Source organism: Petaurus breviceps, unplaced genomic scaffold (genome assembly GCF_028583685.1).
Source record: "Petaurus breviceps papuanus isolate PSGF00001 unplaced genomic scaffold, PetGlider_PUasm1.0 90842, whole genome shotgun sequence".
NCBI lineage: Eukaryota > Metazoa > Chordata > Mammalia > Diprotodontia > Petauridae > Petaurus > Petaurus breviceps.
In genome coordinates, this window is record NW_027187358.1 from 21,718,937 (window position 1) to 21,791,025 (window position 72,089).

At 37.5% G+C, this 72,089-nt stretch overlaps 1 protein-coding gene and 1 long non-coding RNA gene across 3 annotated transcripts; both read right to left on the reverse strand.

Moving 5' to 3' along the window:
- Positions 1-9,040: 9,040 nt before the first annotated feature.
- On the reverse strand, positions 9,041-58,377 carry PNPT1 (polyribonucleotide nucleotidyltransferase 1). Of its 2 annotated transcripts, none has more exons than XM_069071755.1 (28): positions 58,061-58,377; positions 53,296-53,356; positions 52,635-52,709; positions 51,674-51,779; positions 50,412-50,461; positions 48,528-48,591; positions 48,391-48,438; positions 45,092-45,205; positions 42,317-42,503; positions 40,668-40,719; positions 39,983-40,040; positions 37,773-37,869; positions 37,368-37,470; positions 34,158-34,228; positions 30,171-30,207; positions 29,687-29,753; positions 29,516-29,605; positions 28,594-28,647; positions 23,553-23,662; positions 23,051-23,122; positions 22,891-22,954; positions 17,643-17,726; positions 16,874-16,957; positions 15,784-15,890; positions 15,648-15,703; positions 12,092-12,170; positions 11,685-11,732; positions 9,041-10,098 (listed from the first exon to the last, which is right to left on the reverse strand). In XM_069071755.1, the coding sequence occupies exons 1-28, from the start codon at positions 58,219-58,221 to the stop codon at positions 9,940-9,942; spliced, it is 2,358 nt and encodes a 785-aa protein (XP_068927856.1). In that variant the 5' UTR covers positions 58,222-58,377; the 3' UTR covers positions 9,041-9,939. The 2 variants fall into 2 exon arrangements, with proteins under 2 accessions (XP_068927856.1, XP_068927857.1); XM_069071756.1 differs by having other exon boundaries at positions 52,635-52,705; positions 58,061-58,135.
- On the reverse strand, positions 24,351-28,572 carry LOC138148857 (uncharacterized). Its single transcript, XR_011165194.1, has 2 exons — positions 24,802-28,572; positions 24,351-24,741 (listed from the first exon to the last, which is right to left on the reverse strand). It is a non-coding gene; the product is annotated as an uncharacterized lncRNA (long non-coding RNA).
- Positions 58,378-72,089: the final 13,712 nt, after the last annotated feature.

Sequence of the window (72,089 nt, forward strand, 5' to 3'; positions counted from 1 at the left end):
TCAAAACATGGAACCAGAAGAAGTCAATGAAATCAAAATTCCTGCATCAAATCTTCCAAGAAAAATATGAATTGGTTACAGGCCATGGAGGAGCTCAAGAAGAGTTTTGAAAATCAAGTAAGAGAAGTAGAGGAAAAATTGGGAAGAGAAATGATAATGATGCAAGAAAATCATGAAAAGCGAGTCAACAGCCTGCTAAAGGAGATCCCCAAAAATACTGAATAACAACTTAAAAAATAGACTAACTCAAATGGCAAAAGAGGCCCAAAAAGCCAACCAGGAGAATGCCTTAAAAAGCTGAATTGGCCAGATGGAAAAGGAATTTCAAAAACTCACTGAAGAGAATAATTCCTTCAAAATTACATCGGAGAAAATGGAAGCTAATGACTTTATGAGAAATCAAGATATTATAAAACAGATCCAAAAGAATGAAAAAATAGAAGGCAATGTGAAATATCTCATTGAAAAAAACCACTGTCCTAGAAAATAGATCCAGGAGAGATAATTTAAAAATTATTGGACTACCTGAAAGACATGATAAAAAAAAAAAAGGCCTAGAAATCTTCCTGCAAGAAATTCTCAAGGAAAATTGCCTTGATATTCTAGAATTAGAGGGCAAAATAGAAATTGAAAGAATTCACTAATCACCTCTTGAAAAAGATTGCAAAAAGAAAACTCCTAGGAATATCATAGCCAAATTCTAGAATTTCCAGGTCAAGGAGAAAATATTACAAGCTGTCAGGAAGAAACAATTTGAGTATTGTGGAAACACAATCAGGATAACACAAGATCTAGCAGCTTCGACATTAAGGGATTGAAGGGCTTGGAATATGATATTCTGGAAGTCAAAGGAGCTAGGATTAAAACCAAGAATCACCTACCCAGAAAAACTGAGTATAATCCTTCAGGGTAAAATATGGTCATTCAATGGAATAGAAGACTTTTAAGTATTCTTGACGAAAAAAACCAGAGCTGAATAGAAAATTTGACTTTCAAATACAAGAAGCAAGAGAAGCATGAGAAAGACACAGATAGGCAGAACTAATTCCTTGGGGACAGAAGAACATGGATGGACCTAAAATGGTGCATGCATAAGGATAAGCAGTAATAGAATCCTAAAGATCGCTGTGAATAGGATTCTTTCTGACCTGCCTATTTGAGAGCATCCATCCTGGCAGGTAAGGGAAGAAAACTATGCTTAGGAGTTAAGACTCCTGTTCCTACAGATTGGGCTTTGTTCCAATTTGGTTTGGACAATGTGAAGTGGACTTTGGTGGATCTAAAGTTGGAGGAATTATCTGAATTCCATGACATTCTTTCCTTCATGAAAGACTGGAGTAGACCTATCAAGCTAAAAGTGAGGATGGGTTGGGGGGGAAGGGGGATAGGGAACAAATATTTGCTAAACACCTACTATGTGCCAGCTAGGCACTGTGCTGTTTTAGGAAGTGAACCCACTCTTGACATTAGTCAAATAAGTTCATCTACATTTTGATGACTGAATCAAAAAGTATTTATTAAGCATGAGTTAAAAGTATGTATAGAATAATTTTGTATATATATATACATACACATATACATATGTGTATATTTATGTCTAATGCTAGCCAACTCTAGGGTAGAAGGGGGAAAGGATGAAAAAAAAATAATTTTGTTGTATATTTGTCTTTTTTTTTTTTTTTTGCTTTTTGGAGGGTAGTTGGGGTTAAGTGACTTGCCCAAAGTCACACGCTTATAAGTGTGTCAAGTGTCTGAGGTTGGATTTGAACTCAGGTCCTCCTGACTCCAGGGCCGGTGCTCTATTCACTGCACCACCTTGTTGTATATTTGAAAGGAAGACTAAGTTATGCACAGCAGATTTGCAGTTTCATGTGCAATCACCTTTTTATTGTACTATGTCATGGAAATGCTTGTTTTATTTCATAAATTAAAAATAAAATAAACAAAAAAAGAGAACAAATGTATAGGAAAATTCAGGGACTGGGTTGCTTTCAAAGACATTGTCTTTTTCTTTCAGGGATCCAGTTCCTGTCACCCCATCATGCTTATTTCACTTCATATTGGTTCACATCAAATTTCCTATGTTTTTCTGTATTCATCATATTATTTCTTTTACTACATGTACTACAACTTCATGAGGCATTCCTTAATCACTGGCATCTACTCTGTTTTCAGTTCTTTGCTATTGGACAGTACTGTTATATCTTCATGTACATGGGGCCTTTCTTTTTGTCATTGACCTGCTTAAGGCATAAGCCAAGCAGTGTACTCTGGAGTCAAAGGACATGGACATTTCAGTCACTTTTCTTGGCACAATTCTAAATTGCTTTCCAGAATTGTTGGAGCAGTTCACAGCTTCACCAACAGTATGTTAGTGTGCCTGTATTTCCACAATCCTTTTAGCATAGATTATTTTGTTTGTAATTTTTGCCAATACTATTCTTTTTCTTAATGCAACCTTGGATAGCATGGGATTTTTTGGCAGCCACATCTCACCATTGGCTCTTTGACACTAAGACTCCTGTGTCTTTTTTTTTTTTTAATGCAAATGGCTATGTAGCTATATATTTCTTCTTGAAAGCAAGTACTGTTTTTGCCTTTGTTATCACAGTGCTTAGTATGTTGCTTTCTACATAATTAGTATTTTAAATGTTTATTAATTGATTTTGTACCTAGGAAGTTGATTTTTTTGAACTTAAGTATGGTTCTTTACATTTATCATTACTCTTTCATTTTATTAGATTAGAACCAATATTCTAGACTATTAATATCTTTTAGAATCTTGACTATGACTCAGTGTGTTAACTATCCCTCCTGGCTTTATTTTATCTGCAAATTAGATAAGCTTAAGTTTTTAGGAACAATCAAGGCCAACTTATTGAGAAAAAAGGCCAACTTATTGAGAAAAAACAGCACAGGGCCAAGTGCAGATAGATCCCTATGGCACACCAGACTTCCTTCCCACATTAAACCATTAATGACTGTTGTTGAGTCATCATCTAACTTCTATTTTTCCATTTTTTCTTATAACCCTAACATGAGGGAATTCATCAAATGCTTTTCTAAAATCTAAGTAAATATATCAACAGTATCCACCAATCTACCATTTTAGTGTCTGTGCAAAAAAAGGAAATGAAATTAATTTGGCCTGAACTGCCCTTGATGAATCCATGCAGGCTCCTTATGATCACTTTTTCTAGTGGTTTAGTAACAGTTCCTTTAATAGTGAGTTCTAGAATTTTACAGGACTCAGTCAAGCTCACTGGCCTATAGATTGAACACTCCCATCTTTTTTTTTTTTGAAACCAGGGACTTTGTACTTTGTTCTGTGGCACCTTTTCTATTCTTCATTCACAATTCATGGGAGTGACTTGGTAGTCACATCTGACAGTTAATCTAGTTGTAGTTTATATGGGCCTAGTGACTTGAATTCATCCAGAGAATACATATTTATTTAGCTTTTTGGAGGGCAGTTGGGGTTGTGACTTGCCCAGGGTCACACAGCTAGTTTTTGTGTTAAGTATCTGAGGTCGGATTTGAACTCAGGTCCTGCTGACTCCAGGGCCAGTGCTCTATTCACTGTGCCACCTAGCCACTCCCAGAGAATACTTATTTACTGTCTTCATACTCACTTTTGTTTTCAGCTATCCATTAGCCATTTTTACTTTGTTTTTTTCTGATCCAAAGTACATTTATTCTCTTGGCAGAGGAAACAGAAGTGACAAAGGGGCTGAACTGCTTTGCCTTCTCTCCATTGTTTCATGCTTCCTGATGTAACCTGAGTGCCTCGGGGACATGGAGAAATGTATTGACAGGAGTTGAATTTCCCAGAGCTAGAACAGAAACTCTGGGGTTTTGATCATGAGACAGAGTACTATGAATGGGCGAGGAGAAGATGAAGAATTAGGTATGAGATTCAGTTTCATTTTGCCAAGAAGGAAGTAGGAGCATCCACTAGGGCAGCAGTGATGGGATACGCAGGCTGTTTAGGTTTGCCAGAATAGTATGCATGAAAGCTACAACAAAATGACAGTGGAAAGGGAGGAAAAAGGGAGGGAAAGAGGAAGAGGAGAGGGAGAGGAAAAGGAGTGGAAAGAAAAGAGAGGAAAAAAGGGGGGAGAAGTAGAGAGAGAGAAAGAGAGAGACAGAGACACAGAGAGTCTAAAAGGCATTTTGATCAAAGAGAACTACTTGGTTGCGGCAGACAAACCTGATTTTATAAACCACTGCAAAATTCTTCCAGTTCTCTACTTTCAGTACCTACTTAATATTTATTAAGTGCCATGTTATTGAACTGCTCAAGAAGCTTCCACGGCTCTCTATTGGCCTCTAGGATGAAATACAAACTCCCTTTTTTGGAGGTCCATTGAAAGACCTTCACAAGCTGACTCTTGCCTATCTTTTTAGACTGATTTCACTGATTCTATTTGATTGTACTTGAGAACAGTACTCAAAATTAGGCCCTGGTTTTACTGCACCACCCTCTCTGCTCCACAACTGGTAGTGCCTCACCTGTTCCAGATGATGCCTTATTTTTTTTTTTTTAACATAGTTCTGTCCATGTATGTTGTTTTCTCTGTTAGAATATTAGCTCCTTTACAGCAGTGACTGTCAAATTTTGTGATGGTATACTCACCTTTTATTTAGCATAGTGCCTGACATACAGGTGATGAGGAAATGCTTAAGAGCCTACTATATGTCAGATACAGAGATACAAAGATAAAAACTAAAGTCCTTGCCTTCAGGGAGCCTGTGTTTTCAGAAGCAAAATCCTTAGTCTTTCTATCATCCTTGCTAGAATCCTTTTAGCTAACTGTTCTAGAGAATTGCTATAATGCCCAGTGTTGGCACTTAAATGTTTTTTGAATTGGTCAACTCAGAAATAGTTCCTCTTCTCACTTTATAGCACTGCTGCAAGCCTGAAGACTCATTTGATAACTGAAAGACACTCGACTTTTCTCTTTCAACCCACCTACTTTTCCAATCACACATATATCCTTGAAGTTTTATACTTCTTACCCAAAAGTTATCTGTAATATGCCAGACCTACTTAGATCAAGAATGCTTTTCTGCTTTCCCTTTGGGTAACCTGCAATTCTGATACTTCTGTCAATCCGTTGGTATTTGGGCAAAAACCTCATAATGAACATTGAGTTAAATTAATAATTACATATAATCTGAAAACTACATTTTCTTCTAGCCCCTTGAAGAAGCAGGAGTTGCACAGATCTGAGGGTCATTTTATATTTTCTCTCCCACTTGTTAACCATAGCCAGAGGATTTATTATTTGGGTCTACACAGATGGTAATGAGTCTCTTCCTCTGTACTTAGCTAGAATGGTCCTCTGATAGCAGTTATTACTTGCTTCTGGTACCATAATTAAAGCCTTTCCATCTTATTAAAACCAGCTCGTTTGTACACTACTGGTACAGTCACTGAGAACTTAGTTTTGATTATTTTAATTATTTTTTAAATTCAGAAAGTACTCAATGAAAGTTAGTGAGAAAAGAGAAGACGACTCCATGTTGAACAAAGAGCTGAATTAGCAAAATGACCTTATTAGCAGTATCAGCTAGAAATTGTTTATGAAGCAAAACATACTGGGAACCATTCTTCTCTGTTCCTTGATATGCTGCCAAGCCCCACAGAATGTTTTAGTTATTGTACATATTTTTTTTATTGGCAGAGTAATTCATACAGACAGCAATAAGTGTATGTAGGCTCTGCATAATTAGAACAATAGAGCAATGTGACTAATGTCTCTGCTTGTTAGCAAGTAAAATCTGTTTGGCTTGTGATAGTTCTTGGTCTGGTTTCCTGTCACAAAGAACATGATATTTTGTATTATAATAATAAGTATGCTGAGACATAGAAAGGTATTTTACACATAGAAAATCAAGACAAGGAAGGAAGCACAATTGTATGTAATGGTGGTGTCTGTCTAATTCAGGAGTGCTCTCTGGACAGCATTCTTATGGCAAACTTTTTAGAATATTCTAAATTTACATGGCACATAGTAAAAACTTGTATTAAATAAATAAGGGAAATTTAACCATTTTCTTTCTCTTAGCTATCAACTGAACTGCCTCCATTTAGGATGCCTATTTCTGGAAAGCTAAAAAGTGGACTGATAAGACTGGATATAGTACAAAAAAGAGTAACTATAAAATAAAATTAAGGATAGCAACAGGACAGAGGCTACCTAAAGGTAATAGATATTGCCTGGCACCTGTGATGAGGTGACTACCATATTTAGGCAATGGATTTGGGTTAAGATTCGATCAAGCAAACAAGCTCATAGCATACAAAGAGGTAAAATTTCTGTTTTAGAAAGTTAAGAAGAAAAATAATAAAAATAAGACATAAATTTTCACGTGTTGATGCTAACTATGAATGCATGAAAGAAATGAAGATTCTCTTAAGAGTTCAGAAGAAAAAGGAAACAGTATATTTATGCTGAATACTGAATTATTTTCCCTTTCTTGTTAGTGCCAATTTCCAATTAACGTTTTGACTACTCTAGATACAGCCTTTGTTTTTCATTTCAGCTATTGTAGTTCCTTGTGACAAAAGGACAGATGGAAAACTTATCTAAAATATTTTGAGTTTTAGAATGAGGAGATATAAGAATTCCTATAGTAAGATGGGCATCATCAAATGATAGGTCAAGAAAAATGAGAATATGCTTTTGTAGAATAATAAACTATATTCTATCATAATAGAGTATATTCTATCTTAGAGTATAGAAAGTTTCATTTTTTAGTAAACCCTGTTTACTTTCAAGGAAAAATATAAAATATCACAGTATTTAAGAGTCTCAAGGAAGCTCAGTAGCCATCTAGTTCAACCCATACTCAAAGGAAGCCTCATTATATCTGACAAGTGGTCAGTCATCCAGCCTCTACTTAATGACTTTTAAGAAGGGGAAACCCACCACCTCTGGAAGCAGTCCTTTCCATTTTTGGACAGCTCTGGTTATTCCCTTTAAGGACAAACAAAACAATCCTTTCTCACATGACAAGCCTTCAAATACTTGAACTATCACATCCCTCTTGAATCTGTATTATTTTTTCCCCAAGATAAACATGCCCAGTTCCTTCAACCCAATTTTTTTGTCAAAAACTTTTGTAAATGCCCTTCCTGATTATTCTCCTTGGAGCACTCTCCATCTTTTCCATGTTCTTCTTAAATTGTGAACTGAACACAATATTGCAGTTGAGGTCTGAATTAGTTCCTGGAGAATATATTCCTCCAAAAGCAGTCCAAGTTTTGGCTGCTATGTCACACTTCTGCCTCAAATTTAGGTTGTAGTCTGCTAAACCCTTGGGTCCTTTTCAGAACAATTGCTGCCTATCTCTGCTTCCCCCATCTTATAGTTGTAAAGTTAACATTTTGTACCTAAAGTGCAAGACTTTACATTTATCCTGATTGAATTTCATGTTTTGTGACTTCTGCAAATTTGATGAATTTATGTCTTTAAGTCATTGATAAAAATGTTAATGAGCAGTGAAGCAAGTACATACCACTGGAGTACTCACCTGGAGATCTGCCACGTTGACATAGAACCATTGGAAACTACTCTTTGAGTTTGGAAATCCACTTAAATATTCACCTGATTATTATATAATCCCTATCTCTCTATCTTTTCCACAAGAATAGTATGAGATTTTGCTAAACTCTAGGTAAACTACTACTATAGCATTACCCTTATTGCAATTTTAGACATTAAAAAAAAATCTTAGTTTGGCTAGGAAAACCTTGATATCTAATGAACTACTATGTAGTACAGAGCCTTAGCTTTTTAAATTGTGGGCCAAACTTTTAGAAAGCTTTTCTATTTTTCCTAAATTCTAATTCCTATATACCATCTACATTCCCTATTTTAAAATGAACATATACAGATTTTATATTTTCATGTTTTTCTTGAAGTGGACAGTTTTATACATGATTTGTTTGAATATTTCTCAAAATAATCTTGAAAAAGGCATGTCAGATTATGTACGGCGTTCTATTCAAATTATATCATCTTTGGGTGCCTTAGAAGATTACTCTAAAGTCTATTGGCAATTTTTAATTTTCCTATATCTTATATCTAGGACAGTGTACAAAATACATATAGAAGGGTAACAGTGGCATTGGGAAGGACCTCAGAAGTCAGTGTCCAATGAAAATGAAGCCTAGAGAGGCTGTGGGACTTATCAGGGTGACACATAAAGTACCAGAACTGAGATCCAAACCCAGCTTGTTTCACTTCAGATTCATTTTGCTTTTCACTGAAGATTATATAGACTTAAAAAATGGTCCAAATCATACTTGATGTGTAAAAACCTATTTTCTGGATATAAATTTCTAAAACTTTGGATGTGCATTAATACAGGCTGTTAGGGTGCTTAATTTAAAAGTTATTTCAATATACAAGTGTAAACTACATTTAAAAAAAGCAATTTCATTTCCAAAAGCTGAGCTCTAGGGCAGGAGTTCTGGAGTCTGTGAACTTGTTCATAAAAAATTTTTTGATAACTATTTCATTGTCATTGATTCCCTTTGTAATCCTATATATTTTATTCTATACATTTGAAAACCTTATTCTGAGAAGGGATCAATATTACACCAGAATGGCAAAGGAGTCTGTGATACAAAAAAGGTCAAGAATCCCTGCTCTAGGGGCAGCTAGGTGGGCACAGTAAATAGAGCACTGGCCCTGGAGTCAGGAGGACCTGAGTTCAAATCTGGATTCAGACACTTAACACAAAAACTAGCAGTGTGACCTTGGGCAAGTCACTTAACCCCAATTACCCCTATGAAAAGAAAAAAAAAAAAAGAATCCATGCTCTAAGGTATCCAATATGTCAATAAACTAGCCACTGCTTATTCTTCGCTACAGTTATCCCTTCCACATTGGGACTTTCTCCATCATGGTTTCGATATATTGTGGGCTGGCTTAAGAAATTAAATGGGAATTTCTTGGGGGAGTTTTGCAGCAGCTACAGATGACACATGAAAGTCAGCAGATAACAGAAAAGTTTAGAAACTCATAAGTGCATAAAATATATGTACTGTATTGTCTAATATCAACATATTTTATATTTTAATACCATAATGATTCAGACTTCTTCCTGGTACAAAGGGAAGGCCAAAAATTTTTATGCAGATTTTCCAGATCACAGCAGCACCTGCTACTAACCCTCATGATGTGGAAAGGATAAATGTACTGTTAAAAAAAAAAAACCTGAATATAAGTAAAGGGAAAGTTGATTACTCTTTTTATAAAATTTGGCTTCAATTTTTACATTCATTTGGAATCAGCTATTGGTCTGAGCAGGCATGCCCTGAATTGGCTATGTGGTAACCTACAAGTAAAAAGCAAGGAGACTGATATTGATTATGTTAAAAAAAAAAAAAGGAATTTATCTGTTTTAGGAGACCCATCAGAACTGTAAATGGAAATTTCTATTTTTATGATTTCTTATTACTACTCTTCTGTGTAAAAGTTTTTCGAGGATCATAGATCTTGAGATGGGACTTCAGAGGTCAACTCCTTTCATTTTATAGATGAAGAAGCTGAGGCCCAGGAAGGTAACGTCCTTTGCTCAATGTTACATGAGATCTGAATCAGAAGAAGGATTTCCGACTCCAGGGCTATTTTTTCCACTAATAGAATACTGCTTCTCTCTGTGGCAGTCTTAAATATATCTTAGAGTACAAAAATGTCCCTCTTCTATTTTTAAAGATAATTGTAAACAACAACAACAAAAAAACCGGGAATGACATGGGCTGCTGCTAAAATTAAATATTAACTGGAAAAGTCAAACTAATTTTAATACAAATTATTAGAATTATATTTACGTTATATGCAAATATGAACAAGAGAGGACATTCTGGAACTTTTGAAATCTTGATCAGTGTATAAATAACATCTCTGATTTTTTTTCACATTATCACTGGGAAGAAGAACTGGATGATTGTGGAACAGAGTCTCCCATTACAATACTGCTTCTGTCACTTAGAGTTTTGATGACATTTGTAGCTGGAGCCTGAAGCACTTTTCGTGAAAGCCTCATTCTCCCATCAGCAGGATCACGTCCAAAGTATTTCACCTGTTATAGATGAGGACAGAGATTTGCTCTTTAATTAAAAACAATATTTTCAAATCAAGCAAGTTAAAATTTAAGATGCCTTAGATGAACATGGCTTTCTAGAGACAGTGACTTAGGTGTTATGTAAATGAGTAATTTAATTTCATTATGTTCTATTTCTAGATTAGAACTTTTCCTTACTGTTGTCTTCTCTACTAAAGATATAGAAAAGTTCTTATTTGTTCCTGTCAAATGGTTCAATATCAGAAATAGAGATGGGTTTTATGAATGAAAATGACACTAAAGAAGATGCATTCCTGATAAATCTGCTTTGTGAATATACCCTGGGGACCATGGGGCCTTTCCATTTGACTTCAAGATGAAATCACCCCTTTATGTTTTCTGTGAACAACTTAAGATGGATTGTCTAGCTTTTCTATTTTTAACCTCATTATGTAGTATAAATGTTCTACATATAGGAAATATTCATTGAATGTTTCTTTACTGATTCATTCATTTTCTACCTTCTCCCAGACTCCAAATCTAGTCATTATTTTGGGATATAGTCTGATTTAACTATATTATGCCATTTCAGACTCCTCAGGTTTTCTACTTCAGTGGAATGACATAAGGCTTTATCAAGGAAGTCTTCTCCATTTTAGAGAAATGGTTTTCTAGCCTTTGTCCTGGCTTTACTTTCCTTTTACTCAATTTCCTTTATTATCATGGAAGGAGTAACAGGGAAATACTGTCTCAGGTGTCCTATTTCTTTGAGGTTTGGTAGGTAAATTGTGTGGCAAGGATGTATTTACTCAAAGCATGATGAAAAAAACACAACTATAGACTTGAACATGTCAAGTCTTTGTCAAAAGACTTCCAATGGTTTCCCTTTGCTTACAGAATAAAATCCAAATAACGTATCATTTCAGAACTTTCATCATTTGACCCATTAGTCTCCTACTGAACACGTCAAAGCATATTACTTATTGCCCCCTGAATGTTTTGTGCTTTAAAAGTTCTTCCAAGCTTCTGCTCACACCACTCCCCTTGTTAACTTTTATATGTCTGTAAAGGTCTGGCTCAATTCTTCTGTTCCATGAAACTTTTTTAGTTCATTCAAGCCTGAAAGTGAAATCTTCCCTCCCTAAATGCATAATACTCATTGGGTAATTAATTATGAACTGCCTTATGCCATCTTCTTTCTGTTATTAACTCTCATATTGTTTAATTTTTAAAGTGTTAATGTTTTATTTCTCCTATTGGATTATAAATTCCATGCAGGCAGGGACTGTATATCTTTTATTTGTTTGTATGCACTTGAATACCTTGCACATAATAGGCCATTAATAAATGTCTGCTGAATTGACTTTATTTGATTTAAATACAGGCTGTTCACATAAATACAACGAGGATGAGCACATATACTGTTACATATAATAGATATATAATTTAAAGAAAAATCTGCAGGAACATTACATATACATAATATCCTTATTTGTCCCTTATCTTTAATGTTTTTTTTTTCCTTTTTAGTTATACTTTCCTGAAAGTAAGAGATGTTATACATACAAGTTATAATTTCAGGACTAGAATGTCAATATACATACCTGAATTTCTTGACCAACTTCTAATCCCAAGGCACTTGGATGTTTAACCTGAAAAAGAAGTCTTTGTGTGTTTAACTGTCAATATAGAGCTGAACTGAAGTTTAAATGGAAGAATTTTTGTCTCAACTTAGTGAAAATAAAAACAGGGTTGTTCTGGCACCTGGGTTTGACATCTGTTTTACTTAAAAGGATACGTGGGATCATATCAATAATATGGATATGCATAAGCCATGTCCTAGGAACTTAAGTATGTTTTCCATTAGTAGCGCTTCTGCCTTATTTTATGTACATTTTCCAGGCCTATTCAGACAAAGTGTATGAATGATTCTTATCAACCTAGTTAGAAAATTTTAAAAGAAATAGCCCTAGATTTTATATGGTGCCCATCATCCCCCCCCCTTTTTTACCTTTCTTTGATCAAGTTGGGAGTTATGAAGGAGTACTGCAGTCATATTTGGATAAAGTTTTATCATTACTCCTGCCTCTCTGCAAAAAAAAAAGCTGATTACAATATTGCTTTTTTGTCTGTTGACTGAAAATGAAATTGGGGCTTTCCAAGGGACAATTCTAATATTAAAAAAAAGCTTTTCATAGCATAATTTCTTGGTATTATGTCTTCAAAAACTTTGTTTTTATGTGAAAGTTTTTTAAAGGACTTTGGAACTTGCCATTATCCTTTTGTGAAGCAAAGAAAAGAGGGAATGGATCCCATAGGAAAAGCACAGAGCATCAATGAAGGCTTTCAAAAATATTCCTCATTTTTTTTTCTGTGTACCTTTACAATGATATGTATTTTTTGGAAAAAAAAAATCTGAATATAAGAAAATTATTTCAAGGGGGCAGCTAGGTGTCGCAGTGAATACAGCACCGGCCCTGGAGTCAGGAGGACCTGAGTTCAAATCCGACCTCAGACATTTAACACAAAAACTAGCTGTGTGACCTTGGGCAAATCAGTTAACCCCAACTGCCCTCCAAAAATCAAAGAACAAACAAACAAACAAAATTATTTCAAGAAGTTGACCTTATTTATAAAATTAATCTCTTTATAATTAATATTTTGAAGTTGTATAGGATTATGGAACATCACATTAGAAAAAAATTCCACTTCTTTTCTCCATTCATCCTTTTACATTTAAAAAAAAAGGTAAGAACAATCTTAACTCATTTGGAGAATGAAGTATTAAAGAAGGATCTTTTATCACTCATTTAAAATATTTTTAAGTAAATAAAATATTGACATTACTATAACTGTGGTGGGAGATTTCAGTGTCTCTCAGTTTTGGATATGAAAGATAAACAAATGGGAAAATATAAAACTAAACAAATTAGAGCTAAAAGATTTATTGTGTCTTCTACATAACATATTTCTCAGTATTGCAATGAGATTGTTTTACAACAAATAACCATTCTGATGGGCAAAGAAAATACATAAAATGGTTCTGGCAAGTTGGGGGAAGGGCAGTCCTAAGGTAGAGTTTAAGTTTTGGGTAGAAAACAGGACCACAGTGAGGAAGTGGCTTGGATAGCATCAAGGCCTGGGCCCCAGCAAGATGAGAATATCTACCTATGAAAGCTTGAGGGAGTTCAAGTTTTGATGGTTTAGATTACTGTCAATCAATTGAAATTGCTTTTTCCAAAGATAAAAATGATATCCCGACAAATCTAATGGCCTTAATCCTTATCCATGTTGACCCCTCTGCAGCCTCTGTCACAATACATTAACTTCTTTGCCTTGATATACTTATCCTTTCTGTTTTTGACACTGCTTTCTCCTGATTCTCCTCCTGACTTCTGTCTCCTTTATTGGTTCTTCATCCAAGTTATGCAGGCCAACTATGAGCATTCCCCAAGGTTCTCTTCTGTATCCTCTTCTCCCTCTATTTTTCTTGGTGATCTTATCAGATCCCATGGATTCAATTGTCTTTATGCATACAATTGGCAGATATACTTGTCCAGCCCTAATCTCTCTCTTGATTTCAGATCTCAGCTACTTATTGGACATCTTGAACTAGGTAGCTTATAAGACAGCTCAAATTCAACATGTACAAAAGTGCACTCAGTATCTTTTCCACCTAACTCTTCCCTTTTACTCAGGCTCAAAAGCTAGGTGTCATCCTTGACTCCTTCCTTACTTTCTCTCTCTCATCCCTCATATCCAATCATTTGCCAAGTCTTGTTGATTCTACCTTCATAACATTTCTCTTACGTGCCCTCTTCTCTCCTCTGGCACTGCCACCATCTTGGTGCAGGCCTTCATCACCTCATACTTGCACGTGCAGCAGCCTGCTGGTTGGTCTCCTTGCCTCAAGTCCCTCCCTGCCTCAGTTCATCCTCTACTCAGCTGTCAAACTTCCTAAAGTTCTGACCATGTCAACTGGTCCCTTCTCCCCACCGCATTCCCTCAACCTAACTCAATAAAATGTGGCTCCATATTACCTCCAGTATAAAATACAAATCCTCTGCTTGGCATTCAAAATCCTTCATAACCTGTCCCCCTCCTAACCTTTCACTTTGCCCGCTCTGAGAACTCTGTGATCTAGCAACAATGGACTCCTTGTTGCACACAACACTGTCTACAGACTTAGAATCTTTTACGTGACTTTACTCTATATTTGGCATTCTTTTCCTCTTGTTTTTGACTTCTGCATCCCCTCAAGTCCTAGCTAAAAGCAATCATCTACAGGAAGGCTTTCCCTGTCATCCTTAATGTTAGTGCCTTCTCTCGTGATCATGCCCAGTTTTGCTGCATTAGACTGCGGGCTTCTTGAGAACAGGGACGCTTTTTTTTCCTTTCTTTGTATCCTCAGTGCCTGGCACACAGTCATAAATACCTGTTGACTTGACTACTAATAATGTCATTAAGTACTGCATTGAAAGCAAGTCCATAAATTATAATTAAACATTTTTGAAAACAAGGAGTTGAAGTCAAAGGTCAAAATAGAATTGGATATATTAACACCCTATAGGGAACGCTGCCATTCCTTGTACTCCTTTCTGCCTAAGACTTCATGGAAATATTTAGAGAACTATAGAAATTCATGCTAAGAGAGTATCCTGACTCTTTTGGGAAGACTAACATTTAATTCTTTTCTTAAATTATGAGTTTTATATACGAAAGGGACTTAGAAATCAAGTCATCCAACTCCCTATTTTACAAACAAATACACTGGCTTAGAAACAGAATAAGCAGCCTAGCCTGAGGTCATAACACACTAGCATGAGACAGAGCCGAGACTTTAACTCAAGGTTTCTGGATTCCCCATTCCATTCTACTTTCTAGTGTATTCTAGTCTTTCTAAGAACATTCTAGTTCTTTCTACTACTACATGACAGCCGCTTTTACCAAGAATCAGAGTTTCCTAAAGTTTTCTCCATTAATTTTACTTGGCTGAGTATAAGGAACAAACCTGCAACATATATGGAAGCAGAGAAGAGCAAATAAACAACGTACGCTAAAAAAATACACAAGAGACTTCTGATGTTGTCAGCATGTGGAATTTTCTCCACAAAAATAGATCACAAAATGTTACTGAATAGCTTTAAGTCGTGTGAACTGCCTGATGTATGAACAAGTTAAGTGACTTGTCCAGAGTCGTACAAATACTAAGTACCTGAGGAAGGATTTGAACAGATCTTCCTGATTCTAAGCACAGTGCTCTATGGTCTCATGCTACTCGTGCACACACAGATATGTACATCTGTGTACATATACACATATATCTAATATATGCAGAATATCATGGATTAAATTAAAATTTTTTTTGCTTTTTTTGGAGGGCAATTGGGATTAAGTGACTTGCCCAAAGTCACATGGCTAGTAAGTGTGTTAAGTGTCTGAGGCCAGATTTGAACTCCAGTCCTCCTGACTTCAGGGCCAGTGCTCTATTCAGTGCGCCTCCTAGCCACCCCCCAAATTAAAGTAATTTAAAAACCACCATTTTGCATGTTATTAGAGTGACTTACCTAATTTCAGTTATTGTGGCAGTATAAACTGCTCCAAATTCTAACTGATGCTCTTGCTGCAAAAATAAACCATAAAGATTAGATTCACAAAGTAAACAAATATATACAAAGTAAATAATAAAAGATGTAGTCTTACATCATCTTTGCAGATTTCAGTAATGAATTCTCTTGCTTCATTCATAGCACTAGGTGTTGGTGCAAATACTGAAAATGTCTCTTCGTCCACTTGACTAACAGTTACCCCTTTCGTAAGAAAATGAAAAATGTAACACTTTATTTTAAAATAACATTGAGTTTTTTCTTAAAAAAGCGTAATTTAATTATTTATGCCAGTAAGTGCCAGTCTGCTAAACAGAGGAGGGTAGCAGGAATCCAAATGAAGTCAGGCATAGTTGGAGCTGTACTGTAAAGTATATTAGGTGATAGAAAAGGAAGCAGGTGGGTAGCAAGTGATAGTTGTTATCAATCAGTAACAATCAATAAGCACTTACTAAATACTATTTTTAAACCTTTAATTTCATCCTCTTATTGAATGATTAAATAACTTCTACCTTTTCCTTTTGTTTCTCTCTCCCTCTTACCCACAAAGTGGCAAATAGTTTGGAGAGGGGAGATGATCAGGTTTAGTCCTTAAAGTTCTCATTTCAGTAGCTCTTTTCCTCAAATTCTTTCCATACTCATATACAGGTTAAAGGAATCTCAGGTAGGTGGCAAATTGTAATATAGTAAATATAATAATAATAATAATATATAATATAATCTTATAGATCAAAATTTTAAGTATATTATTTACATGTATACTAAAATATACTCTTGGCAATTGGATAACTTAAAATTATCTTTAAGTGGCGGGGGGAAAGCAAATTTAATGTCACAGTGAAAATAGCAGTAATATTTACTAGTAAAAGAAGAACTCCATGGTGGTAAGATAATCATATCAGTTGTTAATATTTATCCCTACCCCAACCAAAACCTAAAACACCCAAAGGACTGTCCACTAAATTGAAGGGTAGAAGCTCAACATCTTTGGAAACAGTCCTGAAGCCTATTATGGATGATCCAAAATTTATTACTTTGGAATACTTCACTATTATAATGAAAAACATACAGCCAAGAAAACTATTTCATATGCCACTTCTGTATTCTTTCATTTTCAAAACAGAACAGAGATATAAAGAATGAAATTATGCTCCAATAACATTTAAAACAAAAAACAAATATCTCACCTGTTTTGGCCTGAAGTTTTTTTAAGTTATATCCACCCGGTCCAACAAACTTTGTTCTTTTTGATAAAGGTACCTGAACTGTTTCTAAAATGCAGAGCAAATACAAAATATAAATATTCTAAAGACATTGAAAACTAAAGGACATCTAAGTCATTTGGGTTATATTTCATTTTATGGCAAAGATAGGTAAAAAAAAATTTACATTAAAAGACAGAAAAATGTTTTATTCATTGTTTAAGAAACAGGTTGGTGTTTTCCTGAACTATTTTTTTTTTATTTTTTTGGAGGGGGGAAGGTAGGGCAATTGGGGTTAAGTGATGTGCCCCAGGTCACATGGCTAATTTTGTGTTGTGTCTGAGGCTGAATTTGAACTCAGGTCCTCCTGACTCCAGGGACAGTGTTTTATTCACTGCACCACCTAGCCGCCTCCAACAAATTACTTCTTAGGGCTTATATTTTAAAGTCATAGAACTGGAAAGATTCTAATCTACTTTAGTGGAAATAGTTCTAATACAGAGATTATGCGAAAGAATTCACTCAATCTTTGTATATTCATGTAAAAATTTTTCTTAAAATTCAAGGATACCACCAAATTTTATATTACCTAAAATAAAGTGAAAATATTTTCATTAAAAATCTTTTTCAATCTTTTAATTCAGTGAAGTTTGGTATAATGGTAAAAATATTTTCAAAGTAAAAATTATTCAGAATGTTCAACATGCTAATATTAACAGTAAAAGATGAAATTAATATAATCTTCCTATATTACCTACAACTGGTCCATTTTCCTTTCTACTTTCTCGAGGTTTTGAGATTGTTTTGTTCATAATCTGTAATATTTCTCTCTTTGCCGCTAAAGAGAAAAAAATAAAATGATATTATTGCAAAAATGAATACAACTTCCCACTGTTACATTATTATGTACAGGATAAAGTCCAAATTACTCATCTCTCTCACAATTTGGCCTCTACCTATTTCTTTAATATGTAACATAATACAGTTGTCATCCTGCTGTGAAGCCAGTATAACCTGGATTCAAGTCCTATTTCTAACACAAACTGGCTGTGTGACACCAAGTCACTTAACATCACAGTGTTTTACTAAGCAACTCACTTAAGTTGCTGAAAAGGTGCTTACACACACTGGTAGTTTCCTCATATGGGGGTTCCCAATAATCAATGAAATTACAGAAATTAGTCCTCATCCCTATCCCCTTTTTCTTAAGTTAAACATTTTTAAACTAATTTTTTATTTTTTTCACTCAGAAAAAAATCACATCTTCTCCCTCCCACTTCCTCTTCTTTTATATAGAGGAAGGAAAAAAACAAAAAGCCAGTTACATTTATAGTCAGGGAAACCAAATTTCCATAATGGCAAACTAAAAAAAGGTTCATTCTGCTATAAATATATTTGTACATTCTTAGAGTTTGTTTTACTTAGGAATAATATCTCCTTTAATGTACTTTCTCTTTATTCCCCCTTCTCCCTTCTATTTCCTTGTTAACATATATTTATTTCTATGTACAATTCTGTGTGTGTATGAGCGCATATATGTTCTTCTCTTTGACCAATTCAGATGAGATTGAGGTTCAAGTGTTAGGCTACTTCTTCCTCCTTGTTTCTCTAGACTTCTGCATGAGCTCCCAGATGATGAGTTAATTTCCCCTAACTTTCCTTTCCCTTACCTCCTTCCCCTCTTTCCATTCTTCTTTTAAAATCTTTAAAACATAACAAAAACACTCCTAGGCTTTCTGTTTAATCAGACTTTCTCTATGACTCCTTATGATGACAGGATTCAAAGGGGACACATGTATCATCTCCCCAAAGCAGAATGTAGCTTATGCTTGTTTATTCCTTTATTATTGTTCATTTGTGTTTACCTTTGTATATTTCTCTTAACTCTTGTGTTTGAACTTCAGAGTGTCTATGCAGCTGTCTTTTCATCAGGAAAGCTTAGGAGTCCTCTATTTCACTAAAGGTCTATTTTTCTCCTGTAGGATTATAATCAAGAAATAATTTTATTCTTGGTTGAAAGCATATAGCGGTTGCCTTCTGGAATACTGTGTTCCAAGCTCTTCACTTCTTTATAGTTATAGCTGCCAAAACATGTGTGATCCTGGCTATCGCTCCTCATTCTCTGAATTCTTTCTTTCTGGTTGCATGGAGTAATTTTTCTTTGACTTGGAAATCTCTGCATTTTGACTATGATGATGTTGAGAGTTATTTTTTTTCCCCAGGAGGTGACTGGTAGAGTCTTCTATTTCTGTTTTGCCCTCTAGTTCTAAGACCTCTGGGCAGTTTTTTTTTTGACAATTTCTTGAAATATGATGGGTAGGCTCTTGTTTTGGTCATGGCTTTCAAGTAGACCAATAATCAATCTAAAATGATCTCTCTTCAAATCTATTTTCCAAGTCAGTTGTTTTTATTATGAGATACTTTATTTTTTTTCTCAGTCTTCTGACTTTTTTTTTGTCTCATGAGCCATTAGCTTTTGGTCCATTGTAATTTTCAAGGAGTTTGTTGCTTAGGCAAGGTATTGTACCTCTTCAACCAAGCTGTTAATTACCTTTTCTTTTTTAAAATTTATTTATTTACTTTTAGTTTCCAACATTCAGTTTCACAATCCCTTGAATTTCAAATTTTCTCTCCTTCCTTCCCTCCCACCCCCACCATGGCAGCATACAATCCAATATAGGATTTACAAATACCTTCATATTAAACAGTAGTCAGGTTGTAAAGAAGGATTATATCCAATGGAATGAACAATGGGGAAGAGGAAACAAAACAAAAAAGAAGAAAGAGCAGGTAGTTTGCTTCAATCTGCATTCAAACTCTCTTCTTTCTAGTTCTTTCTCTGAATGTAGACATCTCTCTCTATCAGGAGTCTTTTGGAGTTATCTTATAACCCTGCATTGCTGAGAAGAGTCCAGTCTATCAAAGTTGGTCATCACACATAAGTTGTATCTGTAATTGTGTATAAATTTATCCTGGTTCTGCTCTTCTCACTCAACATCAGTTTATTTAAGTCTCTCCAGGTTATTATGAAGTCCATCTGCTCCTCATTTCTTATAGCACAATAGTATTCCATTGCATTCATATACCACAACTTGTTCAGCCATTCCCCAATTGATGGGCATCCCCTTGATTTCCAATTCTTTGCCACCACAAAGAGCTGCTATAAATATTTTTGTACATATGGGTCCTCCCACTTCTATGATCTCTTTGGGATACAACCCTAGAAGTGGTTTTGCTGAGTCAAAAGGTATGCACTTATTTATAGCCCTTTGGGCATAGTTCTAGATTGCTCTCCAGTGTTAATTACCTTTTCAATTCTTTTTTTTTAATAGCTCTAGTTTCTTTTATGACATTTTCTTCTAGAACTCTCATTTCATTTATAAAAATATACTTTCTGAACTCCTGCTTCATTTCTCCCAAGAAATCTACTTGAAATCTGTACTCAAGCTAAATTTTCCACCGACGCTTTGCTTGCAGATATTTTGGAGTCATACTCTTCTGGGTTTGTTGCTTTTTATGGTGATATTCATGTTTACTTGCTTATTCTTCCAGCCTACTTTCTGACTGATTTGTTAGGGTCAGGCACTGGGCATTTCTGGAGGAAAGGTCTGGGGTAGTCCTGTTGCTTCTTTTCTTGGGATATTGAGTACTGTGTTATCCCTGGATCTAAGGGATAGCTCAGGTCAGAGATCTGCCAGCTTCCAGGGCTTCTAGAATGGTCTGGTCCAGGGCAAAGTGTGATGATTGGCCTCCTGATCTGAGTTTTGGAAGGTCCTGACCTGGCGTGGGGTCTGAGGAACAGGTCTGTGGGCTTGCCCCATTTGGAGTTTTAGTAAACTACTGCTGGACTATCACTGTCAGCCAGCTAGAAAGCTCTGATGGTTCTGAGTGAAGAACAGGCTTCCTTATAGTCTGGGATTCCTGCTCTGGTTATTCTTCTATGGGTTTCATCAGACTGATATAGAAGCTGGAAATGAGACCCTGCTCCACGCTTGGGGTTAGAACCTCAGGGCTCCTGCTTGCCTCTGAATTTATTCCTTGCTTGATACACAGCCTAAGGTCCATGACTGCTCCTCACCTGGAATGCCCCCTTAGGTTGCACAATCTGCCCTGGATCTATGACCTAAAACTGCATAGTGAGTGATAATATTGCTTCCAGCACCCTACACAAGTTTAGAACCCTTTATGCTGGATCTGGGACCTTTCCTTGTCCCAGGACACAGATTTTTCCTGAACTGGAATTCTTTGTGTTTTCTGGCCAGAAACCTCCTCAGTGTCCATAGATTTCATTGTCTGCCTTAAAATACTTTAGACTGAAAAAATGACTCATGATTTCTTTGTCAATTTCCTGATGGGGATTCAATCTGGTGCATTTTCTAAATCTATTTGGGGGTTCTGGGGGAAGCTTGCTGAACTTTATCTTGGCTCCACTATCGCCTAATTTTTTAATGTCTTCCATCATTCCAATATATGACTTTTGCTTTGGACAAAGTGGTCCAGTTTACTTTCCCTCCAAATTGCATGTGCCTATAAAGCTTTCTTCATTTGCATTTTTTTTCCTGTTTAAATCCTATCTTCTTTAGACCTTCCCTCCTTGGAAGGTCTATATACTATATATAGTACCTATCTATCTACCTTGGCATATACAGCTTGAATCATGTCCAGACTATAATACCCCTCTTGTTATAGACGAGGTGGCTTGTCTAAGGTATATGAGCAGTTAAGAAGCAGAGATGGAAATAAAGACCCCTTTTGCTCCCAATCCAATTCTCTTCCTGCTTCACAAGTGTCTCAGGGTTCAATTAAGGCAATGTGTTTCTGCAAATGTTAGCACTGTCTCCTTTTTGAAATCACTCTGAATTATTTTGTATTCACTGCTATAATTTCTTTACCCAGAACAGAAGCTCTGCGTACATGTTGCAAGGACTGTTTTTGTCTTTGTATCCCCCAAACCTAGAACAGTACCTGCCAAGAGTCATTGCTTCATGATTGCTTGTGAACTGATTAACTATTATTAGACTGATACTTCAGGGAGTTATCACAGGAAATCAAGTATTCCCTTACCTTATTCCCAACCATAACAATATCTAACATTTATACTGCAACTTAAATTTTGCAAAGTACTTTTCAAATATTATCTCATTTGATTCTTTTAACAACCTTAGCAGGTGGGTACTGCTATTATTCCCATTTTATAGACAAAGCTAAATAGACCTGTCCAGGGACACAGAGCTGGTAAGTATCTGAGGCCAGGTTTGAACTAAAGTCTTCCTGACTCCAGGTTCAGTGTACTTATCTACTGCAGCATTGAAGAAACATCCAATCTGGGTCTCTGGCAACTGGCTGAAAAGTATTACAGTGGGATCTGGTTATGCTGCATTGCTTGTCATTCTTGTACAGGATATCTATGCTTTGGTTAGTATCTGACATATAAACTTCATTCTTATAACTAAAAGGCAGTACTGGGAACAATGATATAGACAGTTCTTGCTTTCCATAAGTGAATTGTTCCCAGAGACCTCTATGCAAAGCAATTTTTATGTAATGTGGAACAGGGTAAAGATCTTCTCTCTCAGGACTGGGGGTATCAAGCCAAACCCCAGATCCAGTGGCCGTGGTGGTAGCCTCTCTGTGGGTCTACTCTGCTGCTTTCATTTAGAGAGGTTTTTTTTTTGGGGGGGGGGGGAGGAGGTGGGCTAGGGTGGGAGGCTGCAGAGCAGAAAGAGAGAGCACAGTAATGTACTGTAAAATTAACACAAGGCTTTTTTTTGAATGTGAATATCTTTCAAAATTCTTTAGGCAAAGTTGAATTTATATAATATGACTTTACATAAGGTGAGCAGTCTCTAACTCAAAAATTATTTAAAATGAAAGCATTAAGGAGATAGGTGCAAGAATTCCTCTGATAAGAGTTTTCTTATTAAAAACATAATATATTTTCTATTCGTTAACTCAAAACTAAAGAACAGATTATATAACGAGAGATATGTACACCACTTTACCTGTAGCTTGTTGAATTGCCTCCATTACAATTTTTATGGGTATTCCTGGTAATTTGATATCAGCCTGAGATAAAGAAGCCAGAAAATTTATATACATATTGAATTAAATGACATCTATCACTTTGCTAAAATGTTTCCAAAATTAATTTGTAAAAAATACCTGTAACGCAGTTATTCCCTTATTTGTTCCAGCCATTTTGAAATCCATGTCACCATTATAATCTTCAATTCCCTTAAAAAATTCAAAAAGTTATACTTTGAAACAAAATTCAGAGTATATTCATAGAAGTTTCAAGGAGCAGTTTTGGATGTGTCCTCTGAGAATATGCCTCCTTTACCTTTCCTTTATTAGCTGTCATGTCCAATGCCTAGGCATTGCTGTGAACCTTTAAACTCCAAATATTTTCACACAAAAACATGTCTTCACTCTAAAAATCACATTCTCCTCCCAAATTTGTTACTGGCAGCTTAATACTGGTTTATGAGTATATTATGAGAAGTTATACTATTAATTTACACTATATAACTTTAGTATAATTTTTAAAAAATCTAAGTCTTCTAAATAAGTGCTTTTGTAATTTCCTAAATACATTTTAGATATTGTAAAGGATATTTAACCTTTACTGATAGCACTAAATATTTTAAAAACTTTGTATACTTGCCAGGATATCTGTCAGTAAACGATAATCTTCAATTTCGCTTTCTTTCTCAGAGCTGTTTTTGGCAATCAGTCCTATTGCTACACCTGCAACAGCAGACGAAATCGGAACTCCTATAATTAAAAAGGGGATTCATAAATATGAATGTGTATCTGTAAACACACAGTGATTTCCATGAAAACACAGTATTAGGTGAAACAAGGTTTCAGAGGAGTAGTTACAACACATGTGGGATTAGAATGGGAATGGGTGGACCTGTGATTTCATTAAGGAAACCTCCTCTACCAATGCAGATCAGCACTAGCTCTGCAACTTACAGTCTTATGGGCTTGCATGGGACACTTTGAGAGGTTAAGTACCTAGCCCAGCAGTCACTAGCTAGCACATGCGTCAGAGGCAGGACAAGATCTCAGATCTTTCTGATTCCAAGGCCATCATTTTATCCATTACACCATATTTGCTTTCTCCCCCTCTGTTTCTATCAATGCAAAATATTAAAGAATTTCTTTTAAACCAGGGGGTTCTTTACCTGGGGAACATGAACCTTCCTCCCCTATTATAATAACTACATTTTAATAGAATTAAGTTTCCCTTATAATCTCATGTATTTATTTTATGAATTTCAAAACCGTATTCTGAGGAGTGGTTCACAGGCTTCAACAAATGGTCAAAGGGTTTAATAATACAAAAAGGTTAAGAACCCCTGTTTTAAACTGTTCAGGAAAATTAAGGGAAATAAATGGCGAAACATGCCTATGTATTATAGGCTATCTAGGAAAATATATGCTGTTACAATGTTGCTTATTCTTTTCTTTCAGTTTACTTGCAGCACTTTTATTTTTCCTTACACAATGATGTGTTGGGCATTACAATTTTCAACTCTTAGGACAACTTACAAATTTTGGTATTCTACTGTCATGAGAACATTAAGGAAACATACATAAATTAACTAGATGCACAAATTTACAGGTTGCAAATGCAAACTCTTTTGCAACTCAAGGTTGAGTAACAGCCCCATGATACTGGGGGAAAACAGTGGGTTAAAAAAAAACTGGTTCCTAAGGCTTGGATTCAATATGTATTCCTATTAGGATGGTGGCAAGAAGCAACACATAATAAACTCTTACCAGCCTTAGGAGAGAAATTCTGCAAGGCAGCTCTTTTAGATGTTGGAAATCTGACCTTTAGATACCTTGTACAGATCTTTATAGAACTAAACTGTACAGCCGTTGAATGTCAACCAGCCAGATACTATATTGCCATATTATCAGGTCAATTCTCTATGGAAGTTAATTCTTAGCCTTACCTGTCAAAATGAAGTGACCTGTATCAGGGTTTAGATCAAAGATATGTACAAGGTATGCTAAAATGTACACCAAGGGAACAACTGTTAACTTGAATACAAGGTCAAATCAGTAACAGTTCAACAATCTAGAAAGTGCTGATATTTGTCTAATATCAGATACAAACTTCCCTAAGGACAAATTTCTTTTCAAAGAAGGCTTATTCCAGTTTCATGAGGCTAACATGAGGTGTATATTTGCCAGGGCAAATTTTTACTTTGTGAATACTCATGCAGCAAATGCTTTGCATCTGCTAGCAGTCCATTTAGAAGCATTTGCGATGGACAATGGATGGGCCAGATTCATCATATTCCTGCTTGCTGATCCACATCTGCTGGAAGGTGGAGAGAGATGCCAGAATAGAACCACCAATCTAGATGGAATACTTATGTTCAGGGGGAGCAATGATTTTAATTTTCATTGTGCTAGGTGCCAGGGCTGTGAATTCTTTCTGCATTCTGTCAGTAATACCAGGGTATATGGTAGTACCACCAGACAATACTGTGCTGCCATATAGATCCTTTAGGATATCAACAGCACATTTCATGATAGAATTGAATATGTTCTCATGAATGCCACAGAATTCCATACCCAAGAAGGATGGCTGGAAGAGGGCCTCTCAACACCTGAACCTGTCAGTGCCAATGGTGATCATCTAGCCATCAGTAAGCTCATAGCTCTTCTCCAGGGAAGAGGAGGAAGCAGCAGTGGCCATCTCTTGCTTGAAGTCCAGGGCAACACAGCACAGCTTCTCCTTGATATCACGAACAATTTCCCTTTCAGCTATGCTACTGAAGCTATACCCTCTTTCTGTCAGTATCTTCATGAGGTAGTCTGCAGGTCATGGCCAGCCAAATTTAGACAAAGGATGGCATGGGGAAGGGTATAATGCTCCTAGATGGGCACAGTGTGGGTGACACCATCACCAGAGTCCATAACAATACCAGTGGTACGAGCAGAGGCATACAGAGATAACACAGCCTCAATAGCAATATACATGGCTGGGGTGTTGAAATATAATCTGTGTTATCTTCTCTCTGTTGGCCTTAAGAGTTTAAGGGAGGTTCTGTAAGCAGAACAGGGTGTTCCTCAGGAGCTACACGAAGCTCATTGTAAAAGGTATGATGCCAGATTTCCTCCATGTCATCCCAGTTGGTAACAATGCTATGTTCAATGGGGTATTTTAGAGTCAGGACACCTCTCTTGCTCTGGGCATCATCACCAACATAACTGTCTTTCTGCCCCATTCTCACCATGACACGCTGGTGCCTTGGGAGTCCAACAATGGAGGAGAACACAGCCCAAGAAGCATCATCTACAGCAAAGCCAGCTTTGCACATGCCAGAGCCATTGTCAATGACAAGAACAGCAATTTCTTCTTCCATTTTTGTTTAATCTGAGGCTGCACACTGTCCTAGTCAGAGAATTTAGAGCAGGGGGAAGGGAAGGGACAAATAAAGGGGGTACATCCAAAGTAGCCTACAAGTGCTGCCAGCTACCACTGAGTGAGCCTGTTGTTTATTCTTTATCATATATGTATATTATTTATAATGTGACTGGGTTTTTTGTTGTCATTTTCAGTTGTAGTTTATTCTACATTTAGTAGATACATACAAACATACATGTGGGAAAGATATATTTGCACACACACACACGAACACACAAACATACACACATATATATAAAAAAGAGAAATACAGGCTATATATCACATCTCTGTATATAAACATGTATTTATACATACAAATCTGTAAGCTGTAATGGTAATGGGAATTAGAAGATCTTCCCTGGCCCTCGTATTAACAAGCTAACAGGTACTTAGCACTTAAGTTTCAAGTTCATAATTCTATCAAGTATTAAGACCCAGAACTTGTGAATCCCATAGTGGGATGGACTTGTCGATGTAACAGGAAGGGGCAGAACAGGGAGGAGCTAATACCATGTATAAGGAAAAGCCCAAGCTGGGAGAGGCCAGAACTTCTGGGAGTGAGCATTGTGGAGGTAGAGCAACTACTGCTGGAGGGAGAGAGAGAGAGAACTGCCAGGATCCTGAGAACTTCTGAGAACTGTTACAAATTGAAAATAGAATGGAGAACATAACTTGTGGTGGCAGAATAGAGAACTGAGAACTTCTGAAAAATGAGAAGAGAGGAGAACTGGGAGGAAGCATGACTGTGGTGCATCTTTTGATGTTACTTTGTCAGATTTGTCTGCTGATAGAAGGCAGTGCTGTTGTTACAGAAGTCCTGGGACCTTGCTGCAGGTTCAGAAGCCCTGAAAGAGGATTTTCTTGTTGTATATTTACAGGAATCCTGGAGGAGGGTTTTGCTGACGTTTTCAGAGGTCCTGGGACCATACTAATGATTTGTGCTGATTCCTCAGGCAGAAAGTGAACTGATGAGGATGCTGGCAATATGCATGAATGTTATCGTGGCTTTGTTAAAGCTTTGTCTTCCCAGGAACAGAAACTGTAGAGGACATGAGGTGTACTAGATACTGTGAGTTTCAGTATGGAACAGGAATTGGACAAGGAGCTGGACAACAAGGAGCTGCTAGGAGTTGGGCCCATGGAAGGGGAACCATGGAAGTGGAGAGCCATCTTCGAGTTAAGATGAAAAGACCTCTCCTTGGGTATGTAATGCAAACTGAGAAGATCATGATTTACTAGGGGTGGAGAACTTTGACCTTTACATTTAGATGATTGAGTTAAGGACTTACTAGTTAAAGATGATTGGAAACTAATCTCCAATTAAGAAGAAAGAAGACTTTTTGATTGAAGAGATTAAGACAATGTGACCTGCGGTGGAAAACTTTTGACCTCTGTACTTTGTGTCAATTAAGGAGGCTTGCCTCCTTAAGAATGATTGAGTTACTAAATGAGTTTACTTTGTTTAAAACTATGTGACCACTTTGGTTAAAAATTACATGGCCATTTTAGTGATAGGTTGTTATGCCATAACATGGTGAATGCTATACTTTGATTTCTGTGAATGTTTTGTCTTAATTTGTTACTGAATAAATAGAGTTCACAATGCTGTGTAATCAGGACCTTGAAAGCTGTTCACAGCAGCAGTCCTCTGGAAAGCTTCTCATGCTTGGCTTTACATAAGTACAGATAGGTACACATATACACAGTAAGATGAAGTAGATACAAGGCTAGCTCCTGAGTCAGGAAGACCTAAGTTAAATTCCATTTCTGAGACATTCCAAGACTATAATATTGCAGAAGAGCTTATCTGTATTTGCAAGAGGATGTTCTTCACCAGAAACTATCTACAATTATGAAATCACAAGTACAGTGAAAAAAATTATACAGCTATCAATAAATATTTATTAAACCCTTACTATGCACTGTATGAGGAAATACTGATGCAGATACCAAAAAACAACAACAAACAAACCATACAACAACCTCCCCTCCCCAACTGGTCCTTATTCCCAAAGAGCTTACATTTTATTAGAAAAGACAAACATACACACACACACACACACACACACACTTTCCTGAATTTGGAGTAAACTATTCAATTGCATTAAAAATAATAGACACATATTCAAATAGGACTGGATGGTTTACCACAAAATTATTCAAAATCGAGGACATTATAGCCCAGCTTAAAAGAAACCTTATATTATTTTTTCATGCTCAGTAAATAACTAAAAAATGCCAGACACGAATATTAGAACCACAGTTTTTTTACCTGCATCCATTAGTGCTAAACTTCCACCACATGCAGAAGCCATAGAAGAAGAACCTGCAGAAAGAAAAATTTAAGATAAAAATTTATAAAACAGAATATTCATTTTAAATAAAAATAGTGTCATAATATTTATTGTCAAAGGTTTTTAAAAATTTTCAAACAAACCAAACACAACCCTAACTCTTCCCAACAAGGCTGACTTTTCTAGCTCTGAAGTATAACAAGAATTAAAATGACTGTCAGAATCATCAGGGAGGTAGGAAGCCTCAACCTATGCCCCAGGCTCTACTGAAGAACTAGTAATATTTTAGTAAATATCCGGGCTGGCTCTGGCCCACCCACCACACTGAGTAATTTAAAAGAGGGAAGAAAGCAAACAGACTGTCTTGGATCAGACATTAATTGAATATCTTTAATTATTTTGAGACCACCATTTCTGATTCCAATTGTTGAAATACAGGCCCCCTAAATGGAAGAGCCATCTTGTTTTAGCAAAATTTCCTAGAGTTATTTTATTTTTGGGACTGGCCTTTGCAAGATCCTTCCTACTTGGCCTATCTTTATGTATTCTCACTACCCTAATTTGGACATGACACCTCCTCCAGCCTTAGTTAAATACCAGCTTCATCCTTCTTAGGTTCACTCCCCTGGGTATGGACTCTCTAAGACGACAGGGCTTCTGATTGACTACAATAGGAACAACCATTAAGGAATATAATTCATATATTTTTCTAGGCAATTACTTAGCTAGCAGAGAAGGATTTGAGTGAATACTCATCTAATCTTACCAACAAAAACCTTTATCTTGCCAGTGGAATAGAACCAGTATACCAAGTAGAAAGGGAGATAACATTTGAAAAGGTAGACTCTAAGAGATAAACTCAGTCTTTTACACTAAGAAATAAATGAAAGATCAGAATACCATTTGACTCTAGAACTTCAGATGTGACTCTTATTGTGAAAGGAAAATCTTTGGGAATAACTGGATACAAAGATTTTTCAGCAAGTGCACCTAAAATACAGAAGATAAAACATTAAGAATAGAGCACGCTTATGGTATTTTTGGAATAACACATAAATTTAGTTTTCTCACCATGCCCAAGCTCTCTTCTGTTCACACCAGTGACTTTGCCAGTTTCATTAGTTGCATAAGGAGGAAACTTTAAAAAAGAAAACAAACACACAAAACTAAGAAATTGAATGCTTGTATATTTTTCACTTTAATAAAGCAAGCACTGAATGATACACTAAGAAAAAAAAATCAGAGTTCTCTAGTACTAGTACCTAAGTCTTTTTGCTATTACTGAAAAATAACCTAGTATTTAAGTGTCTCATAGGATGAGCTTACTATAAAGGGGAAACGTTTTGTCAATCCAGATATTTTAAATAACCAGACGTCCCAGTTCTTTAAGGTAGGAACTGATCTTCTTTCCTAAAGTAATGTCTAAGGAAGGCTGTATATGCTATCCAGATGTCTAATTTTGTTTATGAAGTAAAAAAAGGCTGTTTTACCATTATCTTCCTGTTTATATTTCTGAGGTATACAGTAAGACTTTAGTATTAAAGAATTACCTTACCTCATAATGAAGCATGAAATTTTTTTCTTTGATGCCACTAAAAATTAAAAAAGGTCATGAAATGTGAATACACTTGTTTCAGCATGTTATCCCCAGCCTCCTCAATCCTACCCACCAAAGTCCCACTCTAGATCTACCCATTCTTTCCACAGTAGTCACTGGAAAATTTGCTCCACTTTCATCTTAAACCTTTTCCCTTCTCACTCCCTACATCTTCTGACTCTCATTGAGACCCAGCTCCCTCCTAATGATACAGCTTCCCTGGCTACCCTTTTCCACTAGGGGTCACATTCCCACTTATACCCTGAGACTCCCTAGTCCCCACTTAACCCCTTGCTTCCCAGTGGTGCTTCCATACCCTCTTCTACCACCATCACTCAGTAACTTCTCCCTTGAGATTCTTTCAATAGTTATCACCCCATGAAGCTGCTAGTAGTTGCTATTTACTGACCCTTCTTCAAAGGGTTTGGTGCCTGGCTCATTGTCTTTCTTCCCCAACTCCTGCCCTCATAATAGGTGACTTCAATGTACACATGACACTCCCTCAACCCCCCTATCTTTCCAATTCCTCAATGTATTCATTACCCACACCCTACTCCTTCATCCACTTTAGCTACACACATACATGGTTATACTCATGATCTTGCCATTAACCACAAGTATTTTACTTCCATAATCATGAACTCTGACATACTCTGCCAAGCCCCAAGCTTGGATTATTCTTCCTCCAGGTCCAGAGCTCTATCCAAAGCACCTTCTAGCTGCCTCAATCTGACACCCCTCAGATGCTGCCTCCCACTACCTCCTCCTGTCTCATTTACCTCTGCCTCACATAAAAGGGTCCTGGTCAAGGCAAACCCTGCTATACACACAAGCGATCTAATTTCATTTTCATCTTCTCCAACAGAATGCATCTCCCATTGTCCCTACTCCTTCACTAATCCTCAATCTCTTCTTGTCTCCTACTGCCTAAAAACACACTTATGTGTCCTCCATCCTCAAAAACCCCTCAGTTGATAGGTCTATTCTCACTTGCTATTTTCTTATATCTCTTTTCCTTTTTGTGGCTAAACTCCTTGACAAAATTATCTACAATTGGTGCCATGACTTCCTTCTCAGTTTTGTCTGAAGTCTTTGCTGGTTTCTTATCTCAACATTCAATTGAAACTGTCCTCTCTGATGTTATCAATGATCTCTTAAATGCTAAATCTAATGGCCTTTGCTTCATCCTCATCCTTGCTGACCTCTTTACAGCTTCTATCACAGTTGATTACCCTCTATTCTTTGAAACTGTTTGCTCTAGGTTTTCACAACATTGCTCTCTCCTGCTTATCCTCTTACCTGTCTGACCATTCCTTAGTCGCCTTTGCTGGATATTTGCCTCTTTAGTGTGGGTATGCCCCAATACTTTAGCCTGCAACCTTTTTTCTTCATGGATTCCACTGTCATCTTTATGCAGATGATTTTCAGATCCATTTGTCCAGTCTCAACCTATCTCCTGATCTTCACTCTCATATCTCCAACTTCTACTGACATCTTGGGCTGGATATTCCATAAACATCTTAAACTCAACATGCCCGAAACGGAATTTTCTTTTCCCCCAAACCTTCCCCTCTTCCTGTTACTGTCAAATGTACCACCATCCTCTTAATCATGCAGGCTTGAAACCTTGGTGTCATCCTTGATTCCTTCCTTGCTATCTCTCACCACTCACATCTAATCAGTTGCCAAATTCTGTTGATTCAAACTTCATGACACTTCTCCTGTAGGCCCTTCTTCTTCTTTGACACTGCCCCCATCCTGGTGTAGGCCCTCATGATCTCATGCATGAACTACTGCAGCAGCCTGCTGCTTGGTCTTCTTGCCTCAAGTATTCACCACCCCAGTCTAGCTTCTATTCAGCTGTCAAAGTGATCTTCCTAAAACAATTCTGACCATGTTATTCCCCCAATCAGTAAACTTTAATGGAGCCCCATCATCTCCAGGATCAAATATAAAATCCTGTTTGTCTTCCAAAACCCTTCATAACCTGGCCCCCTTCTACCTTTTCAGTCTTCTCATACTTTACTCCTCCATTTCATTCTGCCCTCCTCCTCCCCAAACCTCTCCATGACACTGTCTTCCTTGTTATTCCTCCCAAGATATTCTATCTCCTAATTCCAGGCATTTTCACTGGCTGTGCCTGGAATTCTTTCTTTAGTCATCTTTGTCTCCTGGCTTCCTTTAATTCCCAGCTAAAATCCTACCTTTTATAAGAAGCCTTTCCCAATTCCCCTTCATGCTAGTGCCTTCCCTCTGTAGCATACCTCCAATTTATACTGTATATATTTTGTTTGTACATAGTTGTTTACAGGATTTCTTCCCCATTAGACTGTGAGTTTGTCAAGGGCATAGACTGTATTTAAACTTTCTCTTAGCAGTGTCTAGCATATAGTAGGCACTTAATAAATCCTTAGCCTGACTGAGTGACTAGGCATGACATGGAATAATGAATGAGCAAGAGAACTGAGAAGCAGTCAGAAAGACCTGTGGAGAACCAGGAGAAAGCTCTGTTCAAATAACAACAACAATAAAACCCACAGAGAGAGCATCCATGAAGAGAGGATAGTGAGCACTGTCTAATACTGCAGAGAAAGGATGAAGATTGAGAAAAGTCCATTAGATGTAGTAATTAGGGGTGGCCAGGTAGCACAGCAAGTAAGAGCACCAGCTCCAGTGTCGGGATGACCTGGGATTCAAATCTGGGCTCAGATACTTAGCACCACACCCAGAAATAACTGACCGTGTAACCTTGAGCAAGTTACTTAACCCCGATTGCTTTAAAAAAAAAAAAAGATGTAGTAATTAGCAAATAACTTAGAGGTTTCAGTTGAATAATGAGGTTGGAAGCCAGATTACAGAAAGTTAGAGGAGAGGAAATGGAGATAAAGATTTAAGATTTTCCAGGAGTTTGGCTGAGAAAAATATTAGTGATATGTAATGATAGCTAGTACAGATCTAGTGAAGTGGGATCTAGTGAGAATCATTAAGAACTAGGGAGACCTGGGCAAGTCTATAGGCAGCAAGGAATGAACCAGTCACTAGAGAGATACTGAAGATTAGAGAAAGGGGATAATAGTGGGGGCAATCTGCTTGAGAAGATGGGATCAAAGGACATATTAGGAGGGTTTAGTCTTGCTGAGGAAGAGAATCACTTCTTCACCACACAGTAACAGAAGAATAGTGTAGGATGATGCATAGGGGTTATGACATGAGAAGTAACAGAGGGAACCTGCAGCAAATAGACTCAATTTTCTTGGTAAAGTATGAGACAAGAACCTCAGCTGAGAGGGTGAAGGGAAGGGTTTGAGGCTTAAGGAGAGATGAGAACTTTGGAACAACTATTATGAAGAATGGGACAGAAAATCAATTATGAAGGAATAATAGGATCACCTTTCTATACCAAGGACCCAGGTGAAATTAGATAGCATAAATTTGTAGTGATCTAGTTAGAAGAGTCATGACTTTCTGCAGTTCCATTCAACAGCACCCAAGAAGGAGCAGAAGAGATGACCGGCAGAAACAATACAGGGTTGAGAATGTGACAAGGTCAAAGAGATAACAGGACAAGCGATCAAGGGATCTGACAGCAGAGGGTAGTATAGAGTATTCACTAAATGGTCAAGACAAGGAATGAAGGAAAGGGTAGTCTAGGAATGAAGAAAAGGGTCACCAGAACAGGAATAATGGTCTGATAAAATACTGAGGGGTGGAGGAACCAGTGGTCAAGGTGAGGATAAGGAACAGGCCTAGGAAAAGCAAGGTATAGGGAGAGAAGGAAAGATAAGCAATCACGATTATTATGAAACAGAGACATTAAATACAGAAATTGATTTTAAAATGGTTTTTATATCAAGGGTCCCATTGAATAATGATGTACCTCTCTCCTGAAATACTTCATTGTTATACAGGAACACAAAGCAATGCCTCCCCCATCTTCCAACTTACCTAATAGCTGTTGTAATAGGGTCAGACTTCACACTGGATTCTAAAGAATCAAATGTAACTGTACAAAGTACCTAAAAAAACAAACAAACCTTGATTCTGGTATTGATATACTAAATATATAGAATAAAAAACTTTTGAGAAGCACAGTACGCAACTAAAGGCCACATCCTATGTATAAGTAATTCTGTACAAAGCCTACCACTACCATGTGTACACTTAATAATGAAATTGCTGATACATTCAAGAAATATTATTTGAGCTCTTTCTATGTTAAGGTACTATTCCAGTTATAGGGGGAGAAGAGGAGCAGACAAAAATGAATGCAATCCTACAAATCAATACAAAATCACTTAACCTCTTTAGGTCTGTTTCCTCATTCATTAAATGATGGAAACAGACTCAATGATCTCTTAGCTCTCTTCTGGCTATAAATTCTGTGACCCAGATCACAATTCCTTCAATGTCTTAATAGATAGTTCTCTGGTTAATGAATCCAAAACCATTTATTACTTACTCGTGTCAAGATATCAGAAGACAGCCTGTTGTCCAGAGCTAGGGACCAGAAACAAGCTGTGACCTGAGCTTGGCATAACAACAACCCTTTGCATTCACCCTCTGGATAATTTCACCCCCTAGCAAAATCATACAATTATTGTATTGCTCTGACCAGCATCAGGAGTTCTCTGAGCTTGGACAAGTACCTGTTGTATTCATGTTTTGGTCATGAAGCCCTGCTATGAATCAAACCTGTCTCGTTGTTGCCGTTAGCACTCACTGTTAGGGCTGCAGCTCACTGTGTAGCCACTGGTATAAGTATTGAGATCTCCCCACACTGCCTTGGATTCTCCCCACTAGTGGTGAGGCCCTAGCACATGTATCCTTGCTTTCAAGTTGTTTCCCTCACTTTGAGATTAAGCTTCTCTTTGATGCCTGACTCTCCTGTCTCTAGCCTACTCTGTCTGACTCTGGTCACCCACAGGTTAGAGGCTGGTTCAGTCTGGTTGACACTTAGTGGCTTACTTTCTGGTGATGAAAAGGGTAGGATTAGGAACTGGACCTGTGACTGCACTAACATATACAGAACTCCTGGAAAAGGAAGCTTTCTCATACCACTAAAGGTAAGAGTCTCTCTTAGGAGAGTGGTCTAGAGCATTGAGAGGGTAAATGCCTTGCCCAAGGCATTCTATCCATTGTGCAATGCTGCCTGTCACTTATTGGTGATCAAGCTACAATGATGAACCTGTTTTCATTTAGCTAGTATGGATAGTCCATCCATATTTAAATTCTTTCCAGATTGGATGGGCCTATCAGAAAGTTTCATTTAGTGGTCAGCTTTTGAGAACCCAAGGCCACATCTATGCCAAAATGATGCATAGGATTCGTACTTTAGTGGAGGTAACTGTACATTAGTTTTTTTAAAAATGGTAATGTGTAAAATATAAAGTATCTATCTAATAATTACAATAGTTAACCAGACCCCTCATTTACATAAACAGGAATTTAGTAAATGCATGCACATGACAAGAATAATACAAATATGAAGACACACCTCTATGCACTGCTCATTGGTTGTAGCATTCAGAAGGGATGATGGGATATTACTTTAATTCTAACTTTTCCTATATGCCATGGGACAAATAACTGAAAAATATTTTTGCTTTTAATCTTTATTACAACGAGAACATATTGTGTGGAAAGTAGAGTGAAAATATGTTTAATAAGTATATATATATATATGGGCAGTTAGGTGATGCAGTGAATAGAGCACCAGCCCTGGAGTCAGGAGGACCTGAGTTCAAATCCGGCCTCAGACACTTAACACTTACTAGCAGTGTGCCTTTGGGCAAGTCACTTAACTCCAACTGCCCTGCCTTCCCCCCTCAAAAAAAAAAAAAAGGAAGAATACACACACACACACACACACACACACACACACACACACACACACATAGCCTATATCAGATTGCATGCCATCTTGGGGAGGGGAGGATGGCAGAGAAATATGGAAGTGAATATTGAAAACTAAAAATAAATTTATTAAAAAAAATAAAGTATAGTCTCTCTCTATATATATATTTATCTCAAAGGAGGTTACTAAAGTAATGGGGAAAAAATCTCACGTCTTCTTGATGTCTCTGAGCCTCTGATGCTGTCATTCACTCTTTTCTTTGATACTCTCTCTTCTTTGGGCTTTTGCAACACTACCCTTGCTTCTCCTCCTACCTCTCTGACAAATCCTTTCCAGTTTCTTTCCCTCGTTCTTCCTTTGGGTCACACCAACTAACTGCATGTCCTCCAAGGCTCTATCATAGGCCATACTTTCTTCTCCCTACACATTATCTCATTGGTAATATTATCAACTCACATGGGCTCAGTTATCATCTGATACAGATGATTCTCAGATCTATATATCCAGCCCTATTTTCTCTCCTGAGAATCACCAATACAGTCTTATATCACCAATTGCCTATTGTATATCTTGAACTGGCTATCCCATAGACACCTGAAACTCAGCATGTCTAAGACTTAACTCATACACACATATAAAATAAATTTTAAAAGTATTGGTAATAAAAAGGTGTGTACCTACAATTGTTCAGCCTCCGTTATTCCTGACCTATGATTTCTGACATATTTCTCACCTATTCTTACCTTTGTATAGAAGTCACAGAATAGCAAAGTACATGCTGATTTAATATGGAAGGTCTTATTGACATATAAAGTATATGTAAAGTATTTTTCCTGAACTTTGCCTGGTATTAAACTGAATAATCAGGCAATCCTTTAACACCATTAAGTGGCACAGCTGGGGAACTGCATTGAGAGAGAACTTCCTCTCTGTGAGCTCCCTGTATCAACAAAGTAATACAGGCTGGTGTTCTCCCATCAAACAAACAAAACATCACCACCACTGCCACAGAGTATTAGAGACAGAATTAGGGTTTTCAGAGATTATCTAGTTTAATCCCCTAGTTTTACAGGTCACCCAAAAAAGGCAAAGTGACTTGTCCAAAGTCACATGGCTATTAAGTAGAAGAGATGAAATTTTCTGACTCTCAGCTTAGAGCTCCCTAAACTAGACTTATGCTATCTATGGAATAAGTGCCAATGGACAGACAAAAGAAGAGGGAGGTAACTGCTATGATGTAGTTCTGCTTGAATAAAGCAATCATAAACCAGAAAATAGCTGTAGTGATTTGCAAACATTACCTGTGTTTGGCCCCTCTGAAACAGTGCTGATCCATGAAGGGTTCTGAACATGTCCACTTCACAACTAATATCCCTGAGTGATGTCAAATCTCGTCCATCACATCTATGATAATAAACAATAAATATGAAGTATAAAGCATATCAAAGTAGGAAAAAGTCACACTCATACAAGATGTCATTCTCTTCTCTCTGCCTATCATGCTCTCCTTCAACAGGTACATAATAATAATACTAATAATACCTATCACACTTAAGGTTTGCAAAGCATTTTACAAATATTATCTCATTTTAGCTTTACAACAATCCTGGGAGGTAGATGCTATTACCATCCACATTTTACAGAAGAGGAAAAGTTTAGTTATGTAGATACTATAATTTTTTTTTTCAGGAAAAGGATATATTTACCTTCTATATTCATTTAAGACAATATTCCTAAAAACTTCTTTTGAAACAACGTTGAAGGATTCTATTATTTCATATGGATCAGCCTCTGGAAATTTTTCTACAGGTGAAAGACAAATTAGAAGAAAAGATATATTCAGAAGGCTGGGTTTCTGTAGGTAGATCATCTGTCAAAACAAGATTTTATTTCCCCAACTCAAAGAGTATGCTCTGAACATTAAGTTCTCATGTTAACCTCTCTTTTCAGCTTTGCTTAACATTATTATTGTATTATAAATAACTCTATTATACTTCCGTGAGACCAGACTGCTCACAACCTCTGCATTTGTGTACCATTCTTCTCTGTAGCTTTGATCGTAACACTACCCATACCTAGAATATAAACATGAAAACGTGAATCACATAGTGCTAAATGTTTTAGGTCCTATTTGCATTATTATGTATTGGTTCCTGGGAACTTGTACACTTTTAGGCCAAATAATGATGTTTTAGGGTTGCCTATGCTGTGCTACTTACCAACAAATTCCACTAAGTTGTATTATGAAAAGGCATTACTAGTCACCTCAAAAGTAGTTATCTATATTTTTTTGTCTTAGCAACTTTATCTTAACCTGTGAATTAGGGAATCAACGAGTTCCCTTTGTGCTAATATTCCTAAATCCTCATTAATTAAAAGTAACCAAAATGCAAAGTTTTATATAACATTCCCAAAATGCTCATTTGTTCTAGTATAATAAAGTGACAAGAAGTGATCATATAAAAACTTCCAAATATTAATTATTTACAATACTCTAAGAAGTCATTTCCAATGTTATGCTTCATTTTGAGATTTTCAGCTTTTATGCTGAATTTGGGTAAAGACCTTAGATGCTGTAAGTAATATAGAGTTAGAATAAAAATATATTTTTAAATGTTCCTCTATCCCCAAGGTGTCATAGAAAAGTTGTTTTTACACACAGACACACACACAGTTTTGTATAAATCGTAAACCTTTATAAGATTTCTTAAATATGATAATACATGCAATAACTTTATTCAAAATAATTTTACTCTCTTATTAATTTTTAAGCCACATAAAACCTAGTGAAACAGGATCCTAACAGAATTTTTTTTTGAAGAGGCAATCAGGGTTAAATGACTTGCCCAGGGTCACACTGCCAGGAAGTGTCTGTCATATTTGAACTCTGGTCCTCCTGATTCCAGGGCCAGTGCTCTATGTACTACACCACCTACCTGTCCCCTAAGAATTTTTCAATAGCAATTATAGGTGATAGCCTCAATTCTGATAGATAGTGACATGTAAAAATTATTCTAACAACTATTCTGCTTTTGAAAAGAGCAGATATGTCAAACTATGGGATATTTGTCTATTTGGAAGAAATTTAATATTTTTGTTGAGTTTAAATTATGTTCAAGTGGTACAACAGATTTTTACATTAAATACACAATTTAGATTCCAGGGAGCAAACATTCTGTATAATTCAAATTTGTATTTCATTCCATATTTGTTAAGTAACTTAAACAGGCACAGGTGAGAGATAGGCAAATGAGAAACAATTCTTGCTCTCAATGTGTTTAGTAGGGGTGAAAAGGTATTTACATAAGTAACTATAATACAAATCTGAATATTGTTAAGTTATTAAGGGAGAGTATCTCAGTATTCCAAAAAAAAAAAAGAAAGTACAGATTATAAGCAGCATGCAGAGCAGTTTAGTTTGGCTGGAAAGTGCAACCGAAGGAAAAGATAGGCTGAAGCCAGACTACTGAGGCCTTGAAAAGCCAGGCCTAGAGTTTAGGCTGTATCTGATAGACATTAGGAAGTCAGTCCCTGAAGATTTTTTTTAAATGGAGTAGAAATGTTAAAGACAAGCATTAGGAAGATTCACTTGGAATTCACTGTGGGATGCAAGATATAAGGGAGAAAAAGTCAGAAGGCTACTATCATGAGAGGTAAAGAGGGCCTGAATTACAGTGGTGACAGAAAGAGAGAACGTAGGTATTATTATGAAGCTATTACTAAAAAAAAAAAAAAAAAAAGAAAAAAGACAGTGCCCAAGAAAAAAATTTTAAATAAATCTGGAATTTCCAAAATGTGAAGTACAGAATTATCCATCAGGGGATTTGTGCAAATAAAGATTAACAATGGTCAAAAAATTATAAAATTTCATTGGTACCAAAATAAATCAAAACCATTAATAAAAATAGCAGAGTACCTTTTAATAGTTCCTCAATATCTAATCTTATCTTGTTGATAGTATCATCTCTGGAAACCTAAAAGAAATTACAGTATTAAATATGAACTATTATTACTTGTAGTATAACAGAAATATTTTGATGTTGCTACACAACTATGACCAAATTGTGAAGTGTGCATAGAATTCTGGGATTCTATAATGAGAATTTTTTTTCAAAGATTAGTAGCTGACAAAGAAAAACAAAATCTTCCTTGTGACATTCATTCAGATGCATTTACACATAGGAACAGGATGATGGACATCAAGAAAAAAGAAAGTTTCAAGATATTTCAATCAATCAACCAAGAAACATTTATTAAGTGGCTAGCATGTGCCGGCAGTGGGGATACAAAAAGGGGCAAAAGATAGTCTCTGCTGTCAAGGAGTTTAGAATTTAACGGGGTAGACAACATGCAAACAAATATATACAAAGCAAGGTATATAAAGGATAATTAGGAGATCATTAAAAGATGGAAGGCAGGGGGATTAAGAAAGGTTGAAGATGGCTTCTAGTAAAGGATGGGATTGTGATAGGGACTGAGTAGAGTACACACGATGAAAGCAGATGCAAAATTCCCAAACGCTATTAAGTAAAATATGCAATAGGAGTTCTCAGACCTTTTCCACATGTAGTATTTGTAAGAGATATTTCAAGTATACTTACTTTGTCATGATTAAAATCTGTAAAGACAGCATAGATCCTTTCCATGGCATGTCTATTTTAAGGACAGAAAGAATATATAAGGTTTGTAAACATCACTTGTTTATTTCATATATGTGTACATGTATATATTTAAAAGTCTCTTTCTCAAATACTGATTCAGTCTTAAAGGAAATGTGAATTGCCACCATATTTGGCCTGCAAGGGCAGAAGGAAGAAATATAAAACTGATGAATTTGAAAAAAAATGTCTTTTAAAAAGAGAACAGGAACATGTCATTTAAACTACTATGAGCAGACTTGAGATAATGACACCTGCCACTTATGTAGCACTTTTAAGTTTTGCAAAGTGCTTTACATTCATTGTCTTAGTTGGATGGTCACTTTAAGCTGTTCTTAGATGAGTGATTGCATGCAAAATAAAGCAAACAAATCTGGTGAGTAGTTACAATCTAGTCCTTATTCAAATGTTTGTTTATAGTTACACTTTGCATCTGGGCTGCAAATGACTAAATAATAATGTATCTTATTATTAAGTTGGCAAAAATCAACCTCTGTGATAGATTTTTCTTAAGTTTATATGCATTAAAAGCATTACTAACATAAACATTTGTTTTTTAATTCAGTTAAATTAAATTCACATTTATTAAGTACCTACTCTGTTCAAGGCACAACAGATCTGCATTCCCATGCTAATTAAAGGCAGTTCATAAGTCATAAATGCCCAACCTGTAAATGCTCTGAAAGAAAAAGGCAGCTGTATACCATCCTCTTCTTATTCCTTTTGAAAGTTCAAAAAGCATTTGGGGAACAGCAGAAATCTGGGCCTCACTGAATCCTACCAATACCATACGTGCCCTTCTGTAGGAGGATCATGCTTATTGGTATGAGGGAAAAAAAGAACAGTGGGGGCGGGAAGTTGAATACAGGTCAGTTTGCAGGCAAAATGTGAGTTTGCCTTAAAAACAGTTTTTTTTTGTTAAGACTGAGAATAGGTATTTATGACAATAGGTCAAAGGGCAGCTCAGCACTGAAGTGAAACTGAAGTGAACAGAGAGCTGGGCTTGGAGACAGAAGAGCCAAGTTTGAATTCAGCCTCAAACTCTTATTAGCTTTAATATGATCTTGGGCAAGTCACTTAATCCTTTCTGCCTCAGTTTCCTCATCTGTAAAATGAGCTAAAGAAGGAAATGGCAAATCACTCCATTATCTTTACCTATTTCAGATTGTGAAAGAAGATAAAAAACGATCATTTTATACATGTACCTGTCCAAAAATGATCTCTACAAAATCTGTATATAGTTATCTAGCTTTTGCTTGAAGATCTCTAGTGAGAAGGTACCCAATATATTCTTCTCCAAGGCAATTTATTCTATTTTGGCATATCCCTAATTGTTACTAAGTTTTTTCCTTATACTGAGTCTAAATTTATCTTTGCAACTTCTAGCCTCAAATGGGGCTATGAAGAGTTAGACATGACTGAAACAAGTAAACAACAACAAATTTATGACAATTACTATTAGGACAGAGTAGTGCTGGTTAAGGATTAAGATAGCATAAATAAAACCAGTTTCTACAGAAAGTATTTTTCCCCCTAAGGAGATAAATCTTGTACTAATTCTACAATCGTATATTATGAATGGATGTACTTACTTATTTACAAATTTCACCATCTCTGGTGGTGCACAAAATAGTTTTTGAGGGGTCCTCTTAGCACTACCACCCTCTTTCATCAATTTCTGTATCCCCTGGATTATCTGTTGGGTATGTTTCACCCCGAGTTTGATGGCATGACAAAAGTCCTGCTGTAATACATTCTCTGCAGCAGCTTCCAACATCACTATTAAATAAAAAACAGGGAGCCAATTTCCATTAAATCCATTACTGTCATTTACTTTTAAAATCAACACAATCAATATTAATATACAATTCTTGAGCCATGACCTAACATAAATTTAACATAAAATAACTGCCGTTAGTTCCAAATACTATGGCTACTTTTCTAATTCCTTTTCTTAACCAAGGCAAAATAGTTTCAATTTTTAAATAGGTAAAGTGTGGACAAAGCATGGGGTCCTCATATTTGAATTAAATTCCAAATGGGAATTTCCCATAAATTTCCCAGAAAATGAAACCAAAGAGGAAATTAAAGAAGGTCTGCATAAGATAAAGTTTAGTATAAATATCTTAAAAGATATTTAATTTGAACTGCCAACTCACTAGGTGTTGGATTCTTGTATACATCCTGCAAGGGAACAGAGAAGCCTAATCTTATTTCAGGCAGGCTTTTATGGATCTTCTTTACTATCAATTTTTAAAAAATCATATGGCTTCCCCCCCCTTTAAACAAAGCTTCATAAAATAAAATACTGCATCTTGGAAAAGGGGGATTTATGTAAATTATTAGATACAGACTGCTTTTAATCAAAGTGGTCTACTTAGAGTTAATGTGAATCACTCTAGGACTTATCCTATTTACTTCTGACCACTCTCCATAGTTAATTTTCTCTACTGCTAGTCCTTTTCTTCTAATTAGCAAGGAAAAGCTTTAATCATCCTTTCACTAACTGTCAAGGGGAAGCAGATTTCTGAATCTTTTATTTTTCCTTTTCAATTTCAGATCAGTAAAAAGGGAGAGTTGGGAATTATGTCAGATAAGTGACTAAAATGTCTTCATCTTTTGACCCAGAGATTGACTGGTAGTCATATGATCAAGCAAGTCAAAGATAACAGAAAGGTCCCACATATACTAAAAATACTTATAGCAGGACTTTCTGAAGTAGCAAATAACTTCAAAGTACATGTTCATCTGTTGGGAAATGTCTAAAGCTGTGGTACATGAATGTAATGGAATATTACTGTGCTATAAGAAATGACAAAAATGCAGAATACAGAGAAGCATGGGAAGACTTAAAGTGACAGAGAGTGAAAAACCAGGACCAAGAAGACTATAAACAAAGACTGAAAAATAAGTAAAACAAAGAACAGCCAAACTAAATCAGAATGCTGTGTAATTGAATTGGCCAAGCTTGATGCTGAATAGAATTTACTTCCCTTCATTCTTTTCAGAAATGGGGGGTGCTATACACATGTAACACTGAGTATATTGTTAGGCAATTTTGTTAACCTGATTTTGCATCTCCTCAACCCCCTTTTTATTCTATGTTGTAAGGAACAACTCTCTGGGAAGCAGAAAGGGAAAGGATCTATTCAGAAGTGAAGGTAATGTAAAAACAAAGGCTATTACTAAAAATTTTAGAAAGGAAAGGAATAGCGGCCTGGATCACTGCCAATGGTAATTTATGGATGGCCAATCATTTAGGAAAGACTCAGGAGCATTTTATTCTCCTAGTGTACAGTCAAGAGGAGGACATTAAACCATGATGTAGATGTTGAATTTGGGACAAATGGGTTACCATTTTATCATCCCTAGTTCCTAGAATACATTCATATAACAAAAGCATTAGCTCTGAGGAGTGAAGGATGCAAAATCAATTTCAGATTGTGAAAGAAGATCAAGAGCCATCATTTTATACATGTACCTGTCCAAAAATGATCTCTACAAAATCTGTTCATGGTCATCTAGCTTTTGCTTGAAGATCTCTAGCAAGAAGGGACTCAATATGCTCTTCTCCAAGGCAGTTTATTCTACTTTGGCATAGCCCTAATTGTTACTAAGTTTTTTCCTTATGTCGAGCCTAAATTTATCTTTGCAACTTCTAGTCATTGTTCATAGTTTTGCTATCTAGTTTTGAATCTTATTCCACATAATATCCCTTCAAATACCTGAAGACAGCTATATATATTCCATTCAAGCCAACCCATAATCCAGTCTAAACATGACCTCCCAGGATAAACTGATCATTGCTATTTTAACTCAACCTTGGATACTCAGCACCTTCTAATTCTCTCGGCCTCCTCTCCCCTCTGAAACTCCTTGGTGTCTTCTCTCTCTCTCTCCTTTGTAGCCTCCTTCTGTGTGCTGTCTTCCACTATTAGACTGAAAACTCTTTTTGGGCAGGGATTCTATTTTTTTCTTATTTGCACAGTGCCTGGCACACCGTAGGTGCTTTATAAATATTTCCTTGTGGCCCATTTATCATCCTGGCTCCCTCCAGTAGTTTTTCCTATACTGGTACCCAGATGACTCAAGATCAATTCATTTTTCATCTTTCTGATTAAGTTTCTTTACACTAGACGATCCTTTTTGTCAAATTCAGTCATAAAGAGATGGAGAGAATAAAATGGATAAGTAAGTACTATTACATTTACAAAACAATTCAGTATTAAATAGTTGTTTTCTAGGCTCTAAAAATAATTTCCGAAATAGTTCCCAGAAAGTTTTAAATAATTAAACACAAAATGTATACATATTTAGATTTAAAACTGTGAACTTATAAGAAGATGCCAGATTTCCAAACTACTTACCAACTTGACTGCTAGGTGCTCCAGTGACTACTAAATTTAAAGTACTATAGGACATTTCTTTTCGAGTTGGGTTAACAATATATTCTCCATCAATTATTCCTATTCGTACTGCACCTAAAAAGAACCTCAATTATCAATGACATTCTAAAACTCAAAATCACTGATATCAGAATATTTTACCTGTTAATTTTCTGGGGAAAAAACTTAACAACAATCCATACTTTTAACATCTAGAAGTTTTGGTGTTTTTTTTTGAGACAGGAAGGCAAGGCAATTGGGGTTAAGTGACTTGCACAAGGTCACACAGCTAATAAATGTTTCAAGTGTTTGAGGCTGGCTTTAAACTCAGGTCCTCCTGACTCCAGGGCTGGTGCTCTATTCACTGCGACACCTAGCTGCTCCATGGAAGTTTTTCTCAAAAGTATTATAACAAAACCCTACATATATGTACATTGCATTATTCTGAGTCTATATGCCCAATCCTCAGCCACAAAAAAGCTTTCTTATAACCACTGACAAAAATTAAACACACCTAAGGGGAAAAATCCCTTTAAAACTAGTATGATTTTATCATTAGAATCAAAACTTGATTCCAGCAAACTTGAAAGTAGCAATATTTGAAATGATTATACTTAGGCAAGGGAGGCAGCTCTACATAAGAGATAGCAATCAACAAAGGCCCACTTCACCCCCAACATCCTAACATCAACTTTGAGACTTCATCTACAAGCTTCTTTTTAGGTAATCTTCTCAATGTCTAACAAATTCCTCCTTCCTGTTCCTCTAATCCCTGTGATTTAGAGCAGATAACTGGCTTGGCAAAATCCTCATCCCCTGCTATCTCTCCCTTCTTTCCTGTCCCCATCTAATTCAACCCAATCCCTGATCCACTCCTATCTTTCTCCACTAGCCCCTGCTTTTGTGCCTTCTACTGTTACCAAATTCTTATTCATCTTTCTCATTCCTGACTCCTACAGAAAACTGGTAGCAGGCTTTCTCTTGAAGACAATCCTCTCTAATGCTGGTACCTCCTTTTCTCAATGCCCACAGGTCCAGAAATCTGCGTATTTTATGCAACTTACAGAATCTTCTCAGAAACCTACCCCTTAAAGTTTATACCATTTGATTATAGCACACTTTCGGGATCCTTACTACTGTTATTCACTGACTTCCAAGTTCTTCTCACTCCTTCTATCAGTATAGCTCGAAACTTTCCTCTAGCCATCTTTGTGGACTTTGCTACTGATGTAAGATCTCCTTTCTAACACTCTGGCTTCCTAAATTCTTCAATGGAGATGAATCCAATTTATCTTTTGTCACTGCCATTCACACCTTATGCCTCCTCCTCCTCAGCAATTGTTCTACTACCACTAAAATCTTGACCTCGATAGTGTCCCTTTTGGATCACAACTTTGTATGACTCCACTTCTCCCACTGTCTCATTCCTAAACCTGCTCTTTGTCCTCACAACATCCAATTCCTTTCTATCTGCCCTGTTACAGTTCACTACTTCTGTTCTGGCCTTATTGCTTTCCTTTTACAGTTGGGACCCAGTGCAACTGGACTCTCACTGCTTGACATCAGAATCCCTTATTTCCCGTCTTTTTAACATGTCCTGATAATCCTCAACCATGTATCATCCCTACTATCTAATTTTCCCCTGGCTACTCAAGAGTTGCTGAATGAAGAGGGAGACACAAAATCATGCAAAATGGATCCATTACAAATTCACTCTCACCATTATATGGCAATCCTTTTCTTTATTTCTGGCTGGATCCCTATCATACATCTTTGCTGTGCCTAAGTTGCTTTTTTTTAAGCCTTCAATACAATTCTCACCATCTCAGAGATGACTTTGCCTTCTTTTGAGAAGCCTGAGCCTGTCATGAGAGGCCTCATCTCCAAACTTCGACATTTTTATTTATCCTCTCTACTTATGATCTAGTTCCAGAAAACAAATTGATATTTCTTCTTGTCAAAATGGGCTACTCTTCCACCTGCACCTTTGAACACATTCTTTTCTATCTCCTTCAAAAGCCTTCTCCATTGATCTTTCCCTCTTTGATCTTCAAGCTATATTTACTGACCCTCTTTTGCCTAAGAACATACTTAGTTCTCTGGCCTTAAGGAAAAAATAAAACAACTTACCTTGACCATGCCATTCTCTCAAACCTTAGTTTTATTATGTCTCCTACTCAATCCTAAATGCGTAGTCCAGGGGTGGGGAAGCTGTGGCCTTTAGGTCTCTAGGTCCTCAAGTGAGGCCCTTTTACTGAATCCAAACTTCATAGAACAAATCCCTTTATTAAGGGTGAAGTTTGGATTCAGTCAAAGGGCTGCACTTGAGGACCTAGAGGGCCACACATGTCCTCAAGGCTGTAGGTTCCCTACCCCGTCTATATGCACTGCCCCCACTTCCTCACTACCAATTTGTTCTGCAACCCTTTGAAAAGTGGCTTCTAATCCTATCACTTACTGAAAGTGTTCTTTCAAAGGTCCCCAGTAACCTTTTTAAGTGCCAAATATAATGGCTTTTCCTTTTTTTCTTTTGGTCTTTTTTGGAGGGGGGAAAGGTAAGGCAAGGTCATATGGCTAGTGTCAAGTGTCTGAGGCAGGACTTGAACTCAGATCCTCCTGACTCCAGGGCCTGTGCTCTAGTCACTAATTTTTTAATCCTTTACCTTTTGGGAGAATTTAAATCCACTAACTACACCCTCTTGCTCGCTAAAAATCCTCTACAATCTGACTCCAAGTTACCTTTCCAGACTTTCTACATAACTTTTTTTTTATATACCTTATATCTCTGCTCAATTGGACTACTCACTAGCTATTTCCTGAACTCAGCATGCCAACTCTCCTGCCTCTGTGAATTCATGCAGGGTGCTCCCTGTGTCTGGAACATATATATTCTTATCTTTCCTGTCTAAATTCATCTCTGCCTTTAAGGCTCAGCTCAGGCAACATATCTTTTATAAAATCCTATCCACTTTATTCTGTCCTTCCTTATTCCTACCTGACAGTGTTTTTTCTACCCTCCTCCATTTTCTTAAGAGTACTTTGAATTGATCGCTCCTTTGCTCCCATCACACTACCTTATGTCATACTTTAGTGAAAAATGGATTACTTCTCTATTGTGCTTTAAGCATCTAAGAGCAGGGAATGTGTAATCTTTTATCTTTTCATCCCCACAAGCTAATATAGTGCTATGAACACAATAGGCATATAATAACTGTACAAATTACAGATTACTTTGTAAAAGTAATCTTAGTTATATTTCTTATATTAAAATCTTGACTTACCAATGGGACCATTCCAAGGAATATCTGATAATGAGAGGGCTGCAGAAGCTAAAAGCAAGAAAGATGAAGCAAAAATTTGTTTTTAGCTTTTGGAATAACTAAAAAACTAATTTTAAAATCTCTGATTTTGGACTTACCACCATTAATTGCTAAGACATCAGGCTCATTAACACCATCTACTGCTAAAAGATTACAAAGAACCTGATATGAATGAAAAAAAAAGAAAAACTTTTAGAAATCATTGAGGAATACCATTTATGTCAACATCAGTTTAAAATCACATAACAACAAATAACATGTCTTTTACAACTAATTATAACTGAGTAGATAACATAGTATAAATAACAAATTTACCTGAGGCTGAAACATCATTGAAAAGGATGGGGAAAGAAAACAGTGGAAATCTATTTGTATAAAACAAATAGCTGTCTTAAGAGTACTGGTTATTCAAAAAGGTAATATGGCAAAAAGGTGTGTTTATTGGAAAAATCCAATAAAAATTATTATCTGAGATCAGAGAGTGAAAAGAGGCTTGACTTGTATCATTTAATTTATTTACATCATTAGTAGAAATGCCCTGGGCACAAATGATGGTTGCACTAAGTTGATCACATAATCACTTGTTACTCTTGTGAGCAAGGGCCATACACTTTAGACATCTGGCTAGGATGAGAAATTCAGTCTACAGGCAAAGAACACAGCAAAATTAAGAGGAATCAAACCTATAATTATATTTTTATTAGACTAGTTTAACCAACCAATATCTATTGAAAGTATGAATATAAAAAAAAAAGGGGGGGAGCGGCTAGGTGGCACAGTGAATAGAGCACTTGCCCTGGAGTCAAGAGGACCTGAGTTCAAATCCAACCTCAGACACTTAACACTTACTAGCCGTGTGACCTTGGGCAAGTCACTTAACCCCCACTGACCTCCAAAAAGAAAAAAAAAGTATGAATATCTATAGACAAGGTGCTATGCTAAGTACTACTTTATTAATTAATTAACAATTAAGATTTATATGATAAAAACAAAAAAGTTAAAAATTAGACTCAGAGTAAACAAATGCTTAGTGTATTACTTGGAACATAAGTGCTTAACAAATGTTTACTGATTGATGGACTGAAACAACAAGACTAAAAAATACCAGATATCTATTAAGCCAAATAATTCTATTGTAATTATGACAAGCCTATAGAATTTCACTGGTATTTTTAATTATGTAAAGACTGAATTCGGTATAGGGCATCAAAATATATACTTTTAAAGAGACAAATTCTTTTTCTGTACATAAATGTACTATGAAGAGTCTTTCTAGAGGAAGACATCAAACTTCTCCTTACTGTTCTACACTCACTCTAAGTTGGCAAGAATTAAAATTAAGGTTATGTTTTTTGTGTTAATAGAGAAACCCAAGGACGTTTCAACAAATATTACTGGGATGTTACTTAAATTAGTGATAAAATGCATTACTAACAATAATGCTTATTATTAACAAATTTATTTGTAACCAAAAATGTGATGCAGATGTTTCTTCTCCAGGGAGAACTACAAAACTTAATAGAAAATAAAAACAAAATTCTGTTCTACACTGTACCTTAAAAACTCTCTTTTAAAAATTGTTCTGCTGGAGAGGCACTGTGGTATAAGTAGGAGGATCACTGAATCTAGAGAGAGGAGAAGGCTGGGTTTGAATCTCACTTTTGACACTTATTAGTTATGGGACTTTGGTTATGCCACCATTTCCTCATCTGTAAAATGAGAAAAACAATTCTTGCAATGCCTCATAGTGTTTATTTTGAATTTTAAGCATTTTGTAAGTTTATGGACATGTGAGTTACTATTATTGATCAAAACAGTTTTTCAGTAATCTCCAATTACCATTTGGAATGAATGGTGTATTTATTTATTATTCATTCAGCTTAAAAAGTAATACTACCAAGAAGAATCTCTATTTTCTTAATGATCAGCACAGTAGATACTTAAGAAATACTGACTTTAAAAATATACTAAACAGAACTTACCTGTGTATCATAAAAGTAGCCTGCTGGAAAAAGAGGCCTGATTGAACGATCTGGGGGGGAAAAAGGAGTTTTAAAATTAGTTTTGAGGGGATACTGGTTAATCATTAATGTGATAATTAACAGACTTTTTCTATTAAGAATATGACTAAAAACAACAGAGTTGTTCAATATGAATAATTTCCTTTTTTCTTGGGCTGATCTACTAAGCAAAACACGAATGGAACAATATCACTTATGTATGTTTATCCTATCCCTAGTAATAGTATAGGTGCCTAACTGCTTTGCCAGAAAAATATGATGCACAAGTACTATAATGGTCTTACAAGAAGTGAAAAAGTACAGTTTATAGTTTTTGGCAAAGGCCAAACACAGTGGAGAGGGGAATTTATCTTCATTGCGGTCCCAAAATCATTAGTCAAAGGCAGAAATAGGGGATAAAATCATAAAAACTGAACACCAGTGCAAAAGAAAATCCTTCCATAAACTATCGCCAAAGCTGCTTAAGTATGATTATAGCTATCAGCCCCACATTACTAAAGCCACTTTTACATCCCTCCTACCCATTCCAAGAAATTCAACTTAAGATATTTTAAAAATAGTCCCAACTTATATAATAAGACAAAAATAGTCAGGAATACTAAAGGGCTTAGGAATCAATCCACAGAATTAATCTAGTAGGCAAATACTACAGAATTTTTGGAAATCATTCAAGTGAAGACTATTGAAAAACATGGGGTATAAAAACATCTTATTCACTTTCTTCTTGCTTCTATCCATCTTTTCTATTGCTGTCAGAATAATCATTCTTTCAAATACATATGTTCACATCACTCTTCTGCTCAAAAATCTCTAGTGGCTCTTTACTGTCTACTAAATAAAGTTAAAACTCCTTTGCTTTCCATTCAAAAACCCCACAATCTCTCATCATTCTACCTTTCTATCTACATTCTTTCTCTCAGTAACTTCATTAGCTTCCATGGATTTATCTAGCATCTCAACATAGATGATTCATAGATCTTTATATCTAGCTCTCTTCTCTTCCCTGTGCTTCAATCACACATCACCAATTCCCTACTGGACATTTCAAACTGGATGTTCCATCTTAAACTCAATGTCCAAACCTGAAATCATTACTCCCCCCCTCCCAAATTTTCTTGGCTCCCAGGTTTGTAACCTTAGTATTATCTTTTCTTCACTCTCCCTCACCCCACGTACCCCAAGAAGTAATTTGAATGATCATATGTAGTTATTTTTTAGCTTACCTATAATTCGACTTGTGAGAATTTCTTTATCAGAAGAACCAAACTCTCTTCTAAGATGGTTTGTGGGAATTCTACCTGCTGCAGCAGCTTTCTGTTTATAGTCCACCTTAAGTGAAAATGGAATTGTTCCCATGAATTCCAACAGTAACTATATACTATTACAAACTAGAATACCCACCACTGCCTCACAAACAATTATCTACCTGGGACAGATAGCAACTTATTCTCTGGAGCAAAATCAGTGTTACTTTATTTTATAATTACAAGACAAAGGTTTTATAGAACACAAAAGTTGTAAGTGATCTTAAAAGGCCATCTAATTTAATGTTTCATCCAATGAAGAATCTCTCCAAAGTTTCCCTAAATGTCTCTGGGGCAGGAGGATTTCCTACTGTCTATTTTGCTAACTTCTAGAAGAACTTGTTCTTCAGTTGTGTTTGACTCTTTGTGACCTCATTTGGGGTTTTCTTGGCAAAGGTACTGGAGTGGTTTGCCATTTCCTTTTCCAGCTCATTTTATAGATGAGGAAACTGAGGCAAACACGGTTAGGTGACTTGCTCATGGTCACAAAACTAGTAAATGTCTGAGGCCTGATTTGGAGTCAGGAAGATGAGTCTTTCTGACTTCAAATCTGGCACTCTATCCACTGTGCTACTTACCTGCCCCTCTAGGATAACTAAGATTCCACTGTTTCACCATGCTACTTATGAAAAGTTTTTATAGGCTAAAATTAAATATGCCTCTTTGCAAATTTGTTACTATAAGGGGACCATTAGAGTCTATAAATAGCCTCTTACTGTCCTGAGTTTAATTACCCATTTAAAAAAGTGACCCAGACTCATCCCTGGTCAAGATACTTTGTCCAAAGAATTAAGTAATATGGAGGTATTTTCCCTCCATTTTCCCCCTTTGTACTTTTTTAGAAACTATCACAATTTCATACAAATTATCTAGTACTTACCACTAATGGCATGAACTGAGAGGGTGAAGGCTTTGTCTTACTGACTGCTGTAACCATCACAACTGTTTCACCTGACTTAAAGAAACCCCCCCCACAAAAATACAACAAACATCAGTAAGTGGCATTAGGACCATGAATTATCAATATACCAATAGCTTCCAAATACGTAAGAGAAATAAAAAAAGAGTTGCTACTTCAATTAAACTCAAGGGAAGATTACTGTTTTTTCATAACAGTGACTTTAATTACTCTTAAGTGGCCAAAAGCAGACACCTGCTATGCAACAATGATTGAAACAAGAACAAAGTCAATTTGAAACAAGCAAGCCTAGTACATTTTTCTTTATCATCATTAGAATCAGAACAAGAGATATAGCTAAAGATCAATAAGACTTCCTACATAAAGGTTCATAACATACTAGAATATTTAACTTAATGCAGTGAAATAAATTTTTTTGAAATCTCTAAAGATAAGAAAGGGTACCTGTTCTGGAACAATTTTTATATAAATGTTGGAAATAAACTAGATAATTCCTGAATTGACCTCGACTACCTAGATTCTTACATTATCTATTTAAAATATCCATTATTATGGACGAAATTAAAACCAGGTCCAGTAACCATTTTTTAAAAACTGAAAATTAAAAACCACAATGTTTTACCTGTACTACAGCACAGCCATCTGCAAATCTAGCCAGTTTTCCAGAGGATATTTCTAGTTTTCTGTTTAAAACAAAACCAAAAGAACTTGAGTTATCAATTCAATTGACAGCCCTGAAACAGAGAAGCCTACAAAGTGTTCTTGAAGAGAGCAGAGTATTCATTAAATCCCGGTAATATTCACACTTTCTATAGTTTTTATAGAATTTTTGGAGAGCTTTAAGCTTTTCAGAGTGCTTTGCTTATGTTCTCTAATTTGAACCCTAGGAAGAAGATGCTATTATTATTCCATTTTACACAAGAAACTGAGGCTGAATGAGGGTGATAAGCTGGAATTCCTTCTAAAAATTCTTTGAATTTCCAATTCCTATTTCTTCTTTGGAAAAGTATATGGTATCCACCCATTCCCTTTTACTCCTCCATCTACAACCTTAATTCAGGCCTTTATCACCTCATGCCAGAATTACAATGGTATTCCTAGTATCTAGTCCTCCAAGTATCTAGTCCAATAAGCAGCTGTAAGATTAATCTTTGTAAAACTCTACATTATGGGTTCTTAACCCTTTTGCAGTAGGGTGAAGGATATGGATCCCTTCTCAAAATGTATTTAAGTGCATAAGAAATGTGCAGAAGTATAAAGGAGATAATTATATTGAAATACAATGATCAAAACAGTGGAAGAAAACCCTGAAGTTCACAAGCCCCAGGTTAAGTAACCCTATATGACATCAATTATAATCTGCTGACAAACCTAGCAAAGGTTTCTTTCTGTATCAAGTACAAATTTCTCTGCTTGACTTTAAACGTCTTCACATTTTGGCACCACCAATATGCCCTAAATACAATCTTCATTCCAGTCTCCTCTCTTCTACATATTATGTCACTTTCTTCATACTTTCTCTGCCTTGACTACCATCTCTCTTCCTTTCTGCCTACTGAAATTATACTTGTCAATCAATCCATCCACAAGTATTAATTTCAGTGTCTACTATGTAGGAGGCACTGAGCTAGACATTAGAGAGGCAAAAACGAAAGGGAAACAGTCCCTGTTCTCAAGTAGCTTACATTCTATTGGGGAATACATCGTAGTCACACCTAAGTAAAAACAATATATGTGAAATACAGAAGAGAGATGGAGGTAGGAGATTAACAATTGAGAAAATAAGGAAAAGTCTTTTAAGTCTTGAAGAGGGCTAGGATTTCCAAGAAACAGAGGTATGGTGAGAGAATATTCTATAGGTGGTGGACAGAGTCTGTAAAGGAATGAAGGTGAGAAGTTGGAATACTGTGTACAAGTAACAACTAGAAGAAGGTTTGTTTGGTGGGTGATATAGTATGAGGAAGGGAAGTAATGTGTAATTGGCTTGAAAAACTTTGTCTGGTGCCAGATTATGAAAGACTAAATGCTAAACAGAAGAATTTGTATATTATCCTTTAGGGATAGCCACTGTAGCTTCTTGAGTAAGAAGAGTGACATTTGGACTTGTTCTTTAGGGTTATCAATTTAGCAGCTATGTGCAAGATATTTAGAAGTGGAGAGACTTGAGTCAGGGAGACAAATAGGAGGCTACTAACATGGTCCAGGCAAGAAATGTTAAAGTTCTGGTTTAGGTTGGGCAGCTAGGTGGTATAGTGGGTAGAATTCTGAGACTGAAGATAGGAAGACCTGAGTTCAAATCTAGCCTCAGACACTCACTAGCTGTGTGACCACGTTTGCCTCAGTTTCCTCATCTGTAAAATGAGCTGGAGAAGGAAATGGCAAATCACTTCAGCATCTTTGCCAAGAAAACCCCAAGTGGGGTCAGGAAGAGTCAGACATGACTGAACAACAAACTAGGGTGGTTGTGGTGTAAGAAGAAGAGATGGATGCTGGAGATGCCGACAAGTAGAATGACTGGATAGGGTGGAAAGGGACAGTGAAGAGTTGAGCATAACTTCAAAGTTGCAAACCTTGTCAGTGACACACTAACCCAGAAGCAGCATGGTATAATAATAATAATAATAATAACAGTAATAACTACCATTTATATAGTGCTCACTATGTGCCAGCTTATTATCTCATCTGCTCTTAGTATCCCCACTTTACAGATGAGGAGCTGAGGCTGAGAGACTCTGACTTGCCCAGGGTCACACAATGAGTGTGTGTGTGGATTTGAATATATAACCATCTCACCTCATACTTACTTGCCATTTCTGACCTCTTAGCTTCAGTTTCCTCATCTGTAAAAAGAGGGAATGGGTTCTATAGTTTTTAAGGTTTGATATAACCCTAAATCCATGATCCTATGAAATACGAGGTTAGGAGGAGGGAAGGTGAGTTGTTTTGGATATATTTAGTTTGAGATGACATTGGAACATCTATGGAGATGTGTTGTAGGCTGTTAGAGGTATGGAAACGGGAGCTCAGGAGACAAATGAATTGATGGATATGTAGATGTATCATAGATTTATATCTAGAAGGGAACCTCAGATATCACTAAATCAGACCCCCTATGGAAATAGAGGCCCAGATCTGTTAAGTTACTTGCTCCAAAGTCTCATAGCTAGGAATTATCTTAGGTAGAATTTGAATCCAGGTCTTCTTGACTCCCAAGTTCACTGGTTTCTATTATCCCTTGATGCTTTTCAAATCATCTGCACACAGATTACTGGTTTGTCCCCTAAGTCTGGAAGATGCTCCCCCTTTACTTCTGGATGTTAGAATCCTTGATTTCCTTTAATACTCCCCTCTGTAAGTAACATCTTCTACATGAGGCTTTTCCTGTTCCCCTGCCAGCTTCTCCTCTCACCCAAAAATGTACCTTGTAAATAGTGTTATTTTGTATTAATTTATTTAAATTCACATTGTATCTTCCAATGGAATGAAAGATCTTTGAAGGAGAGGATGGTTTCATTTATTTCTTTGTATCTCTAGAAGCTGAAACATACTAGACATTTGTTGACTAATTGAAGAGGTTACCAAGAGAGAGCAGACAGAAGAGAGGGCCCAAGACTGGGCCTTTTGGCATGCTCACAGTAAGGTGCTGGGCATGGATACTGATCTTACAAAGCAGTTCATGGGAGGATGGCAGGAGGATTATCTAAGAGTGAGTAGTGTTCTGAAAACCAAGGATGAGTTTTTAGAAGCACAGAGTGCTCAATAATGTCAAATACTTGAGAGGTCAAGAAGGAAGAGATTAAGAAAAGACTATTATTAGATTTAGCAATAAAGAGAACGCTGGTGATATTAGATAGGGCAACTTCTATCAAGTGGCAGAGAATTAAACCAGAGGCTGAAACCAAAAACCAGAGGTGGGCAAAGGGAGGCAATGAGTATAGAAAGATTTTTCTGGGAGTTTGGTTGTGAAAGGGAGGCTATATTTATAAATTTATCTATATATGTCCGTATGTATGCATGTATGTACACACATATATGGTAGCTTGCAGGACCCATAGGTCATCAACCTCTAACTCCACTACCTCTTGTTCTCTTCAATCTGTTCTCCCTTAAATGTCCAATTATGGCCAAATTCAAGGGCCTGGAGTATAAACCTTCCTAATCTCTTTTTACTTAGATCCCTAGATTCCTTTAAAGATTCGTTTAAATTCGAATTCCAATGAGACCTTTTCCAGTGCTAGTGCTTCCTAACATGACCCAAAATGTCTAGTACTGTGAGTGTGTTGTGTGTATTTTGTGTCTAATATGCAAACATGCTGTTCTGTGCTTTCTACCACCGAATGTAAGCTCTTTGTGGTCGGTGACTGTTTTGATTTTATTTTTGTATCCCTAGTGGTCTATCATCGGGCTTGGTAAATAGTAAAAGCTTAATAGATAAGATACTTGTTTGACTGCTTGATTGATGAAACAATGAGAGGTCAACTTTGTCAACAACAGCAGAAACATCGAGAACGCTGATGGAGAAAAAGTCAATTAATGTGACAATCAAGAAGTCATCTGAAACTTTAAGGCAGCAACGTGGATACCATGGGACTTGAGCAAATAGCACAGGACAGAAGCAACATGGGAATGAATTAGAAGATTAAGAAATGGAAAGAGCATTAGAGACAAGGTAGTTAAATCCCCTCGTTTTATAAGGAAATTATGAAAATCCACACAGCTGATAAAACAGAATCCCACTTAAGAACTCCAAAATTCCACTATATTTCATGATTGAACTCTAGGTTCAGTAAAAAAAATTAAATCAAAAAGCATTTATTAGGCACTGTGCTAAAGGCTCTCATTAAAATAGCACCTAAAGTTTTACAACACCCTCTCGATCCTCACAACCACCTCAGACTTCACGGGAGCCTAGTAAGGATGATGCCATTTCGAACAATCACAGATTTAGCGCTATAAGGGACCTCGGAGGCCATCCAGTCGACCTCCCTCGTTTTTTACAGATGAGGAAACAGACTAAGAAGGTTTAAGTGGCTTGCTTGCCCATGGTCACAAGGCTAGAAAGTATCAGAGGCAGAATTTGAACCCAGATCTTCCAGACTCCAGCGCTCTAGTAAGGATGAGATGACGCCTTCCAACTCCTAATCCGTACTCCCCCAGAGGGGTGCCTCAACTGCTCCACTGGGCCCAGAGTGAGGGAGGCGGGGCCGGAGGAACCCCGAGAGGACTGGGAGTGGGAAGGGTCCCACGTGGAAGTTTCGGGGGACAAGTGGGGCCAGGGCTGGGAGGGCGATGGTCTCCGAGAGAGGGCCGCCAGAGCCCCGGGCCCGCGGCGAGGACAGTAAGTGCTGGTGTTTAGAGGAGCTGGCGGCGGCGCCAAGAGCTCGTACCTGGTGCCCAAGTCCACGGTCACCGTCCTGGGCTTCGTGCTTCCCCAGAGCGCTCGCGCCTGTCCCGGAGGGAGCCGCTGGGCCCGGCCCGGCCCGAGGAAGGGCCGGTTCTTCAGCGGCCGGAGACGCAGGCACAAGCAGCAGCGCGTGGAAGCTGCCATGACACTCCAGCGGAGGACAGCCCCGAGCCGCGTCCTGATTGGCTGCTCAAAGTAGGCCGGGGGAAGAGCGCCACTTAGTTTCGTTTCTGCGGCTGGTATGGCAATCCAAGAGAATTACATCTCACAGAGGCCGAGGAGGCACAAACTTCATTAAAAGGCGAACTGCGGCACCTTTCTCCGGTTATAATGAGATCTGAATTTGAATGCTAATCTTGGCATTTACCAACTGTGTGACCATGAGGAAGTCACTTGACTTTGCTGAGAGTCATTTTCCTAAAAAAAAAAAATAAATAAATGTTTTTAGACTTTGATTTGAAATTTAAAGTTAATTGAAAAATTTCAAGGCTATAATACCTGTAATATCTACCTCACTGCCTTAGTTTTTATGATCCCCTGAGATAAGTTGTGTAAAGCAGTTTAAAAACTTTAAAGGTTGTGGAAATGTCCATCAAACCAATGGAACAATAGTAGAGCTTAGAACGAGGAGACAGAGAAAAGGCAGGGAGTTGTCTGAACTTTCCCCAGGTTCCCCTGGAGCAACTTTAAAATCAAATCTCTAAACAAATCCTGAAGCAGGCTGGGACAACATAAGGCCCTCCAGCCAAAGAGGTTACTCACTAAAAGGATTAGGGTTGCTCTAGAGACCCCAAAATACCAACACCCTGGCTGGGTCCTGTGGAATGAATTCGACTCAAGTCTTCTCAGCCAAAGAAAAGTAAAATTTATTAAAAGTTTGTTTGCATTAGACACAGAGTAAGTCTATGCTGGGTCATTCTATGGCACTCTCAGTTTTCCATAGCCTTGCATGTCGCTCTTAAAACACATGGTATGAGATGGGGTCTTATACACAGAAGGCTGAGGGAGGAATCTAGGGGTGGTCTAGGGGAGGAGTTTGGGGAGGGTATTCAGGAGGAGTTAATGAGGTCAATGGTGGGAGGTAGGTGGAGGCTCCTGACAATGGTGGGCTAGGGCAGTTAAAGGGTGTATTGATATCTTGATAGGCTCAAGGGTGGGAAGTAGATGAACACTGGAGGGCTGAGCTAGTAACTACGCTAGTAGTTAGCAGTTAGTAACTAGGTTAGAGGTCTGGGCCCAGCCACTACATTAGGCTTATTGCCTTATACAAATGCTTCATCAAATAAGACAGTTTAATCAAGAGTCAAAGGGAGGTTCCCAGAGCCCATACCTCATCACAGCCACTGGCGTACAGCCTGCCAAAGGATTTCAGGTGGCGTGGCCCCAACGCATTGTCCTGTTTGTCTCCCGACCCTCGGCAACCAGCTGCTGTTGTCGGTCTCTAGTCTAACCCATCTTCCGCCTGAAGAAGTTCAGGAGTTCTGCAGGGCTGCTCTAGAGTGACAGAACCCACAAAACCACGAATTGAAACAGTTTTCCAATCCAATTTATATCATTCTTTATATATATATATATATATATATATATATACATATTTTAAGCAATTGGGGTTAAGTAACTTGCTTAAGGTTACACGGCCAGGTGTTTCTGGGTGGGTGCTAAGTGTCTGAGCCTGGGATTCGATCTCCAGGTCATACCGACACTGGAGCTCTTACTCTGTGCTACCTGGCTGATTCCAATCCAATTTAGAAGGACCTCAGGAAAGTCCTGTTTCACTTGGGTAAAAGGGAAGTGTAGAGAGCACAGGTGATGACCAGGCAGGCAAGGGGGAGACTGGTAACCCCAGTGTAGATCAGCAACTGAAGCTCCAAGGTCCTGGCTCAGCGGGCCAGTGGTACAACGGGTCAGCTGTGAGACCTCCAGCCCCAGAACCCAAACTCAACAGTGCCACCAAGCCTCATGACCCCAGTAGAGTGGGTAAGCCACCAGCCCCAGAGGCTCTGGCTTAGAAAGCCAATAATCAGCCTCAAAGGGGACTATGAATTGGTCGAAAGCCCAAAAAGTCCTCTTGGAAGAGCTCAGAAAGAATTTTAAAAATAAAGTAAGAGGTGGAAGAAAAATTGGAAAAATAAATGAGAGTGATGCAAGTAAATCATGAAAAAAAAAAGTCAACAGCTTGGAAAAGAAAAACAACTTAAAAAGTAGACTTGGTCAAATGGAAAAGGAGGCACAAAAAGTAAAAAAAGAGAAGAAAAGTTATATATTTTATCTTTTTAAATGAAAGAGTCCATGTACCTAACAATGTAGGTAGATAATAGAATCATAGAAGGAATATAATAATGGAAATCACTACACATGGTCTTTAAATCCAGGTGAAGCCTTGCCTCAGACACATGCTGGCTATGTGATTCTGACCACTTGATTACCTACTCAGTGCTCTTAGCAGCTCTGTAAGACTATCTATCTATAGATAGATAGATAGATAGATAGATAGATATAGATAGATATAGATATGGATATGGATATAGATATATATATATATATATATATATATATCTAAGATACCCCTTTTTGCATCTGCTGCCCTTTCTGGTTTCAACTCCACAGAACAGTATAAACTCAACTTCAAAACTGACAACCATTTTGCTAACTCAAGCCTTGATGACTCCAGCTCCCTCAACCTCCTTGTGCTTGGAGGGCTGGAGGGTAGACTACCAAATTCTTCCCAATGGCTTTCTTTACAGATAGAAGAAACTGGACTCTCAGATCACTTCACTTTGCATCTGCTACCTTGCTTGGTTTTAACTCCATAGAACAAGAAACCCCAGTTCCAAGTACCCCTTGGCATTCTATTGCCCTCCCCTTTCCTACCTCCTTTTGTATTTTGTCTCCTTCTTTAGTTTGTAAGCTTGTCAAGGGCAAGGATGATCTTTTTATTAATTGTATTCCCAGGAATACAATTACCTGATATGTTGTAGGTGCTTAATAAATGTTTATTGGATTGTATTGTTGGATTGGATATATAAATCACAGAAATGTTGTCAGACTGTGAGCTGTCTGCAATAAGTGTCTCCCCTTTCTCTCTTTCTCTTCTTCTTCTTTTTTTTTTTAAGCAATTGGGGTTAAGTAACTTGCTCAAGGTTACACAGCCAGGTGTTTCTGGGTAGGTGCTAAGTGTCTGAGCCTGGATTCAATCCCCAGGTCATCTCGACACTGGGGCCGGTGTTCTTTACTGGATGTGCTACCTGGCCACCCCTCTCTTTCTCTTCTTAACATCTTACAATTCAGCTTCCAATCTTATCATTCCATCAATGTAAATTGGCACCATTTCTGTATGCAGGAGCAAAGGCAACTAATGGTGGGAGAGATGCAAGGCTAAGACTTGGCAGGGTGTAACTGGTGATATGATAAAGAGGTTAGAGATTCAAGAGAGGAGGACAGTGTGAATTGAATTGGTTCACCATGAGTTTAAGATGGCAGAAAACAGGAGAGAATGACCAGTGCAGGGGAGACAACAGCTTGGGAGAGAGCTGAGGGGTCAAGGGATTGGAGGCTGTGGTGAGGATGAAAAGTAGGTTTTTGTAAGGGAAGGCCGAGGGAAAGGCGAAAAGCCAATAGGTTATGTCAGATAAGGGCATCTCAGAATTCTTAAATGTGGAGGTGTTACATTTGTGGGTGATTACCTTCTTTGTGTGTGGCTGAGGTGGCGTGGCAGAGTCATGGTAAGTGAGTAGGTTGAGGAACTAAGTAGTTAAGAAGTTTGAAAGAGGATTAACGTATATTGAAGTTCTAGTATTAGAGCAGGAGTTGGGGAGAAAAGAAAATTGTGAGTCATATACAAACTCATTCAGAAAGAAAGGAGAATGATCTGGAGGTCTGAAGACAACAGCTACCAGGATTTTTATTGGGTGGTAGATAGGAATAGCATGAACCTCAAAGGAACAGAGATTACTGAGTGATGGAGGTAGAGGGAAAACTTGAAAGTGTCATCTAGGGGGGAGCCAGTTTTCAGTAATAGCTAGTAAATGGAAAGAGTGAGAAAAGAAAAGGTTAAGGATGATGACAAGTTTATTGTCTATGGAACAGGCATTCCAGAGGGTACGGTTGAAGGTCTGAGTAGTGTTTGGTTGAAACTTTGGGGCAGAGGGGTTGAGGGGGATGGGAATAAGGAATTGGGAAGTGGGGAATAGTTTTTGGATGATGACCTATAGGAGTTCAGAATCAATAATCTCAATTTGAAAAGTGTGAATAGGTGTGATCATCATTGAGTGGAGGGCAACATTTTACTTCCCCAGGGAGGATGGAGATTGAACTAGAGGCAAATGCAGAATGAAATTGGAGAGATATGGTCAGATGACCAGAAGAGAGACCCTGCTTCATTATTCCTCTTCCCTGGGAAGGGTAGAGATTAAAGAGAAAAAAAGGCACACGAAGACAGCAGCTGAACCTGTATGGTAGGAGAAAGAAGTCCAGTTCCCCACCAACTTTCCTGTTCCTCTCCCCTCAAGGGACAGGCAGGACAGGAGAGGCCAGATGCCACAGGAAAGATTGCTCTTCTCTACATCCATATTGGGGGAACCGACTGGTAGCAGGAGGTGGGAGTTACCTCATACTGCTACAGACAGAAGACATTACTTTGGGGCAAATGGAAGATATCTACTCCACCTCCTTGCTGCCTTCCCTCAGGAAACACCCTGTTCCCAGCAGGAGATGGCGGCAAAGTATTTGATCAGTGGAAGATTTGGCTCTTCTCACCTGAGGAGATCAGGTAGGTAGTCGGAAGTGGTAGATTACCTGATTGTATCTATGTTATCTCTTTTGCTGCTCATATAGCTCTTTGAGGTAGGTGCTATTTTGGGAATAATTTTGATACCCCTACTCAATTTGATCAGTATAAACTCAGATCATTGTGTTTTATGGGTATTGGTGATTATCTACATGTAAGGTAAGTAGAATAGAATTACTTTTAGTTGTTAGAACAAAAATCATATAGGTTGGAATTAATGAACCCACTATGTATTGATTATAATGCCCATGTATTGATTATTATATTGCTTTTAATAGATTTATATTATATAGATTTATAGTTTGTTATTTTTAAAATTTTGTTTTTAATTTATGGAATAAAAGAAACATTTCCATAACATAGTACAATAGAAAAGATGAATTGCTTATGAAATTGTAAATCTACTATGTACAACTTGATATTCCTTTTAATATACAACAGAATTATCATGTAATTTTTTTCTTCCCTCCCCCCAGATGGCTATCATTAGACACAGATGTATATTTTTATATTTAGAATTATTCTATATATATTTCTGTCCATCAGTTCTTTCTCTGGATGCAGATAGAATCTTTCTTCATATGTCCTTTATAGTTAATTTGGGTATTTATAATAGTCAAGGTAACTTATTCACTCAAAGTTGTTCTTAAAACAATATTGTTGTTACTATATATAATCTCTTGTCTCTGCCCATTTTATTCTTCATTATTTTGTGCAAATCTCTCTATGTTTTTCTAAAATAATTGAGCTCATCATTTCTTATAGTACAGTAGTATTCCATCACAAAGACCTGTATTAATTTGTGTTAGGGATAGAGATATATCATTGCCCACTTTATCCTCTATGAATGTGTTCTGAGAGTTGCTGTGTTCCAGAAAACCACAGCTTCCCCATTTACTTTGTTCTTTTGCACCTAATGTTTGTAACACACTGGTGGAAAGTCTCAGAATCCTGTTGCCTGGTCACTGACTAAACACTTGTGATTGATGACATGTGCAAAGTTTGATGACTAAACTTTGGCGTTTGATGGATATTTCCCTTTGACTGATCCATCATGTGGATTTCCTCCTTTTAGAATTGACTAATCAAATAATTGCATACCACCTTAATCTATTTTTGGCATCCCATGAATTGCAATAAAAGAGGCCAACCCCAGGGTAGAGGCATCCTTGACTGCAGAGGAGAGTCTTGGATCCATTGCTGTGAGACCACTGGTTTCCCTAATAAATTGAAATTGCTTTGAGCTCTGCCTAAGTTTACCTTTGTTGTGAATTGGAATTTTAGAGTCACATTATTATTACCCCCCATTTTACAGATAGGTAAACTAAGATTAAGAAAGAGGTTAAATTACTTTCTAAGGGCCACACAGTTATTAAGTGTCTGAGTCAGGATTTGAACCCTGTTCTTCCTGACTCTAAGAACCTTAGCTGTGGGATTAAACTCTGATTACTATTTGGAGCAGGTGTTGATACTTAAGCCTCCTGGGGTCATATAGTAGTCGCCATTATAGCAGGACATTTTTTGTTCCTTCTATCTTTGTATTTAAAGTCTTTAGCAAATTCCCTGTCTCTTACAGTTATTTGTCACTTTAAAAAAATCTGTATAATTTTTAAAGTGCAAGAGTTGAGACAAGACTTATACATTTGTAGATAATGAGAAATTTGTAAACATATACACACATGTTCAGTCATTTTTCAGTCGTGTCTGTCCCTTTGTGACCCTATTTGGGTTTTTTTTTGGCAATGATACTGGGGTGGGTTGCCATTTCCTTTTCCATTTCATTTTGCAGATGAAGAAACTGAGGTAAACAGAGTTAAGTGACTTCCCTGGGATCATACAGCTAGTAAGTATCTGAGGCCTGATTTGAAATTAGGAAGATTTGTACCTCTAGGTCTGGCACTCTATCTACCGTGCCACCTAGCTGCCCCATATACACACCTACATGTGCACAAGCATTCATGCATATGCATGAATATATACATTATGTATTTACATATATAATGTGTGTGTGTAGAATTCTCAAAATTTCATTCACTGACACTACTGATAGGTACATTTGGAGCCAGAGGGAAGGGGCAAACAATGTAAAGGCTGTGAGTGCTGCTTACAAAGCATAATCCTAGCAAGTCCCTGGGGAAATTCCAAATTTCCTTCACCCCTTTGGCCTCTTCTCCCTCTTGCTGTCATGAAAGCAGATGGACAGACAAATAGATGTAGCTGGATAGTTAGCTGAATAAAGCATTTATTAAGTGCTTACTATATGCTAGGCACTGTTGTTAAATTCTGGCAATATAAATATAAGCATAATCCAGGTTTATTTGGGCATTCCCAGCCCATCCATCACGGAGGCATCTTTGAGGGGCCTTTGGACAATGTCCAGGTGGCCTAACATGGAGGCATACATCACCTGCCACATGTGTGGGGTTAGCCCCTTTTGATTGGCATCCTGCATCTTTAAAACTATCAAGACTGAGTCCCTCTTTTCCACTATTCTTTCTGCTGCTCTCTTTTTGGCCACTCATCTGCTGTGGTGTCCTGAGGGTGAAGATTTACTCACGTGGCCACCATCAACTGAATTGGTAAGAGGGGAAAGGCTTTTCTTCCCCTGCTCTTTCTTTCATCCCAGCTCTGAGAAATGGGCCTGAGAGGTTAGTTTCTGCTCTGTGTTGTTTGTCCTCAGTTTCAGGTGCTAGAAGTGATTTCCCAGAGGGTAGTTAGAACTATGATGACCTTGTAGTCAGGACTGGAGGTGAGGTGGTAACCAACCAGCCTTGTGTGGAAGCCCTGAGAAGCCAGGGTGACTGGGGCTTGAGCCTGAGGGGGCTTTGGATTTAGAACTAGGACTATGTTCAATGGGGTTTGAGTTAAAGTATGAACCTAATCCCTTCCCCTTCCCCAAAGACTGAGGTGGTACAAAAGAGAATTATGCCTCTATAAGTACAAGCAAGGTGAGATTTTTAGTTTTTTCATCTTGTTGGAATTCAGTTTCCTAGGCTCAGCCTAAATTGTAAACATCTGAAGGATGGCTCTCCTTTGAACCCTGATAATTCACAGCTGTGCTGAGTTAAGTAGGTTTTGTGCCTACTGGCTCTGAGTGAGTCAAGGGCCAAGTCTTTGTTATATATTCTTGGAGGTTAGCATTTTGCTTTGGGGGTTTGCTTGTGAGAAGGATCTTTTGATTTCCTGGTCGAGACTGAGTGTCTGTTTGTTCAGAGCCCCTTGACTGCTTAGATGTCTGTGCTTCTTTGATCCAGTGATGCATATAAAGTGTATAGCAATATTGCTATAATCAGATAGTTGGAGATCTGTTTGTTGGTCTTTATGCTAATTTCTCTGCTTGTATTTTCTCCACATTCAGGGTGCTGACCTTTCCCCTGAACTAGTGAATGTAATTAAAGTAAGATTGTTAACCCCTTAAAAAATTACCTTTCCTTTAAAAACAGATCAAACAACCTGTGCTATCAGGCCATACTGGGTATACTAGAGTGTTTGCTAATAAAAGCTCCCACTTGTTAGGGGGAGTAAGGTTATATATTGTGATTATACCTTCTCAAGTAAATATTTCTGTTTAAAGGCTTATCTCAGTGGTTAAATGGAACTGGGATACAGATGACCACTCCCTACAATTAGAACAACATTATTGGTGGGGATTTGGGCCATTTGCCAAGAACCTAGACACCCTCCAGTTTTCTTAAGGATACCAAAGAACCCTCAGGGAAGGGTGAAATCTAACATATCTGACCTTCAGGCCAGGTAAGGGCCAGGGTGGTCTGTTACACAAGATAAAAGACTATTCCTATCCTCAAAGAACTTACTTTTTCCAAAGGGAAGACTGCATAAAATGGAAATGGAAAGAAGAAGGCAATCTCAGTGGGGTCTGCACAGCCCTAACCCTTTCCTTATTAGGCTAGATTCCAGGGTCTTCTGACCTATTTGACCCAGGAACCAATTTCTCCCTCCCCGTCCTCTAGAGGTGCCTATGGAGCATAGTACTCTGGGAATTAACATTCAGTTTTCCTTCTGGAGGCAGACCAACCTGGTCTGCAACAGTGTGATTTCCTTTCACATTTCTTTGAGAACAGGGACCAGATCCTGCCCCAAGCCCTACTAAGGAGAGTCAATTGATGGTAGATAGATTGGCTAGAGCCGGAATCAGAACGCAAATGTGACTTCCCAATCAGTGTCTACTCCAGTAAATCATACTGCCTTCCATCATTATTGTAATTTTTAATATTATACTATTACTACTATTGTCATCAAAAGATAGATATGTCAGGACTGGCCTTTATTCATGATGCTGACATATATTTTGAAAGTTGACATGATCACAGACTTTAAAGATAAATAGAATGTCATCATCATAGACCTTTGAGTATATTTGAAGATATTCAGCTCCCATTGTGACATTATGTTTATTTTCATGTTTGTGAATTGTCTTTGGATGGTAGAATTATTGTTACTTTATACAAAACACAGCAGTTCCTTTAAAGTCAGCATGAATGAATAGTACCTGAACAGAAAAACACATTCTTGCCAACACTGAGCCACATGCAAGGTCAAATTAACTAAAATTATTGTAGTTTTAGATAAACTTTGTCATCTGTAGCTCATGTGGATTAAAATTTAGGGTAGTTTTTGGTTGACTTGGTTTGGTTCACAGCATGAATGTCATACTCTGTTTCAATTTTTTCTTGTTCTCTAAAGTTTTTCTGTGTTTCCTTAATGGGGCAATTATGTTTTTGATCAGAATTTGGACTAGGCTGGTCCTTGTTTTAGCCAAAGTACGACATGTAAATTGTCCCTCACCCTATTTCCTACCTTAGGGCTTAGAAGATTTCTTTTCCTTTGGCAGATCATGCAAAAGATGCTTTAGAAGAGAAATAATAAATAAGCTTGAGCTTATGGAGAGGGTGATGATTTTTATCCAAGTTCAGAATTTTTTAGTATAATAAAGTTTTGTACAAAAGTACAGTTAAAGTATTTAGTGCACGGAATGACACCACAGAGCTCTATAATTGGGCAGGCTCTATTTGCTAGTAAATGAGCTATTATTTACAAAGATGGCTTTGGATTATCATCTCCACGACTCAAACCATTGCCCTTTAGCTGTTTACATACAAGTTTCTCTCCTTAATTGGAAGATGTTTAAAGGTCATTCAATGGGCTTTGTAACTATTTCTTTAAAAATTAAATAGTTTATAGGTCAAGAACTGGAAACTGAGGCCCAGGGAGGTTAAATGATTTGCCCACAGTCACTCGGGTATTAAGTACCAGGGAGGCATGATTTGAATCTAGATCTTCTGACTCCTAAGTCTTTCTTCTCTTTCCACTATTTCGTCTTGTCTCCCTTGTTAAGAGCTTCCACATATATACCCATCAGTGTTATTAGAGAGCTGTGCATGGGGTGCTCAAGGAGAACTAGCACCTCTGGTGTGAGGGCTTACTGAGCCATTCTCAAATCTGTTCATCCACCTTTGGTGCCTCCCTGACACTCAACTCTCACCTGTGGCACTAAGAAGCTGTAGCATACTCAGTGGCCACACCCCATTAAACTGTTTTGGCAGATGGGCTAAACCAGCTGAGGCTAACCAGCAGGCATCAAACTCAAATGACTCTGGAAGAGAGAATGAGGCTGATGATTTTGTGCAACTGCCTCATTTAAATCCAATTCCAGAGCGAAGTCTTCTTCAAAAACGAAGGGTGGACAACAACAGCATTAGAGAAATGTGGGGTTGGGGTGAATGAACAATTTTAGCTCATGTTTGCTCCCTCAGCCTTTCAAACAATCTTCAAGAATCGTTTAGTTCACAAAAAAAATCCCTTTGGCCTTCCAAATTTGTATTGGGATCCTCCTAGACATTCTTAGCTTTTCCCTCTGGTTCTCCATATTATCATATCCTCCTCCTCCTCCTCCTCCTTTGCTTGCTGAAAATGTGTTCAGAGTTGATCTACAAATAGGTTTCCATGAATCCCAAAGAAAAAGAATAGAGTAAAAGGGAGAAATATATTTTATTTTAGGCATAATGCCTGGTTCTCATTAGCATGGTTCTAATTTGGTTTTGGCAATTAGATACTTGATCAAATTCAGTTTTTTCACAGATGGTTTGCTTTGACTTTCTTTCCATTGACATAGGTTTTTCTTCTCTATTGTGAGATCATCTCCCTTTCTTTCCTTTCTTTTATCTTGAGTGACTTTAGTGTATGAGTAGGTTCAAGGCCTGAAAAGACTTTGCTGATACAAATGAAAACTCAGAGGAATGTAACTAGGTGGGAAAGACAGTGGTTTCTTGGGCTTAGCTTTTGTATTTTCTTAGATTTTTTATGTAGCTGAACAACACGAATGTTTGGTCACCAAAAATATTCTTTAAGAAACTATGTTGGGGGGATGGCAATAGGTATTAGACAGGAACTTTGATCCTTATCAAAGAGCAGAATGCCTTCAATTCAGTCTGGAAAAGAATTCAGTAGGCCCAAGCAGACTTGGAGTCAGAATTGTAAAAGTTTATTGTATGCTTTACAGTAGGAAAGGGTCCTCAGGGGACCTGCAAGTTTATTGTTAAGCTGTGGGCAAGAGTTCTTAGAGAATCTGCAGACTTAAAGAAGACATAGGCATAGTTTTTAAGGAGTCTAGGCAATTAATCAGATGTCAATTATGCTAACTAGGTGAGTAAGGGTGGGATTAGGGAGGAGTTAAGGAGTGGTCAGTGTGTAAAGGAACATGCACTTTTAATGTCAACTGCACAGGCATATTGCCCATAATTCACTGGGAAATAGCCCAAGGTGGGGGCTACCTGGAGGTGTGGTTTTAGGCCTGAAACATCACTAAGTCAGCTAGTGGTCAAGGGCTGACTGAGAAGTGCCTAGTCTGTCACCCATCAGTGTCATGTTTGACAAGATGGATGTTGGGAACCAAGGCTAACAGAGACTCAGTACATGGATAATTGGCTAAGGAGTTAACCTATAGATAGGGCATTAAAGGATTCATGGGTCCAGCTGGCCCACTTTACTAAGGGGAGATAACATTTGCCTAAGCTAAAATGTTTATAGCTGACTTAGTGAAGGATTAATAGGTGTAGCTTGTTATTGTTCCAAGCAGAAATAAGCAGTTCATGAGTTGTTGCTGGGCAGAGTTAATGCTCTGAGGTTGGGGAGGGGGAAATGTGATTTTACATACTGGCTTTACAAATTGATTTTACAAACTGATATTACAGACATAGATCCCAAGCACCCCATCAACTAGACCCAGAGAGTTCTGTGGAGTTTCTGTGGCAGAGCTCCCCCAAATGTATTTGAGAGCACAGGATTCTCAACTGGGAATCAAACAGGGAACCATAAGGAATTATTGGTCCTTAGCTAGAGAGGTAACCCTGTGACCTAGAAATATAGTTAAAAAAATAGAATTGACTGGAAGCATTAATGAGCTGAGAGTGGCTCTGCTATTTCCTTCTTCATCTCTGTCTCTTGCCTCCCCTGGCTTCCTTTAAGTCCCAGCTAAAATCCCACTTTCCCTATTCCTGATCTCTCTTCTCTCTACTGATTACTTCCAATTTATCTTGTGTATGTATTATTGTATATTATATATGGCTGCTGGCATTGTCTCCCCATTAGACTGTGAGCTCCTTGGGAGCAGGAACTCTATTTTTGTTTTCTTTGCATCTCCAGCACTTAACACAGTGTCTGACATGTAGGCATTTAATAAATGCTTGTTAATTGAGTGACTAATTGACTGATTAATGAACTTGTGCGGAGGGGGAATGGGTCACATGGTAGACTCCTATTACCTTCAAGAACTAGGATTTGTCTGGTGCAAGGAATCTTTTGGAGGGAAATGCTGATTCTAGTCAATGCTCTGAAAGAGATTACTTCTCCAGTGGAAAAAAAAGTTGGGAAATTTTTTCTTTCCTTAAGAAGTATTATTCTCCTTCCTATCCCTCCCCACTCATAATCTGATGAATGACTGTCTTAAAGGTTGTTTGCCTTTTTCTTTAAAGAACATGGCAGATCTTACTCTTTCTGTTGAGAAGAGATTAGACTTGAGGTAGGAGCTTCAGTTAAAGCTAGAGGCTGCATGTGGAAATTGAAGTTACACATGGCAGTGGCCAGTGGTAACCATGGGGCAAGGAAAGAAACACTGTGGAAGGACCAGCAAGGAGAAGTATCTAATGGAGACCACTTGTCCAGGGGAGACTATGTCCACTGACAAAACTAGACTTCCCAATTATGACTAGTGGGAAGCAGGCCTAACAGGAGAAGTGTGATGAATTTTGTTGTTCTTCAGTTGTTTTTAGTTGAGTCCAACTCTTCATGACCCCATTTGGGGTTTTCTTGGCAAAGATACTGGAGTGGTTTACCATTTCCTTCTCCATGTTACCTTACAGATGAGGAAACTGAGGCAAATAACAGAATAACTTCCCCAGGATCATACAGCTAGTTAGTGTCTGAGGCCAGATTTGAACTCAGGAAGATGAGTCTTCCTGACTACAGACTTGACACTCTGTCCACTGCACCACCTAGAGGACAAAAAACATCTCCCAAAGACAACAGTAATCCTGTAGCATTGGAGTCATGAATTGCTCCTTCCCTAAAAAGAATCCCAACTACATGCATTCCCTATATGTGTGTCTCTCTACATTTATACTCTCACCATATGTTAGTTCATGTGTGCCCGATGTGTTCATTCTCCTTATCATGGTGTGTGTATTTGTCTGAAAGTGTGCCCCAGGTTTATAGGGGAAAATGTTTTATTTCTTCCTATGTGTAATACAGACCACCTTAGCCCCTACCACCTGAAGGCCAGGTAGTTTACATTTCACTCCTCTTCCAAGGTTCTCTGGTACCCTTAAGGGCATTTGAAGGTATCTAGGATCTTTGCAAATGGCTCTAGACTCCACGGATGGTGTTCTCCAATGGTAGGGGAGTCCCCTGCACCCGTGTTTCATTTAACCACTAAAATTCAAGTTAATTTTTATACAGAAATATTTACTTCGAAAGTATAATCACAAATAAACCTACCCCTCTAACACATGGGAGGAGTTCCTTCCTTTCACTATTTTAGTCTTTGGGAAGGGTAAGCAGACGAGGTTCATAGCTTAGCTATCTCTATAGAGCACAGTCTTGGTTCCAGTGCCAAAACCTTCCTTGGCTTAAGTCCCAGGTACCTTGGCTTCTCAGGGCTTCCTTGCTGGGCTGGCTGCTGTATGACCCTACTTACAATTCTGGCTCCATG

Bases quoted from the DNA above. Each gene is read 5' to 3' on its own strand.
- PNPT1 (XM_069071755.1), bottom strand. From the start codon at position 58,221: ATGGCAGCTTCCACGCGCTGCTGCTTGTGCCTGCGTCTCCGGCCGCTG. The intron at 45,206-48,390 runs GTAAGTCAAGAT...GGTTCTTTTTAG, and splicing joins TCCTTGGAATGGTCCCATTG to GTGCAGTACGAATAGGAATA. The intron at 40,041-40,667 runs GTAAGTATACTT...AATTTCTTTTAG, and splicing joins CAGATTTTAATCATGACAAA to GTTTCCAGAGATGATACTAT.